General features: G+C 37.1%; 5 protein-coding genes and 1 long non-coding RNA gene across 8 annotated transcripts; 1 reads left to right on the top strand and 5 right to left on the bottom strand.

The window, feature by feature from the left end:
- Positions 1-34360: 34360 nt before the first annotated feature.
- Positions 34361-36333, bottom strand: LOC110646879 (protein SRC2 homolog). Its single transcript, XM_021800467.2, has one exon. It carries the CDS (start codon positions 35428-35430, stop codon positions 34528-34530), a length of 903 nt encoding a protein of 300 aa, XP_021656159.2. The 5' UTR covers positions 35431-36333; the 3' UTR covers positions 34361-34527.
- A 99-nt stretch (positions 36334-36432) lies between these two features.
- Positions 36433-41501, bottom strand: LOC110646878 (probable magnesium transporter NIPA8). 2 transcript variants are annotated; one of them, XM_021800466.2, is made up of 14 exons: positions 41306-41501; positions 40673-40990; positions 40134-40302; positions 39963-40024; positions 39688-39773; positions 39498-39571; positions 39287-39389; positions 39007-39135; positions 38809-38908; positions 38568-38687; positions 37876-37966; positions 37722-37791; positions 36972-37068; positions 36433-36871 (listed from the first exon to the last, which is right to left on the bottom strand). In XM_021800466.2, exons 3-14 carry the CDS (start codon positions 40225-40227, stop codon positions 36653-36655), a joined length of 1245 nt encoding a protein of 414 aa, XP_021656158.2. In that variant the 5' UTR covers positions 40228-40302; positions 40673-40990; positions 41306-41501; the 3' UTR covers positions 36433-36652. The 2 variants fall into 2 exon arrangements, with proteins under 2 accessions (XP_021656158.2, XP_021656157.2); XM_021800465.2 differs by having other exon boundaries at positions 40134-40221.
- A 2238-nt stretch (positions 41502-43739) lies between these two features.
- Positions 43740-47285, top strand: LOC110646881 (DNA cross-link repair protein SNM1). 2 transcript variants are annotated; one of them, XR_009146430.1, is made up of 10 exons: positions 43740-44502; positions 44595-44775; positions 44877-45116; positions 45241-45385; positions 45809-45943; positions 46053-46119; positions 46231-46308; positions 46495-46547; positions 46704-46861; positions 46975-47285. XR_009146430.1 is itself a non-coding variant. In XM_021800470.2 (9 exons), the coding sequence occupies exons 1-9, from the start codon at positions 44055-44057 to the stop codon at positions 46800-46802; spliced, it is 1446 nt and encodes a 481-aa protein (XP_021656162.2). In that variant the 5' UTR covers positions 43741-44054; the 3' UTR covers positions 46803-47285. The 2 variants fall into 2 exon arrangements, 1 of the variants encoding a protein (XP_021656162.2); XM_021800470.2 differs by having other exon boundaries at positions 43741-44502; positions 46704-47285.
- A 92-nt stretch (positions 47286-47377) lies between these two features.
- Positions 47378-49279, bottom strand: LOC131176325 (uncharacterized). The gene is made up of 2 exons (XR_009146431.1): positions 48792-49279; positions 47378-47819 (listed from the first exon to the last, which is right to left on the bottom strand). It is a non-coding gene; the product is annotated as an uncharacterized LOC131176325 (long non-coding RNA).
- Positions 49280-54788: 5509 nt separating this feature from the next.
- Positions 54789-56113, bottom strand: LOC110646885 (uncharacterized). The gene has a single exon (XM_021800476.2). The coding sequence runs from the start codon at positions 55942-55944 to the stop codon at positions 55042-55044; it is 903 nt and encodes a 300-aa protein (XP_021656168.2). The 5' UTR covers positions 55945-56113; the 3' UTR covers positions 54789-55041.
- Positions 56114-61029: 4916 nt separating this feature from the next.
- LOC110646873 (syntaxin-22) lies at positions 61030-65108 on the bottom strand. The gene is made up of 7 exons (XM_021800452.2): positions 64780-65108; positions 64583-64676; positions 64351-64490; positions 64182-64253; positions 63722-63879; positions 63509-63609; positions 61030-61374 (listed from the first exon to the last, which is right to left on the bottom strand). The coding sequence occupies exons 1-7, from the start codon at positions 64959-64961 to the stop codon at positions 61309-61311; spliced, it is 813 nt and encodes a 270-aa protein (XP_021656144.1). The 5' UTR covers positions 64962-65108; the 3' UTR covers positions 61030-61308.
- Between the last annotated feature and the right edge of the window lie 6459 nt (positions 65109-71567).

Raw genomic sequence — 71567 nt, 5'->3', positions numbered from 1 at the left:
TCCGGGAGAAGGCTCATCGCCTGGGTATAGAGGTCGAGAAGATGGGTCACGAAGTGTCTTCTCTCCGATCCCAACTTTCGTCCGCTCAGGACTACATATCTCAGATTGAGGGACGGATGAAGTTCTATGAGGACAAGCTGGCCGAGCAAGCTCATGTTCTGGCCGAGCGAGATCGTGTTCTCGGGGAAGTTCAGGCGCTCCGAGCTGATGAAGCTGCTCAACTCGCTCATCTTGCTGAGGAGCTCAAGGCGAAAGAAGAAGAAATGGTGACCGGAGTGGCCAGTGCTTATGTGAATGCTCATAGAGATCTCCGGTGAGCTCGAAGCGTTATCTGAGGAGGACTTCTCTGGATGGCCAACTGGCTCCAGGGGCGAAGGTGAGGATAGCGAAGGGGAGGCTGAAGGTGAGAGAGAAAATGAACATGTAGTTCAGGCTGGGGGCAATCCCCCAGCCGAATGACTTGTATAAATTTTGAAATGAAATGCAATGATGAAGCTGCTCAACTCGCTCATCTTGCTGAGGAGCTCAAGGCGAAAGAAGAAGAAATGGTGACCGGAGTGGCCGGCGCTTATGTGAATGCTCATAGAGATCTCCTGGCTGAGCTCAAGAAGCGTTATCCTGAGGAGGACTTCTCCTGGATGGCCAACCTGGCTCCCGAGGACGAAGGTGAGGATAGCGAAGGGGAGGCTGAAGGTGAGAGAGAAAATGAACATGTAGTTCAGGCTGGGGGCGATCCCCCAGCCGAATGACTTGTATAAATTTTGAAATGAAATGCAATGAAAGTTCCCCTTTTGTTCAATGATTGATTGTGATCGGAAAATTTCTAAATTACGTAAGCACTCGATTGTTTGAACATATTAGAATGACAACTGAAAGTGATTATTAATCTAAGTATAGCAGATCGGAGAACACAATATGCATGAGATCAGTTACAAAACGGGACTTAATTAAAATTAGAAATTTAGCTTTGAATACTTAAGATCGGGATCATCTTTAAACCAATTCGAAACCTTTATCATTCTCAAATTTTAAATGAGAGACCGGCAACAAGACTGGTGTTACGAAGGCCTTATGTTGGTTCAATTTTATTTGACAAGAAAGATCGAAAATACAATTAAATGATCAGGGGACTCGAGAATTGGTTTGAGGGATCGGTGAGGCTTTAAATGACCTGGAGACTTGGTATTAATTAAATTCTTTTTGTGGGGAGATCGAAAGTGTGGTCGGTTGGTAAAGGGGACTGTATTGGGGATCGGCTTTAAGGTTTATTAATTTCGGGGGATCGGCCAAAATATGGTGTCGACAGCTGCCCCTCTTTACATAATTTCTATTAAAGGGAAAAATTTTCCCGTGTAGAAATTATGTAAAGATTCAGACCCATATTTTGGACGATTTAAAAATTAAAGTCCGGAGGCTAAAATCCACTTGGTCAAAACCTTGAGGTTGGTCACAGGAAATAAAAATGCTGGAAAATTAAAATCAACTTAGATCAAGGAACCAGAGGTTGATAATAAGAAAAAGGAAATTAAAATCAACTTAGATCAAGGAACCAGAGGTTGATAACAGGAAATTTAAATGCATGAAATTAAAATCAACTTAGATCAAGGAACCAGAGGTTGATAACAGGAAATTTAAATGCATGAAATTAAAATCAACTTAGATCAAGGAACCAGAGGTTGATAATAGGAAATTTAAATGCATGAAATTAAAATCAACTTAGATCAAGGAACCAGAGGTTGATAACAAGAAAAAGGAAATTAAAATCAACTTAGATCAAGGAACCAGAGGTTGATAACAGGAAATTTAAATGCAGGAAATTAAAATCAACTTAGATCAGGGAACTAGAGGTTGATAACAGGAAATTTAAATGCAGGAAATTAAAATCAACTTAGATCAGGGAACCAGATGTTGATAACAGGAAATTTAAATGCATGAAATTAAAATCAACTTAGATTAGGGAACCAGAGTTTGATAACAGGAAATTTAAATGCATGAAATTAAAATCAACTTAGATCGAGAACGGAGGTTGATAACGGAAATTTAAATGCAGGAAATTAAAATCAACTTAGATCGAGAACCGGAGGTTGATAACAGGAAATTTAAATGCAGGAAATTAAAATCAACTTAGATCAGGGAACCAGAGGTTGATAACAGGAAATTTAAATGCAGGAAATTAAAATCAACTTAGATCAGGGAACCAGAGGTTGATAACAGGAAATTTAAATGCAGGAAATTAAAATCAACTTAGATCAGGGAACCAGAGGTTGATAACAGGAAATTTAAATGCATGAAATTAAAATCAACTTAGATCAAGGAACCAGAGGTTGATAACAGGAAATTTAAATGCAGGAAATTAAAATTAACTTAGATCAAGGAACCAGAGGTTGATAACAGGAAATTTAAATGCAGGAAATTAAAATCAACTTAGATCAAGGAAACATAGGTTGATAACAGGAAATTTAAATGCAGCTTACAAGGCAAACCTAATCTCGACACAATAAGTTCTTCCCCGATGAAGTGTACTTAACAGGATTCCGAAAGTAGATGATTAATGGAAGACAAGTTACAAGACTTGGCCTACGACCTCATTTCTTCGGATGTCCCTTGACTTTCTTCTTATTTTGCAAAAAGCGCCCTTGCGGGTTTTCACTTTCCCTTCGTCCTTTTGATTAGAAGCGCCCTTCCAGGTTTTCACCTCTAGTTTTTTTTTTTTTTGGCCATTTCCTGCAAATCTCATAGTAAAGTACGTGAGGTTATCAATTTCAAATCCAAATCTTATAGCAAAATTTTAAATGATTAACAACGCATTAGATAAAAGATTAAAAAAAGACAATGTTAAAGAAGGAAAGATAGAAGCAAAGAGATAGAAAAATATGACTTTATTATGGTTTTAGAAACAAAGGTACAGTGTCAAAGGAGAAGGGTATAAGGACAGATCTCACATATTCCTTGTAGTTAGCTTTGAAGTCCTTTAACTGCCATTATTTCAAGTACTCTGAAGCCTCATGCCATGACGGTTTATTTCCATGATCGGTTTCATTGCCCCGTTCCTTATTTCTCCTTTTGGTTCTTGGGATGCCCTTTCGGGTTTTCACCCCTAGATTTTTTTTTTTTTATTTCGCTTTTGGGGCGCCCTTTGGGTTTCGTCCTTCACTCATTTTACAGAAAGCGCCCTTCGAGGGTTTTCGCCTTCTTTCATACATTTTGCTAGGAGCGCCCTTTCAGGTTTTCACCCCTACTTTTTTTTTTTTAAGCATAATATCTCTTGACGGCGTCAGTATTCACAGGTCTTGGAAATTCTTCGCCGTCCATGTGGGTCAAGATCAAGGCCCCACCTGAAAACGCTTTTTTAACCACATAGGGACCCTCGTAGGTTGGTGACCATTTGCCCCGGGGATCGTTTTGAGTTGGAAATACTTTCTTCAGAACTAAGTCCCCAGGTTGAAATTCGTGTAGGCGAATACTTTTGTCAAATGCCCTAGCCATTCTTCTTTGGTACAGCTGTCCGTGACATGCCGCCATTAGCCTCTTCTCATCTAGCAAATTTAATTGGTCCAACCTTGTTGGATCCATTCGACTCATCAATCCCGATTCTTTTAGAATTCTTAGAGAAGGAATTTCTACCTTAATAGGTATCTGACCTCCATCCCATAAACCAACGAATAAGGAGTCGCACGGTTGAGGTCCTTACGTAAGTCGGTATGCGTGAAGAGCGTAGGGAAGCATGTCATGCCAATCCCTATATGTGACCGTCATTTTCCGAATTATCCTCTTAAGATTTTTGTTTGCGGCTTCCACTGCTCCATTCATTTGGGGCCGATATGGGGAGGAATTGAGATGTCGAATCTTGTATTGGTCACATAACTTCTGGATCTTTGGGCCATTCAAGTTCTTGGCGTTGTCAGTGACAATTTCATTAGGGAGACCGTGTCGGCAGATAATAATATTTCTGAGGAATTTGAGGAATGTGTTCTGCATAATGTGAGCATATGATGTCGCTTCGACCCATTTAGAAAAATAATTGATAGCCACCAAGATAAATCTATGCCCATTGGATGCCTTAGGGTTGATTGGACCAATCACATCGATGCCCCACATTGCGAAAGGCCATGGTGACACGAGATTGAACAGTTGGTGAGGCGGAACATTTATCGGATCCGCGTAGATTTGACACTTATGGCACCTTCGGAAATACTCGATGCAGTCTTTTTCCATGGTAGTCCAAAAATACCCCTGCCTCATGATTTTCTTGGCCATCATATGCCCATTAGCATGGGTGGCACAGTTCCCTTCATGAGTCTCGAAAAGGATTTTCTTCGCCTCTTTTGCATCCACACATCTCAACAATTCACCGTTGGAGCTCCTTTTGTATAGGATTTCTCCACTGGGGAAGTATCCCAATGCTAATCTCCGAATCATCCTCTTTTCGTTTTTGATTGCCTCAAAGGGGAATTCTCTGGTTCTGATGTAGAGCAAGATGTCATGGTACCAAGTTTTACCATCAGGTTCTTCTTCGATCATGAAGCAGTAAGCCGGCTCACTTCTTGCTTTAATCTTTAGCACCTGGGTCGTCTGTCCTTCTTCCATTTGAGCCATAACAGCCAGGGTGGTTAAGGCATCTGCAAATTGATTTTTGTCTCGACTAAGGTGAGTGAAAGAGATTTCTTCGAATTTCTTAATCACTCGATGAAGTACTTACGATAGGGGATTAGCTTCGGATCTTTAGTTTGCCATTCTCCCTTGACTTGATAAATGATCAGAGATGAGTCTCCATACACCTCCAACTTTCTGATTTTCATTTCGATAGCAGCTTGTAGACCCATTACACAAGATTCATATTCTGCGATGTTGTTGGTGCAGTCAAATCTCAACTTGATAGCTATAGGAAAGTGTCTCCCATCTGGAGATATCAATACAGCTCCGATTCCATTACCAGACAAATTGTGACTCCATGAAATACATTTCCCAAACATCAGCTGGCTCTTCTTCTTTGCAATCTACTTCATTAATATGCTCATCAGGGAACTCAAAATCCAGAGCTTCATAATCCTGGATGGGGTTTTCTGCTAAGAGATCAGCGATAACACTACCTTTCACCGCTTTCCGGGTCATATAGACAATATCACATTGGGATAGTATGACCTGCCATTTGGCTATTCTTCCCGGCACGAATGGGCTTTCGAATACATACTTGATAGGATCCATTCTGGAAATGAGCCATGTCTTGTGATTCAACATGTAGTGCTTGAGGCGATTCGCTGTCCAGGCTAGTGCGCAGCAAGTTTTTTCTAGGGAAGAATAACTTGACTCACAATCGTTGAATTTTTTGCTCAGGTAATAAATAACTCTTTCCTTCTGGCCGGTGTCATCATGTTGCCCCAAAACGCATCCCATTGAGCTTTGTTGGACTGCCATATACAGAATTAGAGGCCTCCCGGCCACTGGTGGAACCAGCACTGGCGGGTTTGACAAGTACTGCTTGATTTTCTCGAAAGCTTCTTGACAAACCGAATCCCATTGAGTGGTATTGTTCTTTCGGAGTAGTCTAAAAATAGGCTCAACCTTAGCGGTGAGATTGGAAATAAACCTTGATATGTAGTTCAACTTCCCCAAGAAGCTGCGCACCTCTCTTTCTGTTTTTGGGGATGGCATTTCTTGAATGGCTTGGACTTTTTCTAGATCAACTTCTATTCCCTTCTCGCTCACTATGAATCCCAACAATTTCCCCGATCTAGCTCCGAATATGCACTTGGCAGGGTTCAGTTTCAGCTGATATTTCCTGAGTCTCTCAAATACTTTCCTCATCACTTGTACATGGCTCTCCTCTCCCCGGGATTTGATGATCATATCATCCACGTACACCTCCACTTCCTTATGCATCATATCGTGGAATAATGTGACCATGGCGCGTTGGTAGGTGGCTCCAGCATTCTTTAATCCGAAAGGCATGACCTGATAGCAAAATACCCCCCATTGGGTGATAAAAGCAGTTTTCTCCTTGTCTTCCTCATCCATTGGGATTTGATTATACCCTGATGCCCCATCGATACACAAACACCTGCCCAATCCTGCTGCGTTGTCTACTATCACATCAATATGGGGGAGAGGGAAATCATCTTTCAAGCTTGCTTTATTAAGATCCCTGTAGTCAACACACACCCTAACTCTCCCGTCCTTCTTCATTACCGGGACAACGTTAGCTATCCATTGGGGAGATTTGACTACTTCCAGGAACTCAGCATCATACTGTTTCTTGAACTCAGCATCATACTGTTTCTTGACCTCATCCCTAACTTTAAGCAGTGTGTCAGGGTTCATTCTTCTCAGCTTTTGCTTCACCGGATGTCCCCCTAATTAGGGAATTGCATGCGTCACTATCTGGGGGTCCAAACCAACCATATCATCATAGCTCCACGAGAACACATCCAGAAATTCTTTAAGCAAACTGATCATATCTCCCAATTCTTCACTATCCACAATCTTAAGTTCCCTTTTCATTTCTTTCGTGCCTAAGTTTATGGTGCGCATTTTGTCTCCACAAGGCACTAGGGAAGGTTCATCCCTTTCATCCCTTTCTTCTGTGAGCTCTACCTCAGAATCACTTGAAGTAATGGCAGTTATGGGGATTTCAAAATTAACCAGAGGAATTTCTGAGTCTATTGAATTATTAGGTGTTAATTGATGAATGGTCCTGAATGAACGAAAATAGAATATATTATAAGGATGGAATTCAAATGGAAAGGAAAAGAGAATTAGAAATAAATGCGCTATTAATTCATTAAAAATTTATGACATAAGAAGAGGGTCCATTTACAATGTTACACTTGCCAAAATGATCAAGTGTAGATAACCAAAGGTACTTTACTCAAAATTAAGTACAGGGATGTCCTCTGCTGTCCACTTGTCCAACTCTTGCCCCTCAGCTATCGGCGAGACCAGAGCCTCATACAAGGAATCCAAGTGGATGACATCAATGGATGGTTCATCGGGTGATTCTTTAACCTCAGCCGGACTTTCAATGACCGGTTTAGTGAATACCTCTGTGATTCTCAAGACTACTTTCATTCTCCCGGTCTTCTGGTCGAATCTCTAATCCCGAAGTCTGTTCCTCATCCAGAATCGCCCATCCATGAGGGCATCTTCCTCATATCCCAAACCGCAACGACCCACCTTCTGGATAGCCGGTATGGGTTCAACAATTCATTGTAATGCAGCGCCTAGGCCTTTGCCTTCTTCATACCCATTCCTTGACATTATCTTGGCTACCATAGCCATAGCCCCTTCATTTCTGGTTTCTTGTAGTTCAAGGGCCTGGAAGGAGCTTTCCAACGACTCCTCAGCCGCTTCCACATAAGGAAGTGATTGTGGCTTGGTGACCAAAATGGCTTCTTCTCCTCTTACCGTGATGATTTTGCCGTCCATAATGTACTTTATTTTCTGATGCAAAGTTGAAGGAACGGCATTCGCTGAATGGATCCACGGCCTCCCCAGCAACATAGTATAAGCTGGTTCAATGTTCATCACTTGGAACGTGATGTTGAAGGTGCATGCGCCAATTTGAAGTGGTAAGTCAATATCTCCTAATACTTCCCTTCTTGTACCGTCAAAGGCTCTTACCACCATAGCACTTTGACGTATATTCGATTAGTCAACTGGCAGTCTAACCAAGGTAGCACTAGGTAGTACGTTGAGTGCTGATCCATTATCAATGAGGACCTTGGCCACTATACATCCTTTGCATTTCACTGTCACATGAAGGGCTTTAGTGTGTGCCAAGCCTGTAGGATCTATCTCTTCCTCAGAAAAGGTAACAAAACTGGATGCCTGGATTTGTCCCACTATTTTCTCAAATTGCCCCGGTGTGATGTCGGGGTTCACAAAGGCCTGATCCAGGATTTTCTGCAGGGCTTGACGGTGCACCTCAGAGCTCAAAATCAGCGATAACAGTGAAATTCGGGCAGGTGTCTTTCTCAACTGTTCCACCACATCATACTCACTCTGCTTCATTATTTGGAGCAACAGCTCCTCCTCTTCTTTAGGCCCGGTGAGCTCCACTTCCCCCGTTTTCTCATCTTCTGTACTCTGCTGTAATTCTCCCATTTTTACTTTCTCCTTCTTCTTTTATTTCTTTCGTTCCCGTAACATCTCCCACTTCGAGTTATAAACTCGACTTCTTGCTCAGGTGGGGAGGATTTTGTGGCAAAAACGGGCTGAGGATTAGGTTGGGGAGTAGTATTGCTGGTAGGTCCGGCATATGTCATTCTGAAGTGCTCATGGGGAGTGAAGCACGATTTTGGAGGTGCCGGAGGTGTAGCAAGATTAGGAGCCGACGTACTGCTTGATGCTCCTTGGGTGAAAACTTGGAAGTTATAATTCCAAGGTATGGCATGGGTATTGGTGATAGGGAGCTGAGGCAGGGTTCGGATAATTGTTACTGGTGGTGAGGGCATTGGGGCATTGGGGACAGAGAAGGTTAATCTAGGATTGGGGGTAGAGGCATTCCGGCCAAACCTGGCGGTATTTACTTCGCCCTCCACTTTTGACCTCCTTTGGCATCTTAAAATTTTGAGGGACAGCAGATTCTGGACCTCTTGCCGGAATCCCTCACAGTCTCGCAGCTCATGATCAGCTGCCCCTCCATGGTAAGGACATCCCGTACCTTTTTCTGATTCCGATACCTGAGGGCAAAGGTAACCTTCCCTCATCGCCATGGCAAAAATTTCCTCAAAGTGAGGAATTAGCTCTTCTACCTCTAGTGCCAACCTCTCTCCATCCGGTTCTATCATATTTACTCCATTGCCCGCATTATGATTGGGCAACGGGTTTGAGGTAACATTGGGGAGGGAACCATTTCCCTCAATCTTCAACCACCTGTTCCGGATTAAAGCGTGCACTCTCCCTCTGAGTGCCCCGCAGTTGTCAGTTGAATGCCCTTGTGCCCCTCCATGATATTCACAACGGGCAGTGGCATCATACCACCTGGGGTAGGGTGGTTGAATTGGGTCTAGGGGTACGGGTACTATCTGGTTTATACCGACGAGGTATCGGTATATTTCACTGAGTGGGAGGGGAAGGGGTGGATAAGGATTCCTTGGTGGTCTGGGGTTATTCTGAGGTGGCCTGGGTTGAGTAGGTAGAGGAGGAGGTCTAGGTTGATAATTTGCAGGTGGTGGGTATTGTGGGCGTGTGTGTGGATAATTTGGGAAAGGGGGTGGAATGTTGGCAATGGTTTGGCCACGGGAGGGACATGGTTGGTAGTTACTTTGGGGAAGAGGGGAATAGTTATTCTGACGGGTAATGTAATGCACATCACCCTCCTTCTTTTTGCCAAAATTGGCAGTTTTCTTTGCAGGATTCTCAGTCAACTCTGCGGTAGTCCCATCCTTAAATTAGCTTCTATCCTTTCACCGGCTTGGATGATGTCAGAGAAGCTGTTGGAGGTATTCTCAATCATCAGGTTGAAGTAAGGAGCCTTCAGTGTTTCGATGAATAGGGAGCAGAGTTCATTGTCGGTCACCGGAGGATATACTTCTGCAGCCTTCTCCCTCCATCTTTGGGCATACTCTTTGAAGCTTTCCCTGTCCTTCTGCACCAAGTTTTGGAGATCTCTCCTCGTAGGGGCCACATCACAGTTAAATTTATACTGTTTTAAGAATGCATCAGCTAAATCCTTCCAGGAGCGCAGTTTGCTCCTATCCAACTGAATGCACCATCTCAGGGCTGCTCCAGAGAGGCTCTCCTGAAAGAAGTGGACGAGAAGTCTGTCATCTTCTGTCAAGGCAGACATTTTGGCAATGTAGGTTGCCAGGTGGATGCGAGGATCTGAGTTCCCGGTGTACTTATTGAAATCCGGGACCTTGAATTTGGGTGGCACCACCACATCTGGCACCAATCTAAGTGAAGCCACATCGACTGAACCACACATGTTCAGCCCCTCTATTGCTCTCAATCTTTCTTCCAGAGCAGATAGTTTTTCATTTTCCCTGGCCTTACTTTCTCCTCCCATTGCATAAAATGCTCCTCCAGTTGGGAGATGAGGGGTAGAGTGAACTGGAGGGATTACTATTGAAGGGTATGGGTCAGCATTTGAGACGGCTGGGTAATGGGAGAAAGGTAGGTCATTATTTATGGTAGCCGGATTGATAGTGACTGTCGGGTCCGGGATAGGTGACTGAAAGGTAAAGGAGGCTGAAGCTTGATGATGATCCATTGTCATGGGTGGTGGAGGAGGTAGTGGTAGGTTAGCTTCTGAAGCTGATTTATTTTGGGACATCTCCCTCATTAGCCTCATGAGTTCTGAGACCTGGTCCTTCAACTCGGATACTTGCCCTTGTAAGTTCTGTACTTGTTCCTGATCTTCCATTATCTTCTTGGTTCGAGATCTTGTTAAGTACACTCGCTTGGGTTGAACCGTGTGCTTGGTCAGACTTGCCTTGTTTGAAGCAATGTTTGATTTTCTGTGAGGAGATAAATAAAAACTTTTAGTGAATTTTGAATTTCGTAAAAAAACTAAAGGTCCTGGTTCGGACAAAGGATACAGTGGCATTTGGAAGCCAAAATGAAATATGTAGAAGGATGGTTGCATCAATTTTATCATGGCATCATTCGATAGTCTGACTGTGAATGACTGGATTGAATGCGCATTTATGATACTTGTTCATATGGCATATTCAATTTTTCGCATAACCCTAGCGAGGGGGTTCCTACGGGAGTTATACTATTCATTCACAATTTTGCTAAACAATGGCCCAAAAAGTTTTCCATTAATCGAATATTTATACACAGCATTCTCTACATCGGCCTAGGCTCAGGGAGGCTTTTTATAATGAGATGACATTTTCTGAGATACTCGTATAACCTTTCTTCTTGTTTGGCAGGGTCGAATGCTTTCAGAGCATACTCGGATTCAGGAAGGAGTTCTTGTTTTCCCTGTGCTATTGTTCTCTCCAGCTGGCCAACATTCTCTTTCAGTTCCTGATAGAGAGCAGCTTGTCTTTCTTTTTCCTTTCTTTCCTTAGCACATTCTTTCAGGATATCGTTGATGAGCAATGCCTGTTCCTTCAATTCGAGCTTCTTCTTTTTGTTTTCTTGTTTATACTCTTCTACGAGTATCTCTTGGTATTTCATCTTTTCCTGAAGCTTACTATTCTACCCTTCTACTTCTCTTACCACAGCTTGGAGAGAGCCTTTTTCCTCTTCCCACCATACCTCTTTTTCTTCGAAGCTCATCTTTTTGACCCTTGCCTCTTCCCTGAGTCTTCTCACTTTTCTTTTAAGATTCTGCTGTTGATCCTCCAACTGCTTTATTTGTTCTTGCAGTCGCGAGTTTTCGGTGTTTGCCTTTTGTAGCGAGTCGACCAAGCGATTGTTAGCTTCTTAGATAGGATGTTTGGCGAGGGTTGTTTTGGTCTGATCGAGTGTTCTTGGTCCCTGTTAGCCCTCCATTTAAGATAGTTGCCTGTGGCACTCGGACCTTTAGGCGACCTCTCCATCAGAGTGATGTTTTCCCAAGATTTGCGAGCTATTTTCAACCCCTCCTCTTCCTTGAGCTCATGGTAGAAGTGACCTTGGTGGCACTCTTCTTCACCGATTCTGAACTGTGTTGAGCCGAATTGCCTCATTACTAAGGTCGGAGTGTAACTTGTGTACCCAGTCACTCCGATTAGGGATACTGATTAATTGTTCCCCGTGCTGATTAAGATGGATTGACTTGACGTCCACAATTTCTTCCAACAATAGTTATGGCTATTGAAGCTCAAAATTCGTTTTTGCCACTGCGGCTCATCCTTCGGAGTAATTACCAATCGGGTCATTTTCTCGATGAAAGGCTGATCAAGATACCAAGTTAGTCCCTTTGTCTCCACCGGACACATATGACTAATAATCCAGAGGTGCAACAGTTGAGAACAACACTTAATGGACCCCTTGCCTTGCATCTGATGAAGTGAGGGTTAAGAAAGTCTCGGCAAGTATTGCCGGTACTGGATTGATTTTCTGCTTCTCTACTGCCCAGAACATTTCCACAACACCGCAGGTTATGATTCCGGAAGGCCCAGGAAACAAGATCAAGCCGTAAATTTCTAAAGCGAGCATCAATGAAGCTTGATCCCACTGTTGATCTTGGATGCATTGATCCAACCTTTTCTTGAGGTAAGTCCAATATCATCCATGCGTGTTTCCTTTGACGGTTTCTCTCGCCTTTGCTTCTTCTGGTGAGATCCTCAGCATATGTGCGAGCCGTTTCCAGGTCTGCCTATGTTCAAGGTGTAGGTAAATCTGATTCTGCGCCGCATAAGGGATTTCTAGCAATGCTTGATATTCTTCGATAGTGGGAGCAGTATCGATGTCGATGAAAGAGAATACTCCAAACTTAGGGTTCCAAACCGGCAACATGGCCTTTAGGGCCGAGACCTGGACCCTAACTCGCATTAAGGTTGCAATCCTCCCGTATTTCTTCTCAAATTGTGCTTTGACCTGATCGGGAAACGACTCCCAACCATTGACCAGACCTTCGAGACTGTTCATCCTGACTTCAATCTTGCTCAGGTCCAATGGAGGTAATGAGCTAATATCCCTTTGTGGGGGCACTGAGCTATGAGACGATTCAGGCCATGGTTTAGCATTCTGTTCAGATTTAAGAACTTCTTCTGCCGACTGACTCGAGGATGCCATGTTAAAAATGATGCTTATCCTTTTACAGACCTTATTTTGGTGATGCCTGCAGGAAAAACTGATTAGCGGGATAAATTCAGGTAATCTTGAATTATACTATTGGCAGAGTGACGCCTACACATTTATCAAAGTAGGAAAATGTGTAGGTTTTCTTAACAGTATGATTCGAGATTACTCTTAAAAATAAGAACAAAATAAAATAAAAGGAATAGGGTAAGAGTAAGTATGTCCCCTTTGTCTTAAAGTAAAGAAAAGTCCTAATACCGGCTGGGTGCTATCTAGTTGGACAGTTCTATCTTACAAGGTAGCTCGCTACGGCTTCCAACTATCGTGATAGTTTAGCTCAGGGTCTAATTTTCTAAAAGCCACAGGTTCCCAAATTGCCCCCACTGTAAACAGTGGAGCCCCATTCTATCCCCCACGATACTGACGGAAAAATTCCACGGGTATCACAGTGAATAGAACGAGTTTCAATTTGAGCAGAAGCCTTCACGGATACTAACGGGGTAAAACCCACGGGTACCGCTACATGACTCCCTCCTACTTTCCTAAAAGGGTAAGAAAGCCCGGGTATAGGGCTGAAGTGTGTGAGGACATCGTGTGAGTGTTCAGTGTGTGAAGGGACACCTTCACCTCTTCCAAATTCAGGGGGATTTTATTTTTCCTTTTTTTTTTTAAATGTAGAGCACTGTAGAAAATAAGACAAGCAAGACAAACAAAATGGTTAGCAGGAATAACAATAATTAACATACAGAATCTTGAGGAGTGAGCCCACCTAACTATGATTTGATCGCAAAATTAAATATACTTTTGGACCTCTAGACCGGGGTTAAGTTTTAACCTCCCCAGCGGAGTCGCCAAGCTGTCGCAAGGTATTTTACGGTCGCCTGGACGAACACTCACCGAAGTGAGAAAAGTGAGGAGTCGCCACTTTAATTTTAAGGGAAATTAAAGAAAACCATTTGTGAAAGTAAGTTACACTAAAACCACTTCAAAAACAGAGATTCTAGGTTCGGGGTCCATGAACGGGTGGGGAAGGTGTTAGGCACCCCACCTCGTCCCTCAACGAGGGTAAGCAGATTTAATTTCACGTTCTTCATAGTTAGGAGGGCTTGGATGGAAATGTTAATCCTTTTGACCGAAAGGAATGTTTGATTTTTCACTAATCCGGATTTCCCAGATACATAAGTAAATGAGACGACCTTAGTGAATTGCGGTTGTGTATTAACTTAATTTCAGGGAGAATCATTTTACATATTTGTTAAAATTTAATTTGGGAATCGGATAAGAACTCTCCTCCAATCTCCTTTAAATATTTATTAAAATTTTTAAGTTTGAGGGTCGGATAAGAACTCTCGTCCGATCTCCTTTTTTAAATATTTATTAAAATTTTTAAACTTGAGAATCGGATAAAAACTCTCCTCCTATCTCCTTTAAATATTTGTTAAAGTTTTTAAGCTTGAGAATCGGATAAGAACTCTCCTCCGACCTCCTTATAAATATTTGTTAAAATTTTTAAGTTTGAGGGTCGGATAAGAACTCTCGTCCGATCTCCTTTTTTAAATATTTATTAAAATTTTTAAACTTGAGAATCGGATAAGAACTCTCCTCCTATCTCCTTTAAATATTTGTTAAAATTTTTAAGCTTGAGAATCGGATAAGAACTCTCCTCCGACCTCCTTATAAATATTTGTTAAAAATTTTTAAGCTTGAGAATCGGATAAGAACTCTCCTCCGACCTTCTTATAAATATTTGTTAAAATTTTTAAGCTTGAGAATCGGATAAGAACTCTTCTCCGATCTCTATTAAATATTTGTTAAAATTTTAAAGCTTGAGGATCGGATAAGAACTCTCCTCCGACTTCTATTAAATATTTGTTAAAATTTTTAAGCTTGAGAATCGGATAAGAACTCTCCTTCGACCTCTATTAAATATTTATGGAAACTCTGGGCGAGGATCGGGTAAGAACTCTTCTCCGACCTGTGTTAAATATTAATGGAAGTTTTAGGCGAGGATCGGGTAAGAACTCTCCTTCGACCTCTATTAAACATTTAAATGGGGACCGAATAAGGACTTTTCCGATCTCTCAAGGTTTAATTACAGCTACGCATCATAAGAACCTGAGACTAAGAGTTTCGGCATTCAAAGATGCCAAGGGTCGGAATAAGGCTTCTTTTAACTGGTTGGTACCTTGTGACCAGACAAAGGATGCCAGACTAAATTTTACCGATCTCCTATGTAATTACCTTACCAGTACCTTTTTATACATAATCCGTTCTATTTATTTACCTGAATTTTAGTTTCATTCTGCTTTATGACGTCATACTGAATCACCTTCTATGTTAGCCTAGTGATGCAACTCTATTATTTTCTTGACATATTATTCAGGCCTTCTATTTTAAAGAAGCACTTAAGACACGACTACCTACATTTTATCGAACTACTTATACGCTACTTGAGATGAGGACTTTCGCATTTAGAAGTAGCAAAGCTTAACAAAAAGAATGGACCAGTTGACAAAGAAAGTAAACTTCGGGAATAACCTTCATTACACCATATAAACTTGGCGAAGATTACAAACATAAAAGTAAAGGGAATGCGTAAAATAAAGAGCTTTTAGTGAAACAGAGATATAAACACTCACCTGTGAGGAGCCGAACCTACTAAACTAATCGCAGAACGTAATAGGGGCACAAGCTGTTTAGCTCGAAGGCTGAAGCTCACCTAGAAACGAAGGATGCTTAGCTAAACGGCAGTCAGGTTTAAACAAGCAAGTTGAGCTTGGAAAATAAGAATGGAAATAAAGATGACAAAGAACTGAAAGTAAGGGCGTCACAGGATAATGAAAGAACTGAAAATGGAGAGTTCCAGTATTTCAAGAATCCCTTTTGCAAGAAAACACTTCAGAAAACTGGTTTCAAAAGTTTTTCCTTATCAAAAACTTAAAAACAGCAGAGTAACGAACTGAATTAAATTTCAGAGTTCTTCCACTATAGTAACTATTTCTCCTTTTTTGCCCGTCCCCTTTGAACAGTTTTCATGCAGGTATTTATAGGAACCGGGTGCTTCCCCTGAAGGGTCAGGATCTATTTTGAGGGAGATGGAGGGTCAGGATTTCGAAGGACATGATCTGAGGCTCAGGAATTAAAGAGGATCAGAACGGACGGCTGAGATCCCCTTCAGAATATTTGTCATTTTCTTCTTCTAATCTGACGGTCCCAAATTCTCTTGTCCGGGGCGATCCGAGGGCTGGGAGTGAAAGGCACTGATCTTGTCGTTTTCTTCTTCGATCCGAGGGCTCCGAGCTCGTCCTTACAAGTAAGATCAACGGTGGAGATTAGGATGTACAGCGCTGTCCTGACGTACTCTGGCGCATGTCAGAAATGCGGGCGATTCTGGGGCGTGCGGTTGAGATTTCTCCTGCAACGCTTTAACTACCTCGGCTCTGATTATGACGATAATTGACAGGAGCTGTCTTATTCTCTTTGTCTTCCGACCTCCCCTCTTTTCCGGTCTTTTCAACGTGATCCTTTTTCGATCTCTCATACCGGGTTCCTCTCTTCCGATCTCTCCTGACACGCTCTCTTCCGATCTTTCCTGACACGCTCTCTTCTGATCTTTCATGCTGGTCTCCCTTCTACCGATCTTTAAAGATCGCTCTTATGATGTAATCAGACCTTTAATGTAGTCCGATCTCTAGAGATCGCCCAAATGATGTGATTAGACTTTTAATGTAATCCGATCTCCCGAGATCGTCCAAATGATGTAATCAGATCTTTTCAGAAATAAAATTTATTTTGACAACTGTTGTTTTATTATTATTGATTATATTCCGATCCCTGAAGTATTTATCCGATCCGACTCTTCATTTGAATGACACTTATCCGATCTGTGATTCAAAACACCTTAATCTGTCGCCCTACAGTTAATCGATCTCTTTATGGAATCTCCAGAATATTCGTGAGACGTGTCAGAACAGCTGGCGAGTCCCGCTATCGATGCACTACCTGGAACATCGTGAGCATTAAATGCTCGGACGAGTATAAATAGGGGTGGGGTTAGCCAGTTGCTCCTTCATGTCATTTTCAGTCTCTCGCAAACAACCTCCAAATTCTCTCATTTTCTCAAGTTCCTCCGACACCGATCAAGCTCCGGTAAGGGTTTTGATCTTTCTTTTAGTTTAAATTTTCTGTTTTGAAAATGAGCGGTGCCGAGGGTCAGAGAGCAGCAAGCCCCCCTTTTATTCAGTTCTCGTGGTCGTCCGATGATGTAGAGGTGGTCGGACCAAGCGCGCAGCCTGAACTTCCTAGGGTCTCCGTTCCAGCTCGGGGACAACCAGCACCCTCGAGGCATGTGCCTTCTTCGGGGAGGGAAAATCTTCCCATGGACGAGCTGCCATCAATCTTGCAAGAAATCAACCTGCAGTCGTTCAGCCAGGAGTACAACATCCGGCCTGATTCGTACGAACTTATCCGGTGTCATGGCGACCTTCGAGCAGATCACTTCTTTGAGAGGGACGATATGATCATGGTGTATGAAGAACAATTAAAGAGGTTTTAAAATATCACCAAGTGTGCATCGCCCAAGTTCACCCGAACTCGTGGCGGATCTTAGTAGCCTTCCGAGGCCTATGCCGAGCTAAGGGGCTCCGACCCACGGCTAAGGTGTTCGCTGAACTGCATCAGTTAACTCATCGCAAGGACGATGAGTATTGGTTCTTCCAGGCGAAACCCCATTGTGGGCTTTTTACCAATCTACCTTCCTCCTTGAAGAATTGAAAGATCCGCTTCTTTATCCTGAAGAGCAAAATTTCGAACAGCTTTGAGGGTTTCCCCCGCAGCTGGCTGCATCAGGGTCCTTTGCTTGCGAAGCACATCGCCCTAAATAGGGAAGAGGGGGCAATGGTGATGGAGTTGAAGGAATAGGCGTCCAGAGAGAAGTTCTCTTGTTTGGATGCCGTGACGGCCGAGCTACACCATTGGACTATGCAGCTGGTCACCGGTCAAGATCGCGGGCTTCAGCTCTCTGATCTCGGCATCGGTATTTTCTATATCTCAGATCTTTGGACCTTAGCGATCTCACTGACCTCTTCTTTGTGCAGGTATGGAAAGCGACGAAGCTTTTAAGGAGAGCCGGAAGCGGAAGAGAGAGATCTCTCAGAAGGTACGGGAGATGAAGCGCTCCGAGCTGTTTCAAACACCTGGTCATGAGCCCGGGGAGATACAGGAAGGCTCACCTCAACCTTTCGGACCACCGATCATAGAAGTGGTCCGAACTCCTCCTCACCAAGAAGAGCCACCTCCACCTCCGCTGACCGCTCCAAGTGCGGAAGGGGGCCCTTCCCAAACTACTGTGAGGCCTCTTTCCCGCGGCGCTCAAGTTCTAATCCATTCCCTGGAGAAGAATCGGACTGTTCGGGAAAATCCGAGCTTGGCGAAGGTCTTGGGGGCTTCCATCTGTCTTCGGGAAGATCGGGACAGGCTGTCCTCAGACAACCTTGATGACATCCTGACCCGGTCTATGAGCTTGAACGTGAAGTGCTTGGTGAACCAGCACATTGTCCGGGAGAAGGCTCATCGCCTGGGTATAGAGGTCGAGAAGATGGGTCACGAAGTGTCTTCTCTCCGATCCCAACTTTCGTCCGCTCAGGACTACATATCTTAGATTGAGGGACGGATGAAGTTCTATGCGGACAAGCTGGCCGAGCAAGCTCATGTTCTGGCCGAGCGAGATCGTGTTCTCAGGGAAGTTTAGGCACTCCGAGCTGATGAAGCTGCTCAACTTGCTCATCTTGCTGAGGAGCTCAAGGCGAAAGAAGAAGAAATGGTGACCGGAGTGGCCGGCGCTTATGTGAATGCTCATAGAGATCTCCTGGCTGAGCTCAAGAAGCGTTATCCTGAGGAGGACTTCTCCTAGATGGCCAACCTGGCTCCCGAGGACGAAGGTGAGGATAGCGAAGGGGAGGCTGAAGGTGAGAGAGAAAATGAACATGTAGTTCAGGCTGGGGGCGATCCCCCAGCCGAATGACTTGTATAAATTTTGAAATGAAATGCAATGAAAGTTCCCCTTTTGTTCAATGATTGATTGCGATCGGAAAATTTCTAAATTACGTAAGCACTCGATTGTTTAAACATATTAGAATGATAACTGAAAGTGATTATTAATCTAAGTGTAGGAGATCGAAGAACACAATATGCATGAGATCAGTTACAAAACGGGACTTAATTAAAATTAGAAATTTGGCTTTGAACACTTAAGATCGAGATCATCTTTAAACTGAGTCGAAACCTTTATCATTCTCAAATTTTAAATGAGAGACCGGCAACAAGACTGGCGTTACGAAGGCCTTATGTTGGTTCAATTTTATTTGACAAGAAAGATCGGAAATACAATTAAATGATCAGGGGACTCGAGAATTGGTTTGAGGGATTGGTGAGGCTTTAAATGACCTGGAGACTTGGTATTAATTAAATTCTTTTTGTGGGGAGATCGGAAGTGTGGTCGGTTGGTAAAGGGGACTGTATTGGGGATCGGCTTCAAGGTTTATTAATTTCGGGGGATCGGCCAAAATATGGTGTCGACAGAAACTATTCTCCTTTGTCAAAGGAGATTTTGGCTAAGCCATTTCCTACAAAGTTCAAGCTCCCAAGTTTGGACAAATATGATGGAAAGTCTGACCCCTGCAGTCACCTTGTTAACTTTCACACTACAATGCAACTCCAGAATGTCAATGATTTTATCCTTTGCAGGGTCTTCCCATATGCCCTAACAGGTATAGCACAAAGGTGATATCAACACCTCCTAATAAATTCCATCCAAAACTTTAACCAACTGGCAAGTGACTTTAAACAAAAATTTATCACTTGTATCCCACCTAAAAAACTGTCCTCTTGTAACACCCTTAACTTTTTTAAATTTGTTATTTTTGGGCAAATATTGATGTTTTAATTTTAATTGAATTTTAGGAAATTATTCGAAATTTTTCGAATTTTAGAAATCGGGTTCGATTTTCCGGAAATATAAACTTTGATGATTTTTAAAAATTAATTTAAAGACCAAGTGGCAAAACTAAAAATATATTTGGAGTCTACGCATTTTTCTGAGTTTTCTGGAATTTTTTCGAAATTTTTGGACCTCATTTTCAGTCCCAAGGCAGAGTAAAAATTCAAAATTTTGTATTATGAATTGAACCGACTGAATCGAACCGGATTGGATCAAACCGGTCGAATCGGACCGACTTCTTCCTTTTTCTTCCTCTCCCGCGCATGTTCTCCTTCCTCTCTCTCTCTCTCTCTTTCTCTCTCTCTCTCTCTCTCCTCTCGCCCACTTGACTCCCCGCCACTCCCAGCCACCGACGCAACCCCACCGCCCTACTCACCGGCCAGTGCAGAGCGCCGGCAAGCGTCGCACGAAGAGACGCGACGTGCGCGCACGACCTTTCGACTTTCCGGTTGAAATTCGGCCGATCCAGCCACCAATCTGATCGAGTCTTATGTCTAAATCCATCTGCTCGTCGAGAGCTTTCCATAGACACCAAGAACACTGAAATTCATTGAGCGGTTTGACCAATTTTTGCCCGGGAAGTTTTAGCCCATTTTGACTTTTAGGCTAGATTTCTCGCAAACCGTGAACCCCACGAGAAAACCGAGAGTACTAGAGCGCTCCACTCGTCGAGAGCTTCGCGGCGATATAAATTTCAAATTTTTTGGACACCGTTTTTCGGTGGGTCTCACGAAACTTCGTAGTGTTTTTCCGAGCATTAAATGAGCTTAGAAAATTCTATAAAATTTATGTACTAACCCCCGTGTTGTGGGCTTCGTGTAGGTATCTTCAATTCGCGGAAATTCGATAGTTGTCCGGATCTATAAATTTCCGGCCTGGCAGACCAATTACCGGAAAAGTCTCCGAATTGGATCGAGGTTTTGGCTACCCCACCATTGTCAGACGTCCCAAGTGCGTCCCCGAAGTCAGAATCGGCATAGGTAAACCCGAACATTACTTTTTCGTAATTTTCTAGTGCTTAAATGAGATTAAAAATCCGTAAAATATTCGTGGTAGCTCAGAAAATTATGATTCTTTTTGCATTAGCCTAGTAATATTGATAAGGACCGCAGGGCAAAGTTTTAGAATTTTTAGAGTTCATTTGGGTAGTTTTTGCAAAAAGAGTTAATTATAAGGACTAAATTGAAATTTTACATATTGTGATGGATGAATGTTTGGATGGGCCCAGGAGGGGCTGTGTGATATGATTGAGTTGTGGATATATGGATTGTGAATATAGAAGTGCGTTTTGAGCCCTTTTGCAGGTTGAGTAGGTCCTAGGTATAGGGGAGACTCTGCCGGATTTTCGGCACGACTTAGGACGTATTTGGTCTTTTTCTTAAGTTTGTATTGAGTTAAATTTATTAAATGATTGTAATAAAATTGTCAGGTGAGCATGACCTTCTTCCTCCGCCACCGCCACGATGACATTGTATCAAGTCTGTGAGTAAAATATTAATTTTAATTGTAATTTCACTATTATTATATGTTCAAGCATACCCATGCATCACTTATATGTATGTATCTATGTAGTTAAACTCTAGGCACGTTTTACGTTGCATTCATAACTGTTAAAGTGCCATGGATGTTGTTGTGGTAATTTGGAGCAGTGTGCGTGCGTTGGTGTGCGTGTGATGTGTTGTTGACTATGGATAGGACGGGTAGACACGGCTTGAGATCTTCGCTGGCACCCGGTCCTTCGGGGTAGACACGGCTTGAGCCCGATTTGGTTTATAAGCGAAAGTCCGGCTTGAGTTCTTCGCTGGCACAGGTTGGATTTAAGAGAGCTGTATAGGGGATCAGCTCTCATATATTATTATTGATATTAATGGGTGTGTGAGTGCTCCAAATTACCTTTTTGATGTTGTGATGTGAAATTCTTACTGATGTTACATTTCACTCTACAGGGTGCATTAGTTTTAGATAGTTATAGAGATTATGGTTAAAATTGATATTTTACTCTCTGAGTCGAATGCTCACTCCTGTTCAATATTTTTCCAGGCCACAGGAGGATATTTTTGAGGTTAACCTGCTTTTCTCCCTCGCAGGTCGTCTATTCATGTTTGTGTAATTCTATAAACTTCTAGAATTTCAGCATGTGCTAGAAATATTTATTTGAATTGGGTCTGTAATATAAATTGTCAATGTGGACCTGTAAACTTATTATTTTATGCATGTGTGTTGGGCTGGATGAGGGAGCTGAGCTCCCATTTATTTTATGTTGTTATGAGTATGTGGAGGGTGAGCTGAGCTCCCCAATTGATATATATTGTGTTTACAGGTCGGGTGAGTTAAAAACTCCTCGTTGAAAGGTCCATTTTATGGCCGGACTCTGTCCGGTTGAATTCTTGAAATTGGGCCCAAATGGGCCTAGAGTTGGGTTAAGAAATAGTTAGGCTTACTACGGGCCTCGGGGGCTTTAGGCTGGCCCAGGTCCTAGTGCCGGTCTGACCCATAGGTTGGGTCGTGACACCTCTGACCTATAAAACATCTGATAGAAAGAAGGGGAGAGCCTCCGGAGTTACATAGACCAGTTCAATTTAGAAGCCATACAGGTGGAATAACTAAACCATGAGATAGCCTATGAAGCCTTGAAAAAAGGTTCCACCAGTGTCAAGTTTGTCGATTCTTTGATAAAAAAACCCTACATGGACATACTACCAATTGATAGAGAGGGCACAGAAGTACATTTGATTAGATGATGAAAAGCAGGGTGAGCTAAAAATAGAGAAAGTTGAAGAAGGACAATAATAAGTGATGAGAAGTAGGGTGTCTTATCTGAGTGATCAACCTACTTGGATAGGGGACGATAATGCCCAGATCATAGAACATCAAAAGCTTAAATTTTACTAGTAGAATTACTTTGATTATTTAAACAATGACATCATTAAACTATATAATCTTTTTATTTATCTATTAAAAGATCATATTTGATTTTCTTCCTATTATGTTTACAGACAAAGGCATTTATCCATTGCCCCCTAGGTTCGATTGCTCCCCTAGTCAACCTAAAGCGTCTATCCGCCTACTTATCTGGATGAATTTACTTGCCCGTCATAATAAAGGTGTTTATCTGCCTGCTTACCAGGCCGACTTTACTCGCTCGTTTTAACTAAGGCATTTATTCGCTTGCCTAATGGGTTGAATTTACTCATTCATCCTAACAAAGGCGTTTATCTACCTACCTACCGGGCCGAATTTACTTGCCTATTCTAACAAAGAAGTTTATCCGTTTGCCTATCAGGCCAACTTGCCCATCCTAACTAAGGCATTTATTTGCCTGCCTACCAAGCCGAATTTATTTGCCCACCATAACAAAGGCATTTATCTGCTTGCCTATCGGGCAAACTTTACTCGCTCGTCCTAACTAAGGCGTTTATCTGCCTACCTACAGGGCCAAATTTACTTGCCTGTCCTAACAAGGGTGTTTATTCACTTGCCTACCATGCCGACTTTACTCATCCATCCTAATTAAGGCGTTTATCCGCTTGCTTACTTGGCCGAATTTACTCGCCCACCACAACAAAGGCATTTGTTTGCCTGCCTACCGGGCTGAATTTACTCATTCGCCCTAAGGCGTATATTCGCCTGCTAAATTAGCTAAGGCGTTCATTCACTTGTCTAAAGGGATTGAACACTCGTCCATTATTCTTAAGGCATTCAGTCACCCATCTGCCAAGGTGTCTAGTCGCCCACTCGCCATAAAGCATTTAATCACCTATTATACTAAAGCGCTTGCTCACTTATCCTACTAAGGCGTTTGCTTGCCCACATAGCCTAAGGCAACTATTGACACTCGATATACAAGGAAGAGCATACTCGCACAGGCAAAGAGTTCATAAATCTTCCAAGTGATGGATATTAGTCCGGCTAGCAAAACACATAAAAAGAAAACGATAGAATCAAACCTAAAGATTCAGATAAGATGGGGGAGGGGGGAGGGGGGACTAATGATGCTACTTGCCCAAATCCCACTCATTCATGGGATGTTCACCTGCTCAGTAAGGATAACATTATTCCCCCATCGGACATTCGCCCATCCAGTTGGTATAAGGACATTTGCTTATGGATCATGCTCACCCAATAGGCATAAGGGATGCTCGAACATGGGAGATCTCCCTCTCATGGTAGATCTCCCTCTCCCAAGAGAGGATTCCAAGATACTCATATGATGAGTTAGAACCCTAACAAGAGAATGACTCCTAGACCAACAAGAACTCCATCAACAGGATAGTCCAAGTGAAGGAGCGGAACCATGTAAATTGTTAGATTAGAGCATTGAATTACAAAAATTTTCTTCTAGGGTTACATACATCATACCACATACTTTATGTGCCTAATTAATTTCAATTCTCAATTGCATATTAAAACACTTTTATTATGTATTAAGATCTATGTTTGCCATTCAAGATTGTGAATTAACAAATTAATTCATTTAAATCTTAGTTTAAAGGAGTTAGAGCACTAACCTCTTTGATGCACTATGGATGTGATTGGCACCTTTAGGAATCACCTAGGACCCCAAGTGTTGTCCCTCTAGCTTGTCCACACCAAGATCACCAATGGGCAGCCCCCAATCTTGCTTCTCAAGCCTTGCCAACCAATTATAAATTGGGTTCTTACCTTTAAAGAGGTTGTATATGTGTATAGAATACTAGAAATAATTTCTAGCAAGTTTAATTCAAAGAGATTTGGGAAATTCTCTTTGAATTGATGAGACAAGATGAAGAGGAGAGGAAGAAGAATAGGTGCCGCCACAAATAAGAGAGAATGGAGAGAGTGGCTGAATTTTTCTTTTTTTCCCTTTTTATAATTAAGTCATCACTTAAAACCCTTACCACATGTCATCACCACATTTCATCTAAATTTTAATTGACTTAATCACATTAAGCCAAGTGTCAAAGCTAGACTTAATCTTGACTTAGATAATCTTACATGATAGGAAGAAAAATGGCAAGCTTATATGGTGTCGCGTGTCACCATCTCATGGTGTCACATGTCACCCTGTGAAATGATCAAATTACCCTTATGTTTTAATTTTGAGTTCTCAACCCAAAATCATTATTTCTTTTCTTCTAATCAATTTATATCAAATATAAATTAATTAATCTCCATTAATTAATTTCTCACAATTAAATTCATATTTAAACACTTTAAATATAAATTTAACTTATACTATACATCTAATAACCTAGATTTGGTTTCAAGTCATGCTAGGGACTTTGTAATCTTATTATAAACTAAACCTATTTAATTAATCAATTAAACTCTTTAATTAATCAATTAAATCATATTTAACTTGGTGATTAACTTGTGTATGTGTGTGACTCACTAGGCTCATCACTAATTGGCAATAAGATATGATATTAACTCTTAATATCATCAGAACTCTTTTTTACCATAAATGATTTCTCTAAATCATTTTAGGCATCTCATAGACCATGGTTGACACCTAGCATAGCATGCCATGGCCACCAAATCAGTAACAAGGAATACCTTAAATGAACCTATAATCATATGTTACCATGCACTGGAATCTCTCTGTTACAAAATCCTAATTCGAGCTGGAGTCATGGTTTATATCAAACCCCATTTGTTATGAATATTATGTTCTCTTTTAATTCCAGTTCTTGATTAATTAGATTTTCTTGTCAGAAACTCTTTTCTAACTAAATCTGTCTGTCCTGGCCAGGAACTTGAAACATCAAGAACAATTAAATGAACATAGGACTTTATTCCTATTTACTTAGGGTAATAGATTCCATATCGATCAACACCTATCTCCATATATAACTAGTAGGAGCTAACACATGCCCATATATCCATACACAGTACAAGTATGAAAGCAGTATAAAACTCAAATCACCTATATATAAGATAACTGTGTTATCTCAGGTCTAAAGATGATATGTACTACTATGATATATGACAATGCATTGACAAGAGTAAACTCCATGTGTTTATCATATGCATCACTGGTTAGGCCTACTTATCATGTATAAGTGCCTATCATGTTTGTCATATGGCATGAGACTCACAATTCCATCTTATTTATATCTCATATAAATACCTTGGGAACAAACATGATTAAAATCTTTCTTGATAAGTCATGTCCTTATTGTGAAGTATCCTTGATTGTAAATCAATTTATGATACTTTATGTTAGAAATACAGTCACTCATATTCTTTATAACTTAATAATAGAATTTCTAACAAAATATCAATAGACCTTTTCTATTACACATAAATACATTATGTAAACAGAAAAGTGAAATTGTCTTTTATTAATAAAATATGTACAAGATACATACTAAATGATATGCTCTAGGGCATACTACTAACAATCTCCCATTAGCACTAGAGCCATTCATTACAATATCTTAGACCCATCTTCTCAAGATATCAGTCTAACTAAACTTGTGACATAGGCTTCATGAATGGATCAGCTAGATTTTCAGCTGATGCTATTTTCTGCATGGCTACATCGCCTCGCCCAACTATTTCTCTGATAATGTGGTAGCGCCTTTCTATGTGTTTGGATTTTTGGTGAGACTGAGATTTCTTATATCTAAACAACCTCTTTTGCAGCATCTGATGCAGCAATATACTCAGCCTCTATAGTGGAATCAGTAGTCGTACTCTGTTTGGAACTCTTCCAACTAACTGCACATCTATTACAAATGAACAAAAACCCAGAGGTAGACTTTCTATCATCGATATCTGATTGGAAATTAGAATCAGTATAACCATCCAATTGCAAGTCACCACCTCCATATATCAAGAATAAATCCTTAGTTCTTCTTAAGTACTTAAGGATATTTTTGATAGCTATCCAGTGTTCCAAACCTGGATTGGATTGAAACCTGCTAGTCAAACTAATAGCATGTGCGATATCCAGCCTAGTACACATCATTACATGCATCAAACTTCCAATAGCCGAAGCATATGGAATCCTGGCCATTTTATCTCTTTCTTCAGGTGTCTTTGGAGACATTTCTTTAGAAAGGTGGATACCATGTCTTACTGATAATAATCCTCTCTTGGAATCAAACATGTTAAACCTCTTTAACACATTTTCCAAATATAGACTTTGGGATAAATCAATTATTCTGTTCGCTCTATCTCTATAGATACAAATTTCAAGAATATAGGTTGCCTCCCCTAAGTCTTTCATGGAGAATGTATTTGACAACCATACCTTTACAGTTGTCAACATACCTATGTTATTACCTATCAACAAAATATCATCCTCATATAAGACAAGGAAAGTGATAGCACTATCACTAACCTTCTTATAGCACTATCACTAACCTTCTTATATACACATGGTTCATTCACATTTTTTATAAAAACAAATGACTTAATGGCTTCATCAAAACGGATATTCCAACTCCTCGAAGCTTGTTTTAACCCATAAATAGTTCGCTTTAGCTTGCACACTTTGGAACTATCTTGGGATTCAAAATCCCTAGGTTGTTCCATGAAAATATTTTCTTCAATGTATCTATTGAGAAAAGCTGTTTTGACATCCATCTGCTAAATCTCATAATTATAGTATACAGTTATTGCTAATAGAATCCTAATTGATTTAAGCATGGCAACAGGCGAGACAGTCTCCTCATAGTCGATTTCTTGCCTTTGGCGAAACCCTATCGCTACTAGCCTTGCTTTATAGGTCTGTACCTTTCCATCATAACCAATTTTCTTCTTGAAAATCCATTTATTCCCTATAGGTATAATACCTTCAGGTGGGTCAACAAGATCCCAAACTTGATTCTTATACATGGAATCAATTTCGGATTTCATAGCTTCAATCTATTTTGAAGAATCTATATCTGATATAGCTTCTTCATAGGTAAGTGGATCATCTTTATGATCTACTTCTTCATTAGTAAACAACTTCTTCATGAGTAAACAACTTCTTCATGAGTAAACAACTCTTGTTCATCTTCATGAAGAAAATCATATCTCACTAGTGGGTGAGATATCCTGGTTGATCTGCGAGGAATTATTGTAGATGTTTCATCAATAGGTGTAGGTTGACTAGATGGATCTATATCCATTTGATCTATTGGTTGGTTAGAATTCTCTAATTCTAACTCTATTTACCTTCCTTTGCCTCCTTCTTGAATAAACTGTTGTTCAAGAAATATGACATCTTTGCTTACCACAACCTTTTGTGATGTAGACAAATAAAAATAATATCCAAAACTTTCGTTTGGATATCCAACAAATCGACCTTTTTCTGATCTGGTTTCCAATTTATCAGTGTTCAGCTTTTTGATATAAGCTGGACAACCCCAAATCTTAACATGCTTAAGACTTAGTTTTCTTTCATGCCATATCTCATAAGGTGTGGAAGATACTGATTTTGATGGAATCCTATTCAGAATATGCAAAGCTGATTCTAATGCAAATCCCCAAAAGGAGATTGGCATATCAGTATAGCTCATCATACTACGTACCATATCTAATAGGATACGATTTCTCCTTTCAGATACACCATTCAACTGTGGCGTTCCTGGAGGAGTCAGTTGGGAAACAATGCCATGCTCTTTCAAGTATTAATCAAATTCAGTACTTAAGTATTCACCTCCACGATCTGGTCGAAGAGTTTTAATACTTTTTCCTGTTTGATTTTCTACTTTAGATTTAAATTCTTTGAACTTTTCAAAGGATTCATATTTGTATTTCATCAAATACAAATATCCAAACCTTGATTTATCATCAGTAAGGGTAATGAAGTAATAAAAACTACCTCTAGTCATTTCCTTAAATGGACCACATACATCACTATGTATTAGCTCCAAAATATTTTCAGCTCTTAGTCCTTGTCCAATAAATAGTGATCTAGTCATTTTGCCTTGAAGGCAGGATTCACAAGTTGGAGTAGGTTCAGAACCAAATGAGGATAAAATCCCAATTTTCTCCAGTTTTGCAATTCTATCTTCTGTAATATGACCTAATCTTAAGTGCCAAAGATATTTTGAACTTGAGTTAATTTTCATCATGACATTGCATTCTTTTAGATTGCTTGCATTCAATTTGTGTTTATCATTATTATTCAAATAATAAAGACCATCATGCATATAACTCGAGCCAACATATTTATTTTCAAAATAAATATTGCAAACATCATCTGTGAATTGAAATTCATAACCATTTCTAGTCAAACTAGATATAGAAATGATATTCTTAAAAGTATCAGGTACATACAAAATATTATTCAAACACAAAACATGTCCACACTTGTAAAAAGATTTAGATCCTATAGCTAAAGCTTTAACAGTTGAGCCATCGCCAATCCAGAGTCTAACATCTCTAGCATGCAAGTTGCTACTGTTTGTTAGTTTCTACATATCATAAGAAATGTAAGAACTGGCACCAGTATCTAAAACCCAAGCTGTAGATGAACTATGAGTATCATTAGCATCTAAATAACAAGAGATATATATATATATAACTTCTGAAGGTGTATCTTTCTTGTCCTTAAAAAAAGCAAGATACTCTGGGCAGTTCCTTTTCCAGTGCCCATCCTTTTGGCAGTGGAAACACTTTCCTTTGCCTCCATCAGCTTTGGTTTTTCCCTTATGTCTGGCTATTTTCTTGGAAGGTCCTGAAACTTGAGGTTTGTTTTTCTTATTGCCCTTCTTATTGTTGGACTTTCCAGCAGAAGAAGATGCAATCAAAGCTACCTCTTTTCCTTTATTGCCCGAGATATTCTTTTGAGCAATAACAAGCATGTTAAGTAAACCAGCCAAGGTATATTCCTGCTTAGTCATATGAAAATTTGTTACAAAATTCTAAAATGACTCAGGTAGGGACTGAAGGATCAAATCCGTCTGCAGTTGAAAATCCATGTTAAAGTCAAGATGTTCTAGCTGCTCTATAAGTCGAATAATCTTGTGGACATGATCCCCAACATTCTTAATTAGATTTTCTTGTCAGAAACTCTTTTCTGACTAAATCTGTTTGTCCTGGCCAGGAACTTGAAACATCAAGAATAATTAAATGAACATATGACTTTATCCCTATTTACTTAGGGTAACAGATTCCATCTTGATCAACACCTATCTTCATATATAACTAGTAGGAGCCAACACATGCCCATATACCCATACACAGTACAAGTATGAAAGCAATATCAAACTCAAAGCACCTATATACAAGATAACTGTGTTATCTCAAGTCTAAAGATTATATGCACTGATATGATATATTACAATGCATTGACAAGAGTAAACTCCATGTGCTTGTCATATGCGTCACTAATTCGGCCTACTTATCATGTATAAGTGCCTATCATATTTGTTATATAGCATGAGACTCACCATTTCATCTTATTTATATCTCATATAAATACCTTGAGAACAAACATAATTACAATCTTTCTGGATAAGTTATGTACTTATTGTGAAGTATCCTCGATTGTGAACCAATTTATGATACTTTGTGCTAAAAATACTGTCACTCATATTCTTAACAACTTAAGAATAGAATTTCTAACAAAATATCAATGGACCTTTTCTGTTACATATAAATACATTATATAAACAGAAAAGTGAAATTGCCTTTTATTAATAAAATATATAAAAGATATATACTAAATGATATGTTTTAGGGCATACTACTAACACTAAGATATTCGGGGATCAACCCCTATCATGACTCAACAACACTCTTAATCTTAGTGGGAGTCTAGCTGATACCTATATATATATATATAGGTACCCAGCGTCTAACATTATTCTCTCAACTCTACTCTCATTCTCAAAATTATCAATACTGACTTAGGCATCAGAGCAGTGGTCAACTAATCCACCCAGTGTTTCCCTGTTTTGCAGATCCACACCTACAGAGATCCTTATGACAGTATCATTGGTGCCGTCTGTGGGAAATAACCATTACATGTTTAACTTGTGATTGCTGTCATCTCCACCGTATCATGGCTTTAGATCCACCACCACCACCACCATCATCAGAACTACTAATTGTGGAAACACCACACACTACCAATGGCACCACCAATGGTGTCATAGTCACAAATAATGCTTTGATACAATAGCTAACACCAGAACAGATGTTGCAATGAATCAAAGAATTGGAAGATGAGAATTTGGGCCTAAAAAATCAAGCCATGCAACTGGATAATTTTAGGGCCTTAGAAAATAGTACCACAATTTGAGCCAATGAGGGACAGAAGTCTAACTAAAAAAAGAGAGAGAAGAAAGACTTAGAAGTTGACTCGGCTAAAAGAGGTATTCATTGGAGATTGGTCTAGGCAATGGAAAAGGTACAGAAAGAGATAGCCTTAGAAGATGATTTTGGTGTAGGAAACTATTCTCCTTTGTCAAAGGAGATTTTGGTTGAGCCATTTCCTACAAAGTTCAAGCTCCCAAGCTTGGACAAATATGATGGAAAGTTTGACCTCCGTAGTTACCTTATTAACTTCTGCACTACCATGCAACTCTAGATTGTCAATGACTTTATCCTTTATAGGGTCTTCCCATCTGCCCTAATCAGTATAGCATAAAGGTGGTATCAACACCTCCCAATAAATTTCATCTAAAGCTTTAACCAACTGGCAAGTGACTTCAAATAGAAATTTATCACTTGCATCACACCCAAAAAACTGTCCTCTGACCTATAAAAGATCTAGCAGAAAGAAGGAGAGAGCCTCCAGAGTTACATAGACCAGTTCAATTCAGAAGCCATAAAGGTGGAATAACTAAACCAAGAGACAGCCTATAAAGCCCTAAAAAAAGGTTCCACCAATGTCAAGTTTGTCAATTCTTTGATAAAAAAAACCCTGCACGGACATACTACCAATTGATAGAGAGGGCGTAGAAGTATATTTGACTAGATGATGAAAGCAGGGTGAGCTACAAATAGAGAAAGTTGAAGAAAGACAATAGTAAGTGATGAGAATAAGGGTGTCTTGTCTGGGTGATCAAGCTACTTGGATAAGGGATGACAACGCCTAAATCATGGAACATCAAAAGCTTAAGTTTTATCAGTAAAATTACTTTGATTATTTAGACAAGGGCATTATTGAACTATTTAGTCTTTTTATTTATCTATTAAAAGATCATATTTGATTTTCTTCTTATTATGTTTACAGAAAAAGGCATTTATCCGTGGCTCCCTGAGTTCGATCGCTCCCCTGGCTAACCTAAAGTTTCTATTCGTTTGCCTATCAGGTTGAATTTACTTGCCCACCATAACAAAGGCATTTATCTGCCTGCCTATCGGGCCGACTTTACTCGCCCGTCTTAATTAAGGTGTTTATCCGCTTGCCTACTGAGCCAAATTTACTAGTCCGTCGTAACAAAGACGTTTATTCACCTACTTATTAGGCCGATTTTACTCAGCCGTCTTAGCTAAGGTGTTTATCCACTTCCCTATTGGGACAAATTTACTCGCTTGTCCTAACAAAGGTGTTTATCTTCCTACCTACTTAGCTACATTTACTTGTCTGTCCTAACAAAGACATTTATCCACCGGCCCACTAGACTAACTTTACTCGGCCGTCCTAACTAAGGTGTTTATCCGCCTGCCTATCAGGCCAAATTTACTCATTCGTGTTAATTAAAGCATTTATTCATTTGCCTACCGGGCTAAATTTACTTTCCGTCCTAACAAAAGCATTTATCTGCCTGCCTACTAGGTCGATTTTGCTCGTCGGTCCTAACTAAAGGCGTTTATCCGCCTGTCTACCGGATTGAATTTACTCGCCCACTATAATAAAGGCGTTTATCCGCTTGGCCAAATTCACTTACTCACTCTAATATGTATATCACTGTCAAATTAGCTCATATATCGCTACTAAATTAGCTAAGGCATTCATTTGCTTGTCTAAAGGGACCAAACACTCACTCATTATTCTAAAGGCATTCAGTCACCTATCTGCCAAGGTGTCTAATCACCCACCCACCATAAGGCATTCAGTCACCTATTTTACTAAAGCGTTTGCTCGCCTATCCCACTAAAGCGTTTGCTCGCTCGCTTAGCCTAAGGCAATTATTTACACTCGATATACAAGGAAGAGCTCACTCGCCCAGGCAAAGAGTTCATAAAACTTCCAAGTGATGGACATTGGTCTAGCTAGTAAAACATGTGAAAAGAAAAAGATAGAGTCAAACCTAAAGATTTGGATAAGATGGGGTCGGGGGGAGACTAATGATGCTACTCACTCGAATCCCACTCATTCGTGGGATGTTCACCCGTTCAGTAGGAATAACATTATTCGCCCACGGAATGTTTGTCCGTCCAACTAGTATAAAGACGTTCGCCCATTGTTCGTCTGTCCAAGGACGTTCGCCCACAGATTATGCTCACCCAACAGGCATAAGGGACGCTCGAACATGGGAGATCTCCCTCTCCCAAGAGAGGATTTCGAGATATTTGTATGAAGAGTTAGAATCCTAATAAGAAGATGACTTTAGACCAACAAAAATCTATCAATAGGATAGTCCGAGATATTCGGGGATCAAACCCTATCACTACTCAATATTCCTAGTCCCAATGGGAGTCTAACTGATACCTATATATATATATATATGAAGATTAATGGGTACGTAGGGTCTAACCTTATTCTCTCATTGTACTATCATTCTCAAAAATATTAATACTGACTTAAACATCAGAGCGATGGTCAAGGGGAATCTAGGCCCTCCAATCCTTTTGTGTATTTGTAAAAAATTATTTTATTTTAATTATTGAATTTTTAAAAATGATATATATTATTTTATCAGGTAATAATAAAATGTTATACCATTTATTTTTCATTATTTTAATAAAAAATAATTTTCTTTGATTATTTAAAGATCTAAGAAAATTGATTAATTTTTTTTTCACAGATAACTTATATCATTTTAATAAAAAAAATGAAAGTATAGCGAGATTGAAGGGAATAGGATGTAGGTGCAGATAAGAAGAAATATGAAAAGAGAAAAATAAGTAGAAGAGAATTATAGTAGTTTACATATAAAAAATAATTGTGGGACTAAATTATTAATGAAATAAAATTAAATGAATTAAATTTTTTTTTTTTGAAATACAAAATTTAACTAGTGAGTTTTATTAAAATAAAGAAACTTAATAACAGTTTGACTAAGGGACTAAACAGTTTAATAAAAGTAAAACATAGAGACTAAATAATATATTTTTTAAAATACAAAATTAAATAATTAGTTTCGTTAAAATGTAGAGACTAAATAATAATTTTTTTTATAAATTATTAAAAATAATATTTTCATTTAATTTTATGTAATTTACAAAAGCAGTCAAGAAATCACCAGAGAAGAAAACAGTGCAAGTTATCTATCCCCGGCGGAAAGGTCACTACATCGATTGAACATGAAAATAACAAGTGGTAATTCCAGACAATATGGTTGGTTAATTTTCAAAGAATTCTCTGGACATGTTGAACCATTTAATTAATTTTTCTCTTTGTTACTGTGATAGACAATCGTTACAAGGAATTCTCATATATGGGAAATTGAGAAAGTGAACTCAATTTGAATATGTAACAGACCTTTAACCACTGAATCAAGTCGGATTCGGCCAAAATTTTATCATTAGAGTCTTCATATTTAAGCAAATATTTCCATGGTGCACCTATCTTACTCTGTTGAATGGACAAAATTTGGTACAAAGTGATGGATAAAAAGCCAAATAAATGACAAATTATGTTTCAGATATAGGTATAGCAACATCATAACCATCATTCAAATCTTAAACAATACACATGATTTTGCCCTAGAGGTCCTCACCTTCCATTCCAATAAGCTGCCAAGTCATTTCTCCACGGTTCACCATTGCCAAAATTGTGGTCTTTGTCTGCCTGTTGATCTGCAGTTACTGTGCACACTATGGTCATAAACCCCATTGGGCTCCCAAGGGCGGAACCCTGGAGGATAAGGAGGGTGGTAACATGCCCCATGTGGATTTGGATGTGGTGGTGCTGGTTGGCACAGCAGTGGAGGTGGTGGCGGCGGTGGAGGTGGCGGCAGCATTGATGATGGGTAATAGGCATGAGGAGCAGGGGTATAATGAGAGGAATACTGGGTTCCATGAGATGGATAGATGTGAGCAGCAAGGTAAGTTTCTAGGGGGCTATCTTCCAATTCTAGAGATGGATAGTGAATTCCAGGAGATGAGCTCTCAACTTCTGATGTGGGGTATTGAATCTCAGGGGACTGATGATGATGATGACGATGATGAACCACTGCCGAGTAACCACTGATCTCACTCGTGAGGAAATGAATCCCCATATCCTCAGCCTTGGCATGTACCGTATAGGAGAAATTCAGTAATCCATTGGGCTTCCCATCTGGAGTACGGACCTGATAATTCACAAACCTGACGATTCCACGACTCTCTTCGATCAAATCCTTCAAGGGCACACGAACTTCCCCAATAGTTTTGTCTCCAAAATAAAGCCCTTCATGGTATAGATCAAAATGAATAAAGAGATGCTCACAATCCACAACAGAAACCTCACTCAGATCAAAATGCATCTCGTGATTCCACTCAGGATTCCCATCTCCTTCTGCATCTGTTGGCGTCCTTTGTTGCTGGTTCTGCTTTAATTTCTTGTCAGGATCATCGCTCTCAAGCGAAACAAGAACGTACACCAGGAGTTTCTGGAAGAAATTGAATGCTTTCAGATCTTTGCAATACATGACTTTGAGATCCAAAGACTTTGAATCCATGGATTCTCAGCTTGATATGGATTCTGATTACCCACCCTCAAATTTCGTTATAAATATAGAAATTGACGCGGCTAAGGAACCAATCAGCCCAAATGTGAATTCTCCAGTATAATACACCATTTACCAGATGAAACCTTTCAAATTGTGACAGTATCCAGTGGGCCTACACTCAGATCCCAACTTTCCATCGTTTTGGATGCCAAATTACTTTGAATTGGGCCCACATGGACCAGATTTTGATGAGACGAAATGTAGTATCTGCGCATCACAATCTTCAACATCTAGTCATGGAGAAATACCAACCAGCTAACGTTCAAAAAGCGAATATAACTTGTACAAGAAAGTACTATCAACTTAAAACTCGTGCTCATCTAAAAGACCATCCATTCTTGGTTCACAATTTGTCCATATTTGATGATCCATTGGTCAAAGGAAACCTTTCACGAATAATCTCCGCAAGAGCACGCTTTATCCTTTAAATAGTGGAATCTACGTGCATTTCTCACTACAATTTCTGCACAAATTCTTTGATTTTTCCTGATTCTAATCACACTTTCAGGCCCTGAGACAATGACCAACTTCTTACTGTGCACATACAACATTTTTTCCTTGTCTCTTCCTCAACATCATGCAATCCAAGGTTTATATCTGGGGTATACCCTTCCTGGTGAATCCTGTCCGTTACTCTTTCCTACTCTGAATAAATCAGATGTGTTTGTGGGTGTGATCTATTGCCAGCCACAAATGTACAGACCAGACCTTGTTTTTAATATCTATAGTTGTGTGGCCAGAAATTTTTCTCGCCCCTCTTGTTGGACAAAAGAATACATCTCCCAGGGTTCTCTGAATCCAAATCAAGTAATGCTTTTGCTGCCATCTCAGGCAGGTTGATTTTTGAACGTACTCTATTAGCCTAATGGAACACCTAAACAAGGGTATGAGAGATGTTTCACTACAAGGATTAAAAAAATTATCATAAGAATTTATTTTTTAAAAAAATAATAGGACAAAAAAATAACTATTTCCTTTCTTTTGAATCAAGTGAGCGAAGAATATACACTATGCTGCAGTTTCAAAACTACAAGAATGCTTGAGACGTAGCACATATCAGTCAATCCTAAACAATTGTAATGCTGTGAACAAAGACAATTTAAATGAGAAAAAAAAAAAAAAAGGAAAATTCCTCATGGAAAACTTGTTATATTCTTTGTTGCTACTTCTGTCAAGGGGTTTGGGGAAGCATTGGGTTTGAGTCTAGCGCTTTTATACCTTCATCCATTGAGATCTTACTCCAACCAGAATTTCTGAGGGAGAAAACCTTCGGCCGGTCAAACGAACTCCCCCTGAAACCTGTTATCTTTGATGAAACCATGGGCATCACAAGAACTGCAGATGCATTGATCGAGTCCTCTCCAAAACCTAGTGATAAAGAACAAGCAGTCTGCCAAAATAGAAGTTACTTTTGTTTCTATTCGATATTTATCCCTCATGAAAATTTGGCAAGATGAAGATAAAGAAGGATAATTGCATTTGGTATCAACCTTTGTCTTGGCTAGCATCTCTGTAACCTTCACCATTATTCCTTGTACAAACGATCTTGGTTCTTTGTTTTGTGCATCTTCAACAGGGTTGATCAGCCTATACCATATATACAAGTGACAAAAACTGGTGAAATTCACAGATAAATACAAATCTAATATGGCATAAATATAAATAAAAATCCTACAAAAGAACCAATTCCACATAACAGCATTTGGTAATGTGTTGTCAAATATGCCACAATATTGAACATCAACTTTAATGCTGTTGTTTTTTGCAAGATTAAAAAAACAGAAGTAGAAGCAGAAAAACTTAAGTTGAAAAGATACTAAAAGTCTAAAGGTCAAAGAATCACAAGTATGAAATAATACTCATCATTTATCAGCATTTCCCTTAGTCCATTATAGTCCATTACATATTAAAAACCTCTCAAGTTTCCATAAACCTGGCCTGTTATATTCATTCAATCCTATCCCTTGATTTGAAAACAAAAGGTTTAGATTTGATCTCATGGAGGTAGTTTTACATGGGTAATGTTTTTTCTGACTTCAAGGGATTGATTGCGATATAAAATCCAGACCATGCATTTTCAAATTAAGTCTAGAATTGAATGAACGTGATAGATCACGTTCATATGAACTTGAGAAGACCATAATCTATCTCTATCACAAAACTGAACAGAAATGAGTGGTCCATACTTCAAAGTCTTCATCAATTTCTGGAAAAAAATGATTTCAATAAATGTAAATTACCTGTCAGATTCACTTGTAACACTTGAAGGCACAACGGAAACTACAGATGCATTATATTTGACCTCACCACCTGAAATTTTTCAAAGTAAGTTTTAACTTTTTCTCCTCTATGGAATTACATTTTGCACAAACAATAATACCCTATCAAATATACCTCTTGGCTCATCAGGTGCCAGCAAAGAAATGCCAATGAAGATGCTCATCATCCCCAGTATGAACATTGTTGTCCTCAGTGCATCAAATACCTGTCATGAGGAACAATAAGCTTACTAGTTGATCTAAATCCCCACTTCAGATGATACAAATATCCAGTTAACTGATGAAAGAAAACTGAATTATCTAGAATGTATGCAATAATGCATCAAAATGGCAACAATTCCTGTAATTCCCATGATCACCACTCAAATGAGCAATTCTAGCCCAGAAAATTACTAAAGCCAGTGTCTGTATTGGCTCAGTGATATATAATGTTATAAATGAGAATTATGCCATTCAATTGCAAGGACAAGCACCCAAAACGATGGGGGTAAAAAAGATAAATGGGTCTCTTATAGTGTTGTGCTAGTGCCATAGCTAAGCTGGATTAAACTTGTCTCTAAAGGTAAGCACAATAATAGACACAGTTAACCACAATAATTCATGGCACCAAAATCTAGATTTACAAAATCTCAAAGGATAAGAGTTTGTATATGCAGTGAATTAGTTTTTGCAGTCAACAGTCAACCCCAATCACTTACGAAAGTTGCTTCTCAATTTTTCCTGATTTGATAAGTTTGTTGGCCTAACAGCAGACAACAGTAAGTGCCACAACAAAATTGGATAGAGAAAGAGCAAAAGAGAGAGGACCTGATATTCCTGAAAGTAGACAAATCCAGTACAAATAGAGAAGAAAGTCCAAACAATCTGAAACATCGGAACAATAAGGATTGCATCAAAAAGTGACAATCCTTCGTTCAATCTTGTCATCTGCATAAGCAGAGAGCGTGAATCTAATTAGAAGTTTTGCAAATCATCATCTGCATAAGGAAGAACTGTTTTGAAAATTGATACATTGACAAACAAGAAGATACAAATCAGACTTTCTTACCCAAAATCCAGCTGTACTGAAAAATAAAAGAAGCATGGAGTAAGTGAACCAACTGTGTAACTGATAACCATTAGACATGGCCAATCTTAGCAAGTTAGACCTGGAATGAAGAAACTTGCCATCAGAATAAAAACACAAACACACAACTTTACCAGTCATGTCTAAGAAGCAAAACAATGTCGAAGGGGGGTGACATACAGAGATTTTGCAAACAGCACTGAGTATGATCCCACTGCACCAGAAACCACAGCGTATGAAAAAGGAAGAAGCATCTGCCAATAAGGTCTAAGGTCTTGTCCAGAAACAGCAATCAAAAGTTCTCCTCTCCTGCATATCACATATTGGATAAGAGAAAAAAGAGATTATAACCAGGATATTTATTCCTAAACAGAATAAGGGGGGAGGGGGGAGGAAGAAAGATACAGGAAAAATAAGCATGATAGACAACATAATGAAACAGCCAATTACCAGACCTTACCTGTAAATGTAATGATGCAAGGCAACAACTATGACCAAAATCATACAGTAAAAAAGAAAAGTCATGTTGCTGTATTTCTCTGCCAATTGCTCTGGTGTGTACACTGATATATTAACAAACCAACAACAATGATTCAGAATGACAGACAATACAAATGTAAGAATGAAACAGAAATTACACACACCCCATGTTTCAAGGACAAGTCATGTACCAGGAGACTGGTGGTTGCCAAAGGAAACAAGAAAAACGTTCCCCAGAACAATAAAGGCTGTAGCTACAAGGACTCTGCCAAAAAGAAAAACAAATTAATTACTTGAGATCACCTTACTAATAATGTGGCAAATGAAATTTCACCCTGCATAAGGTTTTCAAAATTAGATCTCGCTTCAGCTTTAACATACTTAACAGTCACCAATTTGTTCAGCACAAAATAGGCAAATGCAATGTTGGATACAAACTGAACTGATCCCAAGGCGGCAAGAAGTGACTGCACAACAAGAAGAGAGAGGCAAATAAAATGAAAAATGGGAAAAAGGAAAGAGAGATGTTAATCACAGATATGTCGTCTAATCATGCAAAGCATGTACGGGACTGGTCATCAAGGAAAAAAAAAAAAGGGCAAATGATAAAACTTATATGTGTATGCAGCCCCTAGCAATATATTATCCACACTGACCTGAGCAGCATATCCAAAGGAAATGAAATTAAGGCAATTTCCAAGAAAGAAAAAAAGAATACCTGCATAATAAATATCAAATATTTAAGGTGAACATCATAAGTTATGTCACCTGTATTATATAAGAGAATTCCTCCAAATAATTTATGCCCACTTGAGATAAGAACTTACCAACTCTCCAAGTTTGAAAGTATATGATAGGCTTCAAATGACTCTTCCCACTTGTTCCATCAATTTCTAGAGTAGAATGCCTCTCTCTCTGCATATAGTTTAGCCAGATTCATTGAAGCTCATTACATGATGTGAAGATATGTGAACGTATCGCAGTTGATGTCTCTAACTGCTCTTATATTAAATGGAGGCATAAACATGATAAAAAAAAAATTAAATGAGATGTGGAAAGTAAAATCTAATAATCTCATTACTAAACTCAAAAGTTAATTGCTCACTAGAACTTTAAATTCATAAAAAGTTATGCATTATGAACCTAAATAAATTGGCCTTTCAGCTGCCTATAATGACTTCATCTTGAAAAGTTGCAGAATTAAAGTACCACACAGCTCAAGCACAAATTTATACAGCTTCTTTGAGAAACTATATGATTTTTGGAAACATGTTAAGGATGTTTAAAGTGAGCTGCGTGACTAAGAGAATACTGCATGCTAAACGGATGGATTGACTAATTGAGCAAGAAAAAGAACAAAGAATACCTCAGTATGACCCAATTTAAGAAGGTTAGTCCCAAAGTTGATGGCAATGCTGCCAAAGAGATTGATGAAAGCTCCAATGATCCACTCTCCCATGGCTTGCAACGTGTGAAGCTCCAAAGGAGAGCCCACATGCAGTTGAAATAAAAAACTATACGGTCCTATGAGTCTCAGGATGAACCCAGATGCAGATAAACAACAATTGTTTGGAAGAAGATGAGAAACTTCTCTCTTGACTTCAAAACAGAGAGTCTGCAGCACCCACTTCCAGGAAACACCAATTCCCAGATATCTAAATGAAAATGAATCGCTGAGCTTTACCTGAAATAATATACAAAATATATAAAATTGACTTGTGAATACACAGAGCTGATAAAATCCTACCTTTGTTGCTATGCTAACAGATGTCAATGAAAAGGTCTCAAGAAAAACCACAGAAAAGTTGAAAGAATTTAAAATTGAAAGGGTTAAATAAAAAGAACCAGAGAAGACAATTCCTCATCTAACAGACTAGAAACCAAGAAATGCAAATCAATGAAAAACACCCTTAGGAAAATTATAAATAGAAAAATGAAAAAAAAAAGGGAAACATCAAAAGCAACAATGAAGAAACAAAATGTAAAAAGAGCTTTTTACCCCAAAATCCTGATGAAGGAAGAATAATGCATACCACAATCTCTCTCTCTCTCTCTCTCTCTAATAATTGAAATTCAGCGGATCCAAAGGGGAAGGAAGAACAAGATCTCTTTACTTTATTTATTTAGTTTTTGCTGTTAAATGCCCTGAAAAAGTTCTGTTAGGAGGTCAAACTATATTATTTCTCTGTTAGGAGAGGAAAAAAACTAATAATAAAAATTGGATTGAGGAGAAGCAAAGACAAGGAAATAGAGAGTCTTTGACGGGTCTTTGGCGTCTGGAGATAGAAAATTCAAAATTCTTGTTAATTAATGGAAAATTAATAAATTATACTTTTACATAAAAATATATTAATTTTAAATTATATTTATAATTATTTCAGACTAGACTTTAAAATAAAATTTAATTAGAATTATTTTATTATAAACTCTGTTATTTGCTTTTCCTCAACTGTCGGCGCTGAAATCTGCTGCGCGTGACTCTTTTTTACTGTCATCTTTTGGATGATGTATTATTTTTATACTTTATCTGAATTTTTCTTCCATATTTCATTTTCCACATTAATTTGTAATAGTAAATTTTTAATTAATTTTTTAAATTATTATATGATATATATAAATATAGTTTTAATATTTTTTCTATAAAGAATAATCCTACGCATTTTATTGTAATGTAATTAATTTTTACAATAAATTTAAATGGTAATTAAAATGATTAGTATTTTTAATATAAAAGAAAAATAGATGAAAAGGTATTAAATTAAAAAAATTTTATTAAATAAAATTAAAATTTAAAATTTTTTTAATAATAAATTAAAATTAAGAGGTAAAAGTAGAATATAAGTAAAGTTAATAATCAACTATAAAAATTACCTTATTAACTCTAAACTTTACTTTTATTAGTAAGAATAAAATCTAAATCATCTATTTATTCTAAAATAATTCATTTTTTTAAAAAATAATTACTTTTTATTATATAACTCATTAATTATTACTCGATTTATTACGTAAATAACATATTAAAGTGCCTTAGCTTATGCTTAACTTGATATAAGTCTAATAAAGGGACTTTAATAGAAAACTTTTCTATAGTTAGAATTTTCTTTTTCTCACTTGTGTACACAACTTTCTCAAAACAATGAAGGCCCTTGGAATTTTTTTTTTTTCATTTTTATATGAAGATAGAATATTCATTAGTGATATTCACATTTAAAACAAGGCAATGTACCAAAGAAAATAAAAATTAAAACAAGGCATAATAATCTATAACTAATTAAAATATTTAACAATATTTTTTAGAAAGAATAGCATGATTAGCAATATGCATATTTTTTTAGTTTCAAATGAAAAAAAAAATCTTTCCACATCAATTAAAATCTTATTAAACTAATATGGCGTGATTAAAATTATAATGTAATCGCAATTATATTGTATATTTGATTATATTATTTGATAATATAAAGAAATTTGACTATAATTGAATGATAATTACTTAATGTAATTAATTATACTTAAAGTAATATAATCATAATTACATATGAAAATGAATGTAGTTCATAATTACTTTTTTTTTATTTTTTTTTATTGTCAATATAATTACTATCATTATCTAAATATCTCTATCGCTGCCATCACCACAACTACCACTCGATTATATAACTGTTATCACTTATTATTAACATGATAAATAATTTAAATATTAAAATAAAAATTATTATTACATTATATTATTTTTATTTTTATTTTACGATTAAAAAGAAAAATATATCATTATATTACAATTTTGATTACATTATATAATTGAATACATTACATTATACTTTATCAAATATAACTTAAACTTATTTTATTGTGAAGTGAATTAAAATTTTACTAAATTCATATAAAATCAAATTAAAAAATTGATTTTATATATACATCTATTTTATATTGTTATTTAAATATATTATAAACTTTTTAGTATATAATATATTTAATTACAATTAAAATTATATATATGTACTTTTTTAAATATTTATAGTTTTAAATACGAATTAAATTATTTTATATTTCTTAATTATAGATATATTAAAATATTATATAATATGCATTTTAATCCTCAATTAAACATTAAATGATAATATAAATAAGATTTTTCAAGACAATAATTATATAAAATTATTTATAAAATTGAAATTTAAATTAAAATTAGGTAGAACAAAAAATAAAATAAAGATAATTAAACTGAATGAAAATATTAAAGAATTAAATTAAAATTATATAAAAATTTAATTAATTTTAATAATTAAGCATGCACGAACCGAAATCGCACACTGACAAATGACAAGTAGTTTAAAAGGTTGCAATAAGCAAATAAAAATGCAAACAGAAAATGTAATTCAGATGATAAAAATTAATTTTAATTGGGCGTTCTTCCCAAATTGTAGGAGACAATTCAGGGGGTTCTTCATTAGTCCTAGGAGACATTGCTGACTTTCGGCGGCCAATAAAATAATTCAGCACAACTGCGTGACATAGAGGGGCGAATGGCGGGCAGAGGTTCTAATCAAATGTGCTCAGTCCTTGCTGAGCTCAAATCAAAACATTTCAGAACCTCAGGAGCAGAAAGGCCGGGAAACAATTCAAAATTTCATTGTCCAACCCCGCTAATAATAATAATAATAATAATAATAAATTACAGGACCATTGATGGTTGACCATCGAAATCGGCAAAGCTTCATCCAGTTCCCAAAACGGTGTCGCAGAAGAACATGCGCGTGGGCATGGTTGCAGATGACGAAGCTGATCATGGCAATGGTTGCTTCGATGAGGAATGGCCGACGGAGTTAGACGATGAGCTTATAGACGAGAAGGAAAGTTACGAGATTGAGGAGGAAGACGAAGATGGGGAAGCAGAAGAAGCAGACAGTTTCTCCGCCGATTTCTATCGCTGTGGAACCGATTGGTCCTGCTTGTTGCCGGGTCATGGAGATGCTAAGAGGAAGCTCAAACAAGCCAATCTGTTGGAAATGTGGGGATTGAATGAGCCCAAGCCCCAACTTTTATCTCCGCCTCCACCCAAGAGATTGAAGACTGTGTCTGCAATGAACCCTAGAGAATCAATTTCCCCAAATTTTGGCAAATCAAACTCCAACTCCACAATAACACCTTCTAACAGGAATCGGCCTCGTCTTTGCCCCTTCTATAAACGAATTCCTGGTCAGTACCTCTCTTCTCTGTTTTGTCCTGTCTATTAGCTAGTCATGTACGTTAAATGAAATGGATGGATGGATGGGGGTCAATGCACACAGGAACACCCTTCGCTGTGGATGCTTTTCGTTATGGTTCGATTCCTGGATGCTCTGCCTATTTCCTTACCCATTTCCATTTTGATCACTATGGTGGCCTTACCAAGGGATGGTCTCACGGTCCTATCTACTGCACCCGTCTCACTGCTCGCCTCCTCACGCTCTGCCTCTCTGTTAATTCATCGTAAGAATGACGAATTTTGTTGTTTCCACTTTATTTTTCTATGGATTATGCCCATATGGGTAGCCAGGGATTGAGGTTTACTCATGGTTCTGTGCACACAGATATATTCACCCTTTGGACCTCAATACTGAGTATATTATTGAAGGAGTTAAAGTAACGTTATTAGAAGCTCTTCACTGCCCAGGGGCAGCTTTGATTCACTTTATTCTCCCAACTGGACTTTGCTACTTGCACACTGGAGATTTCAGGGCTTCTAAGTGTATGCAGTCTTATTACCTTCTTTTAAACCACAAAGTCAATGTACTTTACCTGGATACAACTTATTGCAACCCAAAGTACAAGTATGGAACTTGTTCTATCTCATCTTATTTAAAGAGGCCATCTTTATTGAATCCAGCATTTCAGTTCTTTAATTCAATGTTATGTTGTTAAAAATATGTTGTGGACAACAATTTTTTATCTCAGGTTCCCTTCCAAGGAAGATGTGTTAAATTATGTTGTTAGAGTTACAAAGGGCTTCCTCAAAAGGCAACCCAAAACCCTTGTTGTTGTTGGGACATACAGCATTGGAAAAGAATGTGTTTATCTTGCCATTTCGAAGGCACTGGGGGTATGTCATATGTTTATTTGCTGTTTCACCGAAGTATTCTTTTACCTTCTTTTTCCATTGGAGGACATCTAGTGTATAAAGTTGCTTCTTTCTTGAGTTAAATGTTGAGGCTCCTTTTGCTTCTCAACAGACCACACCTTATGGGATGAACACTATACCATTATACTAACTGAGAGATCATCAATGATTCATTCGCTTGTTCTCTTTCTTATAAACTAGGATCATTTGGATTTTCAAATTCTATAGGTCAAACTACAGAAATTTATAAGGAAAATAGAACGGCATTTACTAGCACTAGTGACTAAACCATATAGCTGAAAAAGAAAGTATTGTAGAAAAATTTCTGATCCACATTAAATGCAACAGAAACAAAAATGAATTTTGATGGAATTAGCAGAGCATCATCGTTTTTACATTGTGCAGGTTAAAATTTATGCTAGTGCTTCAAGGAGGCGGGTTCTGCATTCTTTTTGTTGGTCTGACCTTTCAAGTAGTCTCTGTACACAAGCGAAGGACACGCTGCTCCATGTGCTTCCCATATCTTCCCTACGATTTGAGGTCTTATCTGAGCCTTCAATTTCTCACTTCTATGAATAATATCTCTGTTGCATCAAGCAGTCATTGTTTTTTTTTTATTATTATTATTTTTATTTTTATTTTCCTTTAGACCTTAAAAGATTATTTGAACAACTTCAGAAATCAGTATGCAGCAGTTTTGGCATTTCGCCCAACAGGTGAACCATATAATTTTTGTTTCATTTTGCCACTAAACTTTGTTTCTTTTGGCATTATTGCTAGAAAATTCCATGTTATGAAACTTTTACTCTTTTATCTTAATTCTCCAGGCTGGACTTACTCTGAGAGTGTAGGCAAACAGCTTGATCAAATTAGACCTATTTCTAAAGGCAATGTCACAATTTATGGTGAGATAATGGATTTTCTGTTGAATAAACATGATATGATAATGGAACTTTATGAGTAATCCCACTTCTGGTTGTTTGAGATGCTGGATTTTTGGTCTTTATGGTAAAAAAGTAGCTTGATGGTTGCTCCCAAAATTTTTCTTTAGCAAGGGATGATTCCTGATGTTTCCTTTGCTATTGTCACAGGGGTTCCATATAGTGAGCACTCCAGCTTCACAGAACTGAAGGAGTTTGTTAAGGTCCCTTAAGAAACCTAATCATCATATTCATCTTAACATATTCAGCAAACATCTATGATCTATCATATCATCCATATAGTAAACATGTTTGTTTATATATTATTTTTGACTTGTATGTGAGAAAATTGATCCATTATTCTAATATTCCATTTGCAGTTCTTGAAACCAGATAAGATAATTCCTACTGTCAATGTTGGGAATCCTGCAACTCGAGACAAGATGCAATCTTATTTCCAGGAATGGCTAAAAGGCTGATATCCTTGCACTAATGAAATAATTCAAATATGTGCCTGTGGAGCTCCCTCTCAGATCAGGTCATAATAGTTGACCAATTATTTTATATGAAGCCTCATTCGAAGGGAATATGTTTGTCAAGACAACTGACTCTATAATCTTTTTTTTTTACTACAATTGGGAGTGTTGTTAGGCAGAGAATCATTGGATTATCAAAATCATCGAATTATGTATGGTGAGGTTATCACCAAGCTTCATAACGTTTCTCTAGCATGGTCACTGCAGGATGGAGTTCAGAGTAATCTCTCATGAATGTATGTATTTTTCATTTAACCCTCAACCCAACTTCTAGTTATCTACTGAAGAACAAAGGCGAAGCATTCAGGCAATTGCTTTATTTCCTGGTAGAATTGTTGTAATAATTCATAATCTTCATTTGTCTAAATATTTAATGCATTACAGAACAGATATAGAAGGAAATCAAATCTATTATTTCTGAGTTTATCCTTTTTTCCCAGTTGTTGAACTTTTATCATCTGTGTAACAACTTAAGTTCTATAATTTCTTATGTTCACCTTTGCACAACAGCCAAGAGAAACAGAAAACATTCAATGATATGTAACTGAACTGAGTTCATGTCTCATGAAAATTCACAAACCACTTTTACTGTAGTATACAAAAGATGAGTGAATAAGATTTTTACCTAAATAGACTATATGATTCCTTTGCTGAGTTGTGGGAATCTGACTATAGATCATGTAACTAACTTCTCAAATGAGACTTGTTGAAAGGTTTACATTCTTTGGTTGCCTTTAGTAGATCCCTTGCCTTATGAACTGACAATTGTAGCAGTTAATTGGTAAGATCTTGCAGTGAGAACAAGCATTGGTTTAGCAGCATCAGCTAGAATGTTGGTTAGTTTAGACAGCCATATATGCTGTGTCCTACTAGGCTGGAAGGCAGTAGCATCAAGAAAGTTCCAGGCATTGAATACTGAGGTGAATTGCTGGTGAATGTTTCTAACAAGAAATGTGAGAGCTGAGAAGGCATCGAAAGAAAGCTGCGTCACAAGCAAAATCCAGAAAAAGAAAAGATTCTGTTCTAATATGAATATTTGTGCTCTTTAAGACGCTACTGGGTTTTTCGTAATGGAAAATTTGTCATAGCCGAAGTAGAAATTGTTAATAAAGTTTGTTTAAATGCAATTACCACGCTGCATTTGGTCACATGCTCTTAAAATAAAGAAATGATGCTCATGAAGAAAAGGAATGAAGCAGCAATAATAAAATTATGTAGTTGAGCTAGCATGGCTCTGGATTTGCTCGGAAAGGCCATTCTTCCGCGGTAGTTGATTGCTGCTTGATATCATATGAACAAAAGCTTACAGACGTGGCCACCTGGGTGGATAGTATGGGCAATTGCAGTGAGAGAGAACCAAACTTTTCTTGAACCCTACCTATAGGCTTCTCTCAATCTTGTCCATTTAAGTGGAGCTTAGATAGGTAAATATTGGAAAGCCTATGAGGAAGAGAGTTCAGAAAAAGTTGTCTCCAACAAAGCAACTAGTACAAATTTTGTTTTGCTGTGCTGGGTGTGTGCATTGTTTTTTTTTTTTCGGTAGTTTGATCCCAATTTCTCTAATTTTGTAAAATTTCCAAGAGAGGGAGAGATGAGAGTATATGCAGTTGATATAGATGTGTAGCTCAAATGAAGCCAAAGGAAGAAATTTCAATGAGAAAGAAGAAGGGACTAACCTAAATATGAATAGATGCCAAGTTCAATGGTAAAGAAGATATTTCCATCAAATTTTACATATTTTCTTTGCAAAGGGAAAAATTATCAGATAAATGTCACTGTAAATGCATGTATCATGATTACATTACCAGAACTCAAAGCTTTCATATTATATATAGCTTATTAATTTATTATGTAAAGTCTAATAAGTAAATCTTAGGTGTTTGTGTTTTGAACATATGGTAGACAGCTAAAAATTAGATAAAAAAATTTCACCTTTCTATAAAGGTGACCCTTTTGTCGTATTCCAATATGTGAAATTACATAGCAACTGTTCGATCCTCTACTTCTGAGAGTATCCAAATGCGAGCCGGGGGTTAAACCCATGAGAACTAGGATGAGGGGTTTGTCTATGTGACACGGGAGAGCGGTGGCAAAAATGACCTAATTGCCTTGCAATCATCTATTTAACAATAACTACGCATAAAGATTATTTATAGGAGTTGTGTTATGAATTAGGGCTGCAGACCATTTTTGGGACTCTAAATGGAGATTAATGTTTTATAACAGGTTTTTTATTTCAATTACCCATATTTTAACTGTTAATTTTTCAGGTGACATCAATATCTATAATTCAGGAATTGGGGTATGCTGGTACAAGTTATCGACACTTCTTTGAAAATTATCAGGTCAATAGCATATAGGGGCATTTTTGACACTTGATTTTCTAGTCTCCCATGATAACCAAAAAAAGTGAAAGCTAATACTGCCGATGAAGAAGTCCATCAACAAATATACACGTTAGTCCATAAATGGTCATTAATTGCTAACTCAGCAAATAATCATGGGGAGAGACTTTTTGAGGGAGATTTAAGGTGTCCTAATCATTGGAGCCAAGTTTATCGAAGGAAAAGCATGATAAATCATATATTTTAATGTATGGTTTTGTCGACATTGATCATTGTTGGTATGTGCATAACATCTATATTCTTTGAGGACAAATTGTATTTATTTGAGTGGTGTTTTGATGAAACCATTGACTTGTAAAAATGGAGAGACAAATGTGTTATGTATACTTCAAGGATTAAAAAATAATTTACCCAACAGATAGTTGACCCTCCCTCACTTCCTTCTCTCCCTTTCTGCAATAGAATGGCTCTCTTCTCCTGCAAACAAAAGCCTCATGTTTAGAAATTTCAACTCACAAATTTCCACTTGAGTTGCTATATATCTACGGACTTTGGAATGACATTAGGAATGTTCATTGAGCAAAATGAATCTCATTCAAGCGAAAATGCAAACATCTAGATAGAAATATAATTTGTAAAAAGAAACAAAGAAAAGGAGATTAAAGAGGATGGTTTCTTGATCGCACTTATCATGCCTTTTCAAATGAAGATCCAGCAAATTAATTCACACACCCTTAAAGCCATTAGGTTGGAGCCAATACAGCCGGTGGTCAAATCGTGCCTCAAGTGGCTCTTTGAGTTCAAATTCTTAAGAAATTCCATCGCATTTCCATAAGGACGGTGCCTCAACTGATGGTGAAGATGGTACACAACTTCATCGAGGAAAGCAGATCGTTCGCCACGGTGAGGTGTGGCCATAATTGCTGCAGCCGCTCTAAAAAGAGTTGCAATGACTGCTTGGAAGACAAATTCAAAGTCTTTGGTGATTAACTTCATATTGTTTCTTCTTTCTCTTCATTTTTCTTTGTTGAAACGTCTCTCTCTCATTGCAAAAACATGTCTGTTTTGTTTGGTTGCTGAAAGCAAGCCAAATTGCAGGAGGAGAATAGGCGGAGCATGCAGCGAAGACTCAAGGATGCAGAGACAAATTGAGGGTTGTGATTGCGCATGTATGAGATCTGCATTACCACAAGGAAAATTTGTGATCAAGTATTATAAAATTTACAAGTTAAGAATTTTAATAGGTTTCTAAAAAGGTCAAATCAAATAAGTGTGGAGGTGAAATGATGTATTTTAGATATTTCCTCTACCAACGCACATCTCAACGTCAAGTTCACGCTCATCATATCTCCATGGCAGATCTTCGAACACATCTTCTGCTTGCAACGGCCAGCAACAAAATATTCTCGGTCAAATACACACCAACACCCTATGCTATTTGGCATTCAACCACTAAATACATGAACTAAAATCGTAACTTATTGAAACTTAAATTTATAAAAATTATAATAATTAAATATAAATTAGCGAAGTCATTGATGATTTGTTTAAAAAGTTAGAAATGATTGTGACTATAAATTTTATTGACTGATAACAGTCATTTTATGAAAATTTATAATATGATAAATAAAATTTAGAGAACAATCAATAATAACTAGGATATTTTTTATTTTTCTTTACAAGTCATTAATTATATGACCAATTTATAATTAATTATCATAAATTTTATAAATTTAGATGTTTAATAAATTATAATATATTTAATAAATTAATTCCAAATAGTGCAAGGGTTTAAATATATATTTAGCCAAACATTCTCTTTCTCTGGGTTAGCGCCAGCAGCAGCTGGGAGTTCCTCAGTCGAAAAATGTGACTCAGTTGCGTGTGAAATTGCGGCATATTAATTGGGCTTCACTCTCTTGGTGTTCTTGATTCGTTTTTTTTTCTTATAATTTTGGTATTTTTCATTTTCTAGATCCGTTGATTTTATGGGCTTGCTGTATTGTTCTTGTTTTTTTTATTGGTGTATGTTCTAAGATTCTTATATTTGATATTCTTAATTTTCTTGGTGTCTAGAATTTTTATTTTATTTTTTTTTTATCAATAGATAAAAATTCATTAAAGGGAAAAAGGCCTAAACTCAATACATAGAAAGGATAAAAAAAGATCCTAAAGATACAGCATAAGCCTAGCCCAACAGTTCACCCTAGTTGAAAGGAAAAAAACAAATCCAGCATCCTCAACCCAAGCTAGAAAATCCAAAATTTTACAAAAAAAAAAGTTCTATTAACCAGCCCAAAGTACATTAAGAACCAAGGTCATTAGCCCAACCCAAACCTTACTTGTTGTTAAGGAAATGGGTCGAGGAGAAGCATCGCCATCCCTTTCTCGTAGCCCTAGCAGCACCAACTGGAAAGATTGAAGAAGAGTAGAATACCCAGAAGGGAATCAAACACGGCTAAAGCCTACAAAGAGAAGATTCCTCATAAAATAAAACTCCCCAGATGTCGAGCAAGCCAAATAAGGAGAAGAGAACAAGCTTTGAGCTATGATGATGAACCACACAACAAAACCTAGGGAAACCAAAAGGCCTTATTGGCTGACCCAAATTACATCAAGAACCAAGGCCATTGGCTCAAACAAAACCGTACCCGCTGGGGAGGAATCGAGTTGAGGAGAAGCACCACCATCCCCTTCTCGTAGCCCCAGTAACACCAATCAGAGAGATTGAAGAAAAGCAGTGTAGAGCAGAGCAGCTACAAGGGAATCAAACATGGCTAAAGCCTACAGAGAGAAGATTCCCCATCGAATAGAACTCCCTAAGTGTCGAGCAAACCAAATAGGGCCCAAAAAAATAAAGAGAACAAGCTTCGACCTATGGTGATGAACCGCACAACCGAACCCCTGGGGAACCAACATGCGGTGGGCAGAGCTCTTTCAACCATCATGGAGGGATTAGATGCCGAGGTACAACATCGGTAACATCCTCAAGAGATACCTCACCCCTAAATGCAACACCCATCGATCCCTAATATGCGTTACATGGATAGGAATAACATAACAAGAAAACAAGGATCTAAAGAAACTCCTTCATTAAAGCTCATTTGCTGCATATTAACTCAAAACAAAAACTATTTACACCCACCCAGGGGGTGAGGGTCGACACACTACTAGAAATAACAATGAGCAGAACATTTGCAAAAATCAACTCACACCTGAATCCTAACAATATTTTCAAAACCTGAAGTTGTTTCAAAGCTGATTAAAATTTATTTTTAATTATTTAAAATTATCTCAAATCTTATTATTATTATCTAAAAATGCCTGAGTCCGTTTAATTAAATATTTATATAAATAAATTCAAATAATAAATACTTAACGTGTAAAAATTGAATTTGATTCATACCCTTTATGAGTATTATTATTCAAATTTAAATTCGTTTCAAATCCAATTATATACTATCCAAATTTATACCACCCTATTAGGATTTAATCGAATCAAATACTCACACAAATTCGATGCGTTACCACCCTACTCACCACTGGGCAGAAAGAGAAGCTCCCCTACCCAGATCGACAATGAGATACACCCTAATCATAGAGGAAAAGAAAACTAGAGAAAAGTATAAGAAATTGTGAGTGGTTTTTGATTAGTGTTCTGGGAATTTTGATTGAAGATTTTTTTTTTTTAATTTATTGAAATTCTGAATTTGGAATTGAGAATTTTATTTCTACAATTTTGAATTAACTAAAATTTTAAAATATAAAAAAATATTTTGTGTAATTTTTTAGAGATTCGACTCAATTAAGCCAAAAATTTAAAGATTTGCCCTAATTTTACCATAAAATTCAAATTCACGTCAATTAGACATCCCATAAAAGCCCTAAAACTAATTAAACTTTATGCCTGCATAGATAGTATCAGAATCTTTCATCTAATCCAACCGTTGACAATCTTGTCTATTTTACAAATTTCCATTTGCAATATTACAAATGTTTAACAAATAAGAAAATAATTACCTCTTGAGTCTTAATCCAAAAGTATGTTATAAGGTAAAGGGATGAAGTGGTATGTCACAAACAAAGATATTATATAGTAGGCTACATCTCTGAAACAAGTCAAATTAAACAGAAGAGTATCTCTTTCATCCCAATAACTACAAGCACCCATTTGACAACAAAACAATAAGATGTGGCGGAGGTAGTGTACAAATGTCAACCAACTACTACAATCTTTTGACATGACAATAGATTATAATATTCACCGACCTAACAACCAACAATTTATATAAAATGCTCATTTTCTATTCCGAAGTGGCAAGAAAAAAAATATAAAATGCTCATGTTCAAGTTACATAAGCCAAGCCAAAATCGACTGCAGTCCATGAAACAGATTTGCATTTGTAAACTTGACGATAAGGTAAGAACAGAATGAACAAAAAAGCAGACGGCCCCAGACCATATTGCAATTTCATCTTAGATTTTGATCAGTTAGCTGACTCCAAACCCAAATAACAAGATTTAACAATCTTTCTATATCTCACGTTCAAATGGCCGGGAGAAAGCACAAACTAATACTAGTTAATAATATCACCAAAGCCTTATGAACAAATGCATATCTAGATAGTGTTATGTTGCCACAATAAAAAGCATGTTAAATGAATTATTGCGACGGTCAAGAATCAACATCATTTAGAAAAGCATGTGAACACTGACCCCTACATGCTAGTCATATTATGTTTATACATAATCAATTTTAAAATGATCTTGCTGTCAAGAGTGCAATCTGCAAGGCATCAAACTGCTATATGGACAAACCACGAGAATTCTTTCACTTGAGTATCATCCTAGCATACCTACATCGAGCTAGCATCAATAAAACCTACAGATTTATTCAGGTACACAAACAACCATGCTCCTCTTAGCTAACTTAGTATACCAAGTATGGGTCCTCTCGACACAGAAAAGAAATCCTCTCATTATGTAGTATTCCCTTGCCGACCCTAAATTCTTCGGATAAAGGCTTAGTTGAGTTGAGTATGTAGTATTCCCTTATGCTAGAGTAAAGTTAAGTTGCCATAACAATAGCATAGAATAGAGGCATTTAGAATGCATTGTGATATAAAGTCCACTAACTTTCAAGTCTCATAAAAAGCCTACTATATAATTCACTATCTTGCATTCCCTGCCTCACAATTTCAATGAATCTCCAAATCCCATGCTCAAATTTGTATCAAACTACAATGAGGCAGTACACCCACCTATAGATTCATCATCATTGAACATGGTGCATAATAGATGTAATCTTGGGTACAAGCAATATTGAAGACTTAGCAACTGAATAACCAAATTGTAAATCTATAAACAAGTTGTTTTGAACAATATCAAGTAAAATCTAGTGCAGGAGATATCGATTCCTTCATTTAAATGCCAAGAGAATTACTTTTACTTGCTTAAAGCATAACAAAGCAAGCAAGGTTAAAAGATCGATAACGAGTAAGCCAGTTCCAAACACATTACTAAATTTCTATCCCTTATATCATTGGAGTTTGCACTATCAAAGAAGCTAGTACTCAAAGTGAGATAAAGCAAAAATCCAGTGAAGACTCTGCCAAATAGTTTAATCAAATAAAAAAGGAGACACTTTCTATGCACAAAAATCCCTCAATTTCCAGGAGGTTACAGTGTTGAGATAAGCTAAAACAAGCGACACAATATATGATTCCCCAGTACCACAAGAATCATAACAAAAGAATTTTTTTTAAAAGAAAAATCTATTTTAACAAAGAAAGAGAGGGACTAAAGGGGAAAGCGCACCACCGCCAAAGTCCAAAAAATCAAGCCTGGGTGCCTGTCAAGGCCTTCATCTGAATATGATTAGAATCAGAAGCAGTAGTAGGCAAAGCCTCGTATGACCCCATTCTTCTGACCCCAAAAGTCCTAGCCATAACAGCGTATGTAACCATAACAACGAGAACCACAAACATGACGTGAACCACAAACAAAAGATCCAAAATAGCTACCGCCCTCAACCTAGATTCCTCCAGATCACACTTGGTGGAACCCTCAACCCCACTCACCACATCAAGCAACCGATGACAACCTTCAGGAATAAACGCTTCAACATAAAGCGACAGCCCAGTCTGAAGAACCCAAAGGCCCTGCAAGCAAATGGCGCCGGCCAATCCAACATCAGCAATGAAAATCCTAGGCTGGAAGGCAAGAATCAAGCAGAGTAAAGCAACAACAGCGGAAATTTGAGCAGAAACAGAATCGCATTTGGCTTGGAGATCGGAGGTCTGAACGGAAGCAGCAGAGGAAGAGACGGAGTATTGCAAGAAAAAAAGAGCAGAACCGAGAGCGAAGAAGAGATCGGGAGGGAGAGGAAGAAGAGGAGTAGATTCAGAAAGAAGAAGAGCAACAGCGACAATAAAAAAGAGGAAAAGAAGAGCGGCAGATTGGAGGGAGGTGAAGCGGTGAACAGGGGTGCGGCCCTTGAGGAGAGGATCGGAGTCAGAGGAAATTAGGGCTTGGTGAGTGAAGGCGATGAGGAGGCAGAGGATGAGGAGGAAGAGATGGAGGTGTTTGAGACGGGGGAAGGAGGAAGGGAGGGGGTGGTGGGGTCTGGCGGAGAAAGACTGAGGGGATTTGAGGAAGTTGCGGGTGGTGGAGATGAGGTGGTAGAGACCTAGAGAGATGAGAGCCGAGGAGGAGAATAATTGGTAGATTAGGGCTGACATTTTCGGTTTTCTTGACTGTGTTTTTCGTTTGGAGGTTTGATTTTGAAGCAGAGAGTAGACGCGTTTGGCTGTGACTGCTGGTGGGGGTGGTGGTGTTGCTGCCGTTGATGGAGGTGGTTATGACTTTTGTAACATGTCAATTGTTTCTTATTCCGAGTGAGAGAGGAACGATAACTCACATCTCCTATTATTATTTAATTTTTTATTTTAATAAAATTAATTATTTAATTTTTATTTTTTTAATTAATATAAATCAAATTTTCTAGCATTTAAATTCAATAATTCAATACTTAAAAATTGAATGATATTATTTAAGTTATAGAAATTAAATGAAATTCATATTAATATTAATATTGATTAAATTAAAATTAAGAGATTAAATGATAATTTTTATACTATATTTTTTAAAAAGGAATTTAAAGGAAGAGGGGAACGAATCCTTTAAAAAAAAATTTTGTTGCAGGATCTGAAAAAAAATTAAAAAAAAAATAAAACAAAAAATGAGAAGGGCGCCCTCCCTCTCTACAACGGGGATTCCCACTGTCCCAAAGAGCAGCACCAAATGCTACACCGTGAGAAGTTAGTAAAAGTCACCTATGTAACTTGTAATCTCACTTAAGGCCTTCTAACTTGATCACTTTTCACCTATAGAACCCATAGTCTTTGATTTTATCACTTTTGGAGCCCGTGAGAAGCTCGAGACTAAGTGCTATGGTATTAGAAGCCAGTGAAAATCACCACTATGGTATTACATAGGCTTTTGATTTGATCACTTGTCACACCTCCATAATCCAGAGTCCCACATAAGCTTTTTTTTTTTTCTTTTTTTAAATCATACCCTAGTTTTGACTTTTCTATCATATGATTAAAACCCAGCTTCGCTTCGACTGTTAGGCTAGCAGTCCATGCAAGCTCGGGTCACAACGGATCATCGTAGGGAAGAAACAAAGGGAGAGGGAGCTTGAAGGTTTAGCCTGCTAACAAGAAGATAATGATACATATTGTTTGAGTAAAAGGTTGAGCTATTGGGTTTTAGCTATCAGTTAGAGAGTTGTTAAGATGTTAGTTAGCTAGTTAGAGGCTGTTATTACTTAAATGTATATAAACCTCTAATCTTCTACCTCTAATTGGAGAAGATCATTAGTGTATTGATTGAATGAAACTACTCTTCTCTCTTAATTTTTCTCTCTCTTATTTGAATATTCTTCTCATGTTCTCTCTCTTTTCTATTGGAGTTGCATCAATGGTATCATAGCAAGTTGATCCGCGGCCATGGTGGATTAACATGTTTCTTTTCTTTTCTCTTTCTTCTTCCTTATTTCCCTGAAATTCCTTCCATTTCTGTCTTCTAATTCTTTTTTCTTCTTCCCGATATTCTTCTGCTCTCTAACTTCATTTCTCCTTTCTTTCTGTAACTTTCAAGAACAGATTCTCTTCTTCTTTGTTTTCAATTTCATTTTTTTCCTTCGACTGTAAATCTGATTTTAGGGTTCATATTTCTCTTTCTCTCAACTCATTCCCTGCTATTTCTTCCTTCAATTTCTTTAGTTTCTATAAAGTACAACAATAGACCATGGAACTATAAAAGATTATTCAGGGTATGCTCGAAATTATTGAAAAATGGGAAAAGAAAATGGAAAATTCTGAGAAGTTAGTTCAAGAAGAAACAAAATTTCAGGGTTTTGAACTAGAATTGAATGCCCAAATCCAAGAAATGATGAATTCTTGGAGTAATGGCAGCGTGAAGGGATTGTTGAGTCAAAAAAGAGATAACGGATTTTGACGTTAAGGAGGAGACTGACCTTCTTGATGATGCACCATCTCCTCTTCATGGTGATGGAGAGGAGTTTGTTCAGGAATTTCAACCTGAAGATTCAATCCAGCTAAGTTTTGGAGATGATATTAATGGTGCAAATGGTGAGAATAATAAGGGTTTTTAGAATGGGAACAGTAGAGGTGAATTGGGATTACCAATTCAAGGAGGAAAGACCGATAAAGGCCAAGCTGGAAATCAATCAAAAACCAATGTTCATCTCTCAATCAAAAAGACTCTTTCAGAATTAAATGAAAGAAGGGAACAAGGTCTTTGTCTTTGGTGTGAAGAAATGTGGACACTGGATCATAGTTGTGACAAAGAACCAATATGGATTACCATTATAAATGATATTGAAGATGAAGAAAATGCTGAATCACAATTTGTAGCTATTGAACTTTGTGAACCTGTTCTTCATGTTGTTATGACACCGAATTTAGTTGATAGGCTGCAAGAGAAAGAGTTCTTAGATTTGGAGTCTACTGAAAATTCAGAGTTAAAGGAGGCCAAGAAAGTTGAAAAGATAGGGGATTTGGGGAAATTGGGAAGTGGAGATGATGAAGCAATCGTACCTAATGCTACGTTGCATGGTTTTGTAATATGAACACCGACCTTGCTCATCAGAGTTGTAATGATTTATAAGAAGCTTGGGATGGTTATGAATCTATAACATATCTTCTAGGATTTTACCCCAAAGGCAAATCTAAAGGAAAGGAGCAACATGTGTCTATGCTTAAGGATCATTGTTTCTTGAAAAAAATTAGGTGCAAGATTAAGCAAACATTGAGTAATGATTCAATGGGGTATTTGCATGAGATTAAATGCAAAATGAAACAAATGTTAAGTAAAGGTTCAATTGGGCATTTGAGCATGATCAAATGCAAGATAAAGCATAGTTTGAAAAAAGATTCTGCATGTTTCTTAGGCTCTTCATAATTGCTCAGAAATTTGGCTGCATTCTATTTTCTTCAACTACATGGCTAGCATTTGTGAGTATTCATTTTCCTTTTTTTTTTTTCCTTGGGGACAAGGAAACTCAGGGAGGGGAGTATTGCTGCAAACTAGAGGTTAAATGGAGAATTATAATTAGCTAAGTTGTTGGTTGGTTGGCGAGAGTTGAGAATCATTATGGATGAGCTGGAGTTGTTAGTGTAGTCTGTTTCATTTCTATTATAAATACTTGTACATCAGAGTTGTAAATCATGGAATAAGATAATAACAGTTTCTTCTCCCTGATTTCTTCTCTATGCTTCTCCCCTTTCTCTATTTCTGTTCTTCTACAAGTTCATAACAACATGAAGAACAGGTTCACAAAGTTCAATAGCTATAGATTGTGATTCAACATCTTCATCTTCAATATCATTTATAATGGTAACCCATATTGGTTCTTTGTCACAACTATGATCCGATGTCCACATCTCTTTACACCAAAGACAAAGACCTTATTCCCTTCTTTCATTTAATTCCGAAAGAGTCTTTGTGATTGAGAGATGAACATTGGTTTTTGATTGGTTTCCAGCTTGGCCTTCATCGGTCTTTCCTCCTTGAATTGGTAATCCCAATTCACCTCCATTGTTCCCATTCTCAAAACCCTTATTATTCTCACGATTTGCATCGTTAATATCATCTCCAAAACATTTTTGGATTGAATATTCAGGTTGAAATTCCTGAACAAATTCCTCTCCATCATCATGAAGAGGAGGAGGTGTATCATCAAGAACGTCAATCTCCTCCTTAACATCAAAATCCCTTGTCTCTCTTGTTTGACTCAATAATCCCTTCTCACTGTCGTTACTCCAAGAATTCACTATTTCTTGGACTTGGGCATTCAATTTTAGTTCAAAACCTTGAAATTTTGTTTCTTCTTGAACTGACTTCTTAGAATTTTTCATTTTCTTTTCCCATATTTCAATAATTTTGACCATACCCTGAATAATCTTTTCTAGTTCCATGGTCTACTGTTGTACTATATAGAAACTAAAGAAATTGAAGGAAGAAATAGATGGGAATGAGTAGCAAGAAAGAGAAATATGAACCCTAAAATCAGATTTACGGTTGAAGAAAAAAAAGTAAAATTGAAAACAAAGAAGAAGAGAATCTGTTTTTGAAAGTTAGAAAGAAAGGAGAAACAAAGTTGGAGAGCAGAAGAATATTGGGAAGAAGAAAAAAGAATTAGAAGAAAGAAATGGAAGGAATTTCAGGGAAAGAAGGAAGAAGAAAGAGAAAAGAAAAGAAACTTGTAAATCCACCATGGCCGAGGATCAACTTGCTCTGATACCATTGATGTGAACCAAAGTTTTAGAAAGGGGAGAAGCACATAGAAAAAATCAGAGAGTAGAAACTGTTATTATCTCATTCCATGATTTACAACTCGGATGTACAAGTATTTATAACAGAAATGAAACAGATTACACTAACAACTCTAGCTCATTCATAACCGATTCTCAACTCTCGCCAACCAACCAACAACTCAGCTAATTATAACTCTCCTTTTAACCTCTAGTCTGCAACAATACAATGCAAGATGAAATTCTTCAAATTGCAAAGAAATTCAGTTTTAATTGGACATTTGAAAATGATAAAATGCAAGATGAAGCAATGCTACTCTTTAAATACCAATAGATTCTATTTCAGTTGAACTCTCTTTTCAGTTAGATTCAATGTGTTCTGCAACTATTTGCATCTTCATGACCATGAGCTAGCTGCTACTCATTCTTCTATAGACTCTTCTTGGACATTTGTAGCAAAGTTATATTCCTTGAGGACAAGAAATCTTGAGGAAGGGAGTATTGATACGTGTTGTTTGAGTAAAAGGTTGAGCTGTTAGGTTTTAGCTATCAGTTAGAGAGTTGTTAAGCTATTAGTTAGCTAGTTAGAGGCGATTATTACTTAAATGTATATAAACCTCTAATCGTAGGAGATCATTAGTGCATTGACTGAATGAAACTACTCTTCTTAATTCTTCTCTCTCTTGTTTGAAATTCTTCTCCTGTTCTATTTATTTTCTATTGGAATTGCATCAGATGATACACATTCCTTTCACATTAAAGAAGCGGATCAAGATAGAGCAAGTCCTCATATCAGTTCCGCTAGACCTAAAATTGTCCCCTACAATTTTAATCGAACGCTGGCTTCATGTCATGCTACTGTAAACTGGTTAACATCTGAAAATATATCATGTTCACTGCTAGGAACTTTTCTTCTTTTACCATTTGGAGCTCTGCTATTTATTAGCATACAAGAAGGTGCATTCTTGCTTTATATACAAAAAGTTTGAGAAACAATAACAGCCTATTTATTTTGTGCCCATAGATAAATTTATACAAACAATCATAGATGTACAAAAGCACAATTGCCCACAAAACCAAATCAAAGGGCCAAAATTGGAGAAAGAAAAAGCTTCAAGGACCAGCATTCCACTCTAACACTTATAAATTAGATAAATCAATTAAAAAGGAACTATCAGAATTACAATTAGAAAAAAGATCACAGAACACACAAATTTATATTGGAAAGGCACGCCACAGCTGCAAATTTATATATATCGTGCACTATATAATGAGGATGAGGAGAACGATGACCACTGCCAGTACAAAAATTCCCAGTAGCCACCAACACTGCACCAAATAAACAGCAATATTAAGGTAAAGTTCAATTATTACCATGAGGCAACTAAGATTAGAACAGATTCACAAAATATAATGAAATCATTAGGTTATGTAGGCCCTTCCCATTTCCAATGAGGATATGGCATTCATGATACGTAAACAGAATATGCTTAGTTACTTTCTTCTGGTTTCTCCTTAAATTATCACAAAGAGTGTTAAAAAGAACTTGCAATTTTCCCTATCCATCTTCCATTGTGCTTCCTTTTTTCTTAAACTCCATTTCCATCTCTCCTTTTATTTTACATACTTTGAAAGGCTTTATTGAAATTTATTTAATTATATGGCAAGCCTTGTTATATGGCTACGTTCAACGTTAGGCATTAAGAGAGCCAAGTCGAGTCAATACAATATCAAGCTCAAACTCGACTCAACTAAAAACTCAAGGCTCAAAACTCAACTCGATCAAGCTTTCTTTTTCCATGCTCGAACTCAACTCGATTAAACATTTAAAATACTCGAGCTCAACTTGGCTAGGCTCTGCTCGACTCATCTATCATTATAAATTTAAATAAAATTTTGTTAATTTCGAATTAAAGCTCAAATAAGGTTTAGTTCAAACTAAATTTGGTATTTTCATCACATATATTTAGGGTAAAATGGTGAATACAATAATTTACCATTTAAATATCTAAAATATATTAAAACCATATAAAAAAAATTAAATACTTGAATAAGCTCATGAAACTCGGTTCGACCCATTACTCAAACTGCTTGGGCTCGAACTCAACTCAATAAAAATGGACTCAAATTTGAATATTTTGCGAGTCAAGTTCGAGGAGCTTGACTCATTTATACCCCTAATAGGCATGTTCACCTTGAAATGCCAACTCTTTGTCAAGGTTGTTATTTCAAATGGCAATGCTTTTGCCAGGCTAGTATCCCCAGTGCAGGAAAGTAACAGAAGCAGCAATGCCATCAGACTTGATGCATAAGGAATTGTGGACTGGGAGCCAAATGGAGTTTATCAAACAGAAAATCACCATCAAAATTTTAAATAAGAAAGTCGAACAGCTCAATTGAGGTAGAAAAAAGTAGATGGAGGAGGAAGGAAAAAAGAAGGGAACAATAGGAGACATCAAAAAGAAACCATCAAAGGTAAGAAAGGGAAGAAAAATCAAAGGAAAAAGCTAATATAATATATTCTAATTTGATTTTACTGAAAAAGAAGAACTCACAAAACAAAGTTCCTAATATCAAAAAATTCAACAAAGGCACTATAACTACTGCACTATCAATTGAAACATAAGGGAACCAAATGACAACAGGACATAATAGTCAACTATGATAAGTTATAAACTTGTAATAATCCATTGTCACCTTGCTACCCTCAAAAGGTATGCCATCACATTTACACTTTACAATCATAATTGCATATGAATAAAACCTTCTATGGGATAGAGATTGAATCCTTTGCAGACTGTTTCGCAGCTAACATAGTATTAGTAAGAAGCATCTTCATGTTTGGTTTAGAGTGAGCATAATCTACAGATTTTCTTCCATTCAATTTATTCATTTGCATAATTTAATCAATCCCACTTCAAACAAAAGATAGAAAATTAAAAAATCCAACAAAATGAGATGAATAAATTCTATATTATTTTGAAGCTCCTTTTGAAATGAGTTATTAACTATAAGATTATATTTTGTGAAGGTTTCCTTGAAAATGCTTATAAAATAATCAGAAAATTTAAGTTTGTATCTCCATACAAACCCATTGGTTTTTATCACCCTTCCTCCTAAATTATTTGTCAGTTGAAATTTTTGCATCAGTACTCATGTGCAGAAGAGTATATGACAACTTTATAAAGCACTGAGGCACACAAGCATAGCCTACATATCTTGACCTATGCTAGGATAATACGCTTCTTTTGCAATAGTTTGATTTCTTCACAAGTTAGAAACATTCAGGGATTACCACAGGTGCTTGTGAAAATTTAGGGAATGTAAACTACATTCAAAATCTTTAGATGGTCTCATTGAACTAGTTTCTTTCAACTAAGCAAGAAACCATCTATAAGAACTGATCATATATGTGGAAAATGGTATCCTTTAATGCTTCATCTTAAAAAGATTGACTGCTTACCCATGAAGATCTGGATTTCACACTTTTTGAAGCTCTTGCTAACTGAACTTTTGCTTGGTTTGTTGCAGCAGCAGAAGATTCAATGTTGGAATGGATATCATCTGCAATGCATCCGTGAGATATGCATGAAAATTTGAAAAGGGTCCACAAGTGTCAATCAGGAGTGAGCTTACAAAGGAAAATAGTTCAGCTTCTGAAGATTGGACAACTCACCGATAACCACACCCTGCTCATGAACTAGAACAGCTAGATCCTTGAATATGTCATTTACTTGTCCAATTTGTTCTTGTATTTCTCTAATGCCCTGTTCCCTTTCATCAATTATGGCCTCATTGAAAGCAATTTCATTATCCAGAAGCAATACCTCTTGTCTGTATGTTTTGCGCCAAGGAAATCAACTCATAAACAAAGAAATTTCCAAGCTTCCGAAAAAATAAAAATAATGATGTCACACTCTAAGAGCAAGCCCAAGTGGAATTGTTTCTTGTTTCAGGATAGTCAGTGGAACTGTTGCATTTGTAACGTAAGAAACCACTTTCGAAGAACACACCATGGTATTGACAATCCCATGATCAAAGTAGAGACTTGTTGTCAAATGATTACTGATAGCTATTGCAGCAGCCAGGAAAAAAAAATAGAAACATTGTTGAGATTAGACAAATAATGCACTTACCTTTTCTGTTCCATAAGAAAAGGTTGGGTATCCTGATCCATACTAGGGGCTACATATTCACCGGAGCCAGACCTGTATCCAAAAAACGAACAAGCACCAAAATTTAGAAGCCAATAATCAACAGATAATCAAATGGTCAGAAAAAGAAAAGAACAAAACAGTAAGATACGCGGCAGTCAAGGACGATGCAGGAAGAGAAGGAGAGTAAGTGGATTCGCGCTCGGAAGCAAGCTTTTGCACTTTCTGGAATTCTTGCAATGTGGTTTGAAAATCCCTTGCAAGCTTCGCATCTTCTATTTTCTTACTTGGCTAAACAATTTCCCAGATGATAAGAGAAAAAACATGCTAATCAACAATTATCTAAGAAAATGAAAAAAAAAGGTTGGGAAACTAAGACGTACGTTAACGTTAATGTCGTGATCGGATTCGCTCACAGATTTGAGCTTAGCAGAAGTATCCTTAACTAACTGCAGAATCCGCTGCCTCGTATTATGCCTGCCATTGAAGGATAGATCTCCGTTAATTTCACTCTAATTGATCTACAGTAGAAGCAATTAACAACAATAAAATTGAATAGACAGAGGGGCAGAAGACGGACAGCTTCCGGCGGTGCTCGGGAGTGTCCTTGGCAGTTCCGATGGCATCAACGAGGCGACGGAAACCGGCAACGGCGGTGTTGATCTGGAAAACGCCAGCAGCCACCGCTTGGGATGGGCTTCTGGACATTCCAGAAGCAGAGGAGGGAGGCCGTTTGCCATTTTGCAGATCTTGGAAACTCATCTGAGCGGTTTTAGTGATCCTGTGAAAGGAACCAAAAACCCTAACGCTTAACGCCCGGAGAGAGAAACTAGCGGCAGCAGTTGGAGCCCATTGCTGTGCAAAGTGGAAGCCTGCAAGCAGTCAAAGAACGATCCAGAAAATAGCTTTTCAGTTAATTAATTTTAATTAATTAACTAATTAACCTAGCAACCAACATAATATACGTGTAAGTGTGCAACGGTTGGAAAGCTAGCTGTGGGACCCTTCAATAAAATGAAAGAGATGGGGCCCATGCAATGACGCTGGAAGCGGAATGAAATATATATATATATATATATATATAATAAAATCATAACATTTTTATAAATTTATCTTATTATAATATTATAATTTTTTAATTTAAAAATAATATAAAATTTCATAATTTTTATATTTTTTATAGTAAAATCTCTTTTATATTTAATTATTAATTTTTTAATTAAATGTTAATATGATAATTTCAACATGTCAATATTTTTTTTTTCAAGTTATGTGTATATTAAATTATTTTTTTTTTATAAATAAAATAATTTTTCACGTATAGAGATAATAATTTTATACTTTACATAAAATAAAAAATAAAAAAAAAATATTGATAAAATAACGTGTAAAAGTTATTCAATCAATTTTTAATTAAATAATTAATAATTAAAAATTAAAAAAATTTTATTGTATAAAATTTAAATATTTAAAAATTTTATATTATGTTTTAAAATTAAAAAATTATAATATTATAATTATATAAATTTAAAAATAATTATTAAAATTTATTTTTTTTTCTGCTTTGAGATTAGATGTTTACCTGTATAAATTTTTTTTAACTAACTTACTTTTAGATGTTTTAATAACAATGAATTTGAACAGACAGAAAGGCATAAAACGAATGGCTTTTGGTGGCGCTTGGGAGTGTCCTTAGCAGTTATGATGGCATCAACAAAGCGATGGAAACCAGCAACGACAGGGTTGATCTGAAGATTTTCAATTGTACCACTAGAGATCGGCTTCCAGAAGTAGAGGTGAAAGACCATTTGCTAGATCTTGGAAACTTATCTGAGCGCTTTTCAATTGTACCACTCTTTTTTTATTGTCAAAAACTTCCTCTCAAACACGCGATAAAAGATGGCATTCAAATTGCAGTTAAGCCATTATCTCAATCATCAAAGCAAGACTACAAGTAATTTCAAGCAAAGGTTAGATATAGCACTACCACAGCCGCAGTTTCAACTCGATTAAATCAATTATTTGTGCCTTTTTGTCACTATTACAAGATAGATAGATATAAATATACGCTCTGATCAATAACGGTTTTTCAAAATTCAAATGCAGGTGTTGGTGATTATTCATCATAAGAAATTGGTTTCAGAAATTGGGAACTGTAATGATAGTCATTACATGGCATTGGTATCGCTAACGGAAACTTGCGAGAGCACTTATCAGGTACCTATCACAACCTGTAAAAGATTTCTGTCAATCACTTGATTTGTTGATTTATTTTTTCTCTAGATTTCTTCCTTAAATGGAAATTCATTTTTTTCAAATTTCCTCAAAACAAAAATGGCAGATTTCCCTTCTGTTGAAGATCATTGTATCTTCATTTTACTCCTTTTTTCTAGAAATTTTGTAAATTTGCAATGAATTTTTGCTTTGCGATGAATGTTTTGCTTCTGTTATAAGCTTCCCTTTTCTGTTATAGTATATTCTACTTCTCATTGCATGTTTGCCTTTGTTCTAAGCTTCTACTTGCTAAGTTGCGAAACCAAATTGGATAACTGAATATTTCAAAGGTTTGGTTCGATTTCTTTAATAAAATTGATTTGATTCGATTTTGAAAATTCATATAATTTAATTTTTAATTTTTACTTTTTCGGTTGGATTCAAAACTAAACTAATTGACTGCACACCCATAAAAAGAGATTGATTGGATGGAAGTATGGAGACAAATGAGGGAGGCGAGACGGAGAGAATAAAAGAGTAAAGGAATGAAACAGGAAAGAATTTAAATAAAGGTAATTTGGTCTTTAATAATGGATTAACAGTGCAAATATGAAAATTTGGACAGATGTATTAAGTAATAGACAAAATTAAAATCGAATTTTTTTTAATGTAAATATCAAAACAAGAATCTTAAACTCCGAATGTTTAAAATGCAACTAGAGTTAAATTATATATTATTAAATAAATTATTGATATTATTAATTATTAAATTAACTCCGCCTAAATAGTTTGTGCTTAGCTGGTCCCAAGCCCGGATAAAGGAGGAGGATTGCGATAGGTGATAATCAGCATAAAAATTTCGTCATATCTCATTATATGGATTCAAATGATATAAACGTTGGGGCGTCTTCTACTCGTAACGCGCTACATCAGAGCACAGTGTGTAGTAAGAAATATGCAATGGTGTAAGGCATTCAGCTAGAAAAGTACTTGAAGAGTCTATAGGACATGAATCACTCTCAAAAGAGAGATGGTAGTAGAATGAGGAATACAAAAGGCAGTGAGAACATCTCATGATATGAATTCAAATTATATAAACGTTGGGGCGTCTTCTACTTATAACGCGCTGTAACACTCCTATTTGTATAGCCTGATATATTTCACTGTTCTGGTGAACGTTGTCGGTCCGGATAATTAAGGGGATAAGAACCATACTTAAGACAACTAAATAACCTATAAACACAAATAATTAGTAATTGCCAATTAGTTAAGTATAAATAAGAAAAATAGAACATAAGAAGTTAAACGAGCCGAGAGTTACAGATGGTGGTGAGTCAGGAAGGATGAAGTCATTTTAAACTCAAATTTCGAACCATAAAATGTGACGCTGCGGTCCTTAAGACCTTTACGAACACAGTGGAAAAGAGAAAATCACGAAAAAGAATTGTTAAGTCAGTCAAATAATTAGGTCAAGGAGCCGAAAGAAATATTGAATTATTTGCAAACCGGGTTGAACCGGAGAGGGGCAATTTGGTCAGTTAACCCCAAGAGCTGACTCCTGACCTAACAGTCAAATAAAATCGGAGAAAAGAAAATTTTGGAATCGAGAATTAAATTAAAGAGTTAATAAAAAAAAAGAAAGAAAATGAAAATGTTAAAAAGGTGATGACATCATACATGACATCATGCATAATGCCATAAAAATAAGAATTTGTGAATTTAATCAATTGGATTTTTGGGTCTTCTTAAGACATAAAAAGACAAAAGAAAAGAAAAGAAAAGAAAAATAAAAAAGCCTTCTTCTTCTTATCCCTTGCCGCCTCCCATCTCTCTCTCCCTCACCATTGCTAACTCCATTAAAGCTTGCACTCAAGCTTTGAAACCCTCACTAAATCTCAACTTCTTCCATACTTGCTTCACAAAAACTTGATTTAGTCACTTGAGAGGAAGATTTGTCATCAAAGAATTGAAGAAAATTTAGAGGAAGTGAAGATCAAAGACTTCACCTAAGGTTAGTAATGCAAACTTCAAATTTTTAGTTTAATTAGTGTATGTATAGAATCAAGAACATAGAAATAAACTTAAAATGAAAAGAAAATTTTATTGAGGGACTAAACTGAAATTTCAGCCAGCATGAGGGGGAGGGTGATTTGCATGGTTTGATTTACTTGAATGGGTATATGAACCTTGAATTAGTGAGCGGTTATGATTAAAGAGTTTGAAAGTAGCTAAATGCAAGAAATTGGCAACTTAGGGTTTTAGACATTAGGGTTTAGAGACTAAAAATGTGAGAAAGTGGTAAATGGTGTCTTTGACCTAAAGTGAAGTGAAAAATGGTCATTTGTGACCTAATTAAGTGTGTTAGAAGTGTTGGAATTAAAGCCAAATTCGGAGGGAGTGTAGTCATACTGCTGGCAGTATGACCAAAAATGAAATTTTACATGTCCAATTGGTATGGGACCAATTGGGAATGAAAATAGGCACTAAATGACACAATTTTCATTTAGGAAGCATGCCCAAAAAGTGACTAAAACCTAGTGAACCAATTGACCAAAGTTGGAAAATTGCAGGCTACCCTGTACAAACTGACTAAATAAACAGTGTTTATTCATTTGGTCATAACTTGAGCTAGGCAGGTCAAAATGACCTAAAATTTTACCAGTGGTTAGATGGGATATAGACCTAAAACTTTCATGAAGAACACCAACCCAAATTATGCCATTAACCCAATCAAATCACTGAGCAAAGTTGAACCACTGAATTTGCAGGATTGCAGATTTACCATATGAACAGTAAAGTTTCAATGGCTATAACTCTCTCTAGAAAACTCCAATTTAAGCGATTCTTGAACCGATGAAAACCTAAGATATAGTAGAACATTTCATATGAAGAAAATTAGACTAAATTATGGACTTAACTTGATCAAATTGCTGAACGAAGTTGGATCAACAAATCTGCCAGAACTAAAATCTGCAGCATGAACAGTAACCGTATTTTGGACATAACTTGAGCTACAAAACTCCAATTGGAGTGATTCTAAAAGGAGAATAAACTTAAGACAATAAGGAACATTTTCTAGGAAGAAGGTTTTGCCAAATTTCAACAGTAAGATAACCAATGGAACAGTGCAACCTTAGACTTCAAAACTGAAATTTTATCAAATTTACCAAAAAGATTTAGAATTTGAATAAACAACCAAAACCAACAAGTTTGGTGACTAAAATGTGGTATGTGGGTGAAGTTGGAGTTTCCATACCTATTAAGCCTTAGAAAGTCAACAATTTAACTTGAATAGTGTAGTGAATAGTAACCCCGAAACACAAAATTTCAAGAACGTCGAGTTTAACACGTTAGAGCGAGGTAAAAGTGAAGTTAAATTTATTTTTGGATTTATGCTAAGTTATAGTATTGAAACAATGTAAAATTGTGTGTTTCAGTTGAAAAGAATACCAGAAAAGAACCCGAGAAATCGAGTCAAGGCCAAGAGGCGACTCGCTTGAGGTTTGTGCACAACATCACTATGCTTTAAAATTCATTGATAAAGTGAATGAAATATGCATTTTACTTTTGCTTTGAATTGTTGAAAGTTTATTGTGACCTTATTTATGATGTTTTGATTTAAATTGTGAAAGTTATTGTGTATATTTGAAATGATAATGTTTAGCAAATTGTTAAGATAAGTTTTGAAACCACAGTGTCATGACCATATATTTGAACACCTCACTAGCACGACTAGTGGGGGTAATTAGTTTCGAATTTGATTCCTTCTGGAAAAGTGTTGAGGTGTGCGAGAAGAGGATGTGAATGGATATCCATATATTTGAGCTAGCTAGCCTTGTGATGTGATTTCTCTTTAGCCTCTGGCTATTGAGATTCTATTTGTTTCGAATGGCATGATTTAACTGTGGGTTTTATGAAATGTGATTTGATACTTCAAAATGAAATTGTTTGGGATTAAAATCTCATAATGCATGATTTGTATTTAATTCTCATGTTCAGTCAAATTTTTGAATAAATGTGATTTAAGTTCTGCATAAAGATTATTTTAGTATGTTGTGCACCACTGAGTCCTAGTACTCAGCGATAGCTTTTATTGCTGTCGCAGATATAGAGACTAGAGGAGCAGCAGACTGAGCTGCTGAGGATTGAGGATTTATCAGCTTGAAGTTATCGGGTATAATTTATACCATGACCGTAAATATTTCTTTTGATGTATGTATTGCACATAAATGTATGGACATGAAAATTTGGTCTTGAGCAGCTTGTACAAAGCTTTTGTAAAGTTGTAATAAAATTTAGTTTGAATTTTTATACTGTAGATTTTGGTATGATGTATATATATATAGATTGTTGTCTTTAATGAATGGAAATGTTTTATTTTAATTTGAATGAGATTGATAGATATTATTTTACTGATGATTGAATTTTGGAAATTGAGAAATGTTAACTGTTGAATTTTAAGATTTGAGAAATTATTGAGATTGATTGTGAAATTAAAGTAGAGGTTGAGAAAATTTTTGGAAGTGTTTTTTTTTTCAGGTATTTGAAGAACTGTTTTCTCAAAATAGAGACGGAACTCTGACAAAATTTTTATAAAATTTGCGGAGAAATAAAATGGACAAAAAATATTAACTAGTTTTAATGTTAATTAAATGTTTTAAATACCTATTAGAAAATGCTCACCACTTAACAAAAGTAAGAAAATTGTTTTAAAATCCCTTGTAGGGTACTTAATGAGTTATCGGTAGGTGAAGTGCGGTAGTTCATTAGGTATTCTACGGGATCATGTTATGCCCTACAGAGGGGTAAGGTGTGACATGTTTTAGTAGTATCAGAGCAAAATTTTTGAAGTATGTTTTAACTAGAGAATTTGTGTCTTTCTTTATTAAGTACAACTGCTCAATATCCATATTTGTTACATACAGTGCATTACATCATGAATATGAACTAACGGAGGGATATCTCCTTGTATTACTTGTTCAGGAGATACCCTAACTTCAGACTGAGATGGAAGAAGGGGATCGCTCAGTCGAGCAGTTTATTGAAGCTGAGGCACAAGGGGAAGCCCCAGTTTTACAGAATGTCAATGGATCAGTAGCACTAGCCTCGCAAATGCCACAATTTTCTGCACAGTTTGCACAGCAAATGGCGGCA

Source organism: Hevea brasiliensis, unplaced genomic scaffold, assembly GCF_030052815.1.
Source record: "Hevea brasiliensis isolate MT/VB/25A 57/8 unplaced genomic scaffold, ASM3005281v1 Scaf1, whole genome shotgun sequence".
NCBI lineage: Eukaryota > Viridiplantae > Streptophyta > Magnoliopsida > Malpighiales > Euphorbiaceae > Hevea > Hevea brasiliensis.
This window is presented reverse-complemented; position numbering and strand designations above follow the sequence as displayed.

Excerpts from the sequence above, each read along its gene's own strand:
- LOC110646879 (XM_021800467.2), bottom strand. The coding sequence starts at position 35,430 with ATGGATTCAAAGTCTTTGGATCTCAAAGTCATGTATTGCAAAGATCTG.
- LOC110646878 (XM_021800465.2), bottom strand. The coding sequence starts at position 40,765 with ATGGGAGAGTGGATCATTGGAGCTTTCATCAATCTCTTTGGCAGCATT. Across the intron at positions 39,136-39,286 it reads TTGCATCATTACATTTACAG|GAGAGGAGAACTTTTGATTG; the intron begins GTAAGGTCTGGT and ends TGTGATATGCAG. Across the intron at positions 37,792-37,875 it reads GGCACCTGATGAGCCAAGAG|GTGGTGAGGTCAAATATAAT; the intron begins GTATATTTGATA and ends GAAAAATTTCAG.
- LOC110646881 (XM_021800470.2), top strand. The coding sequence starts at position 44,055 with ATGCGCGTGGGCATGGTTGCAGATGACGAAGCTGATCATGGCAATGGT. Across the intron at positions 44,503-44,594 it reads CTTCTATAAACGAATTCCTG|GAACACCCTTCGCTGTGGAT; the intron begins GTCAGTACCTCT and ends CAATGCACACAG. Across the intron at positions 46,309-46,494 it reads AGGCAATGTCACAATTTATG|GGGTTCCATATAGTGAGCAC; the intron begins GTGAGATAATGG and ends CTATTGTCACAG.
- LOC110646885 (XM_021800476.2), bottom strand. The coding sequence starts at position 55,944 with ATGTCAGCCCTAATCTACCAATTATTCTCCTCCTCGGCTCTCATCTCT.
- LOC110646873 (XM_021800452.2), bottom strand. The coding sequence starts at position 64,961 with ATGAGTTTCCAAGATCTGCAAAATGGCAAACGGCCTCCCTCCTCTGCT. Across the intron at positions 64,677-64,779 it reads CCCGAGCACCGCCGGAAGCT|GCATAATACGAGGCAGCGGA; the intron begins GTCCGTCTTCTG and ends CTTCAATGGCAG. Across the intron at positions 61,375-63,508 it reads TGAAATCCAGATCTTCATGG|TGTTGGTGGCTACTGGGAAT; the intron begins GTAAGCAGTCAA and ends TATTTGGTGCAG.